Source organism: Triplophysa rosa, linkage group LG20, assembly GCF_024868665.1.
Source record: "Triplophysa rosa linkage group LG20, Trosa_1v2, whole genome shotgun sequence".
In the NCBI taxonomy this organism is placed as follows: domain Eukaryota; kingdom Metazoa; phylum Chordata; class Actinopteri; order Cypriniformes; family Nemacheilidae; genus Triplophysa; species Triplophysa rosa.
The window spans coordinates 18,124,980-18,185,927 of NC_079909.1; the positions used below are offsets into that span (position 1 = coordinate 18,124,980).

General features: G+C 38.8%; 4 protein-coding genes across 7 annotated transcripts; 3 read left to right on the forward strand and 1 right to left on the reverse strand.

The window, feature by feature from the left end:
- The first annotated feature begins 21,252 nt into the window (after positions 1-21,252).
- Positions 21,253-27,457, forward strand: LOC130571423 (taste receptor type 1 member 3). The gene is made up of 9 exons (XM_057362372.1): positions 21,253-21,459; positions 21,537-21,740; positions 21,971-22,271; positions 22,450-22,806; positions 24,392-24,817; positions 24,897-25,100; positions 25,568-25,688; positions 26,261-26,631; positions 26,747-27,457. The coding sequence occupies exons 1-9, from the start codon at positions 21,455-21,457 to the stop codon at positions 27,350-27,352; spliced, it is 2,595 nt and encodes an 864-aa protein (XP_057218355.1). The 5' UTR covers positions 21,253-21,454; the 3' UTR covers positions 27,353-27,457.
- Positions 27,458-28,094: 637 nt separating this feature from the next.
- On the forward strand, positions 28,095-34,649 carry odad1 (outer dynein arm docking complex subunit 1). Its single transcript, XM_057362265.1, has 15 exons — positions 28,095-28,171; positions 28,635-28,714; positions 28,795-28,894; positions 29,047-29,236; positions 29,982-30,104; positions 30,383-30,496; positions 30,576-30,622; positions 30,750-30,925; positions 31,183-31,311; positions 31,957-32,039; positions 32,221-32,389; positions 32,604-32,767; positions 32,903-33,006; positions 33,160-33,250; positions 33,332-34,649. The coding sequence occupies exons 2-15, from the start codon at positions 28,651-28,653 to the stop codon at positions 33,422-33,424; spliced, it is 1,647 nt and encodes a 548-aa protein (XP_057218248.1). The 5' UTR covers positions 28,095-28,171; positions 28,635-28,650; the 3' UTR covers positions 33,425-34,649.
- A 9,585-nt stretch (positions 34,650-44,234) lies between these two features.
- On the forward strand, positions 44,235-47,587 carry si:ch211-222l21.1 (prothymosin alpha). Of its 2 annotated transcripts, none has more exons than XM_057361971.1 (5): positions 44,235-44,407; positions 45,671-45,763; positions 46,110-46,173; positions 46,265-46,356; positions 46,715-47,587. In XM_057361971.1, the coding sequence occupies exons 1-5, from the start codon at positions 44,357-44,359 to the stop codon at positions 46,784-46,786; spliced, it is 372 nt and encodes a 123-aa protein (XP_057217954.1). In that variant the 5' UTR covers positions 44,235-44,356; the 3' UTR covers positions 46,787-47,587. The 2 variants fall into 2 exon arrangements, with proteins under 2 accessions (XP_057217954.1, XP_057217955.1); XM_057361972.1 differs by having other exon boundaries at positions 44,237-44,407; positions 46,268-46,356.
- Positions 47,588-47,986: 399 nt separating this feature from the next.
- On the reverse strand, positions 47,987-58,646 carry slc45a1 (solute carrier family 45 member 1). Of its 3 annotated transcripts, none has more exons than XM_057362828.1 (10): positions 58,433-58,646; positions 57,368-57,819; positions 57,100-57,192; positions 54,303-54,527; positions 53,250-54,145; positions 51,652-51,805; positions 50,947-51,123; positions 50,652-50,857; positions 49,713-49,835; positions 47,987-48,296 (listed from the first exon to the last, which is right to left on the reverse strand). In XM_057362828.1, exons 2-10 carry the CDS (start codon positions 57,789-57,791, stop codon positions 48,264-48,266), a joined length of 2,331 nt encoding a protein of 776 aa, XP_057218811.1. In that variant the 5' UTR covers positions 57,792-57,819; positions 58,433-58,646; the 3' UTR covers positions 47,987-48,263. The 3 variants fall into 3 exon arrangements, with proteins under 3 accessions (XP_057218811.1, XP_057218810.1, XP_057218809.1); XM_057362827.1 differs by having other exon boundaries at positions 49,610-49,835; XM_057362826.1 differs by lacking the exon at positions 47,987-48,296 and having other exon boundaries at positions 48,306-49,835.
- Positions 58,647-60,948: the final 2,302 nt, after the last annotated feature.

Below are 60,948 nucleotides of genomic sequence, written 5' to 3' on the forward strand. Positions count from 1 at the left end.
ACAAAAACACATGCATGTCTGTTTTCTTATTTGCCTGAGGGTGGGTCAGCTGCGGGCTGTCTGACAGCGCTAACAGACAAATAACAGGCCTGCTTATACGAATGATAGTAAACTGAGAGGGGGGGTTCACTGCTAATTGGTCGAGCTGCGAGATGTGGAATCTGTCAAACGTGGTGGTTGGTCTAGCCCGCAGCCAAAAAGTGACCGTGTCCTTCTAGTGAAACCAAACATTTGATTTAATTGAAAAAAATGGCTTGCCAAATGAAAAATTATGACTCATGTTAAAAAAGCCTGCATTCATGAAGTCAGTTATAGTTCACCATGTTCGCTATTGTATACATAGCAGATTCTACAAATAACTTTTTCTCTTTCAAGTCTTTTTCTAACAAGAAATCTTTACTATCAAGTCCCGCAACATACTACTGGATATTTTACTGGTGTCCTCAAACCTTCACTTTGTAAATCTTGCCTCTGTATCACCATATTTGTTTGAAACATAAAATTGCAGGTAACATTACATCCTTCTCTTTATGTGGGTTTAAGTAATAAAGTGACGTTAAACTAACATTTCCAGAGAAATCGTGAACTATGATTTTTTTATACTCGTTCAATAACAAAGTTTTCTTCATTTTATCCGAATAAAGTTACACATGACAGCTTTAAGGAAGCTGCTATGCTTCGGACAACCCAACTGTGAATGGCAATTGTACGTCTAATGTTTCATCGCCGTGCAAAACCCACGCACTGTTTGTTTTACCTGTTGCCATAGCGATGTTGTCATCCATTCGCGGCTGATTTCAATAGCACAGGCTGAGCTGAGATAATAGTCTTGGAAGCGTTTGTGTCTGCTGGATTCTTGACATGGTTTGAATTGTTAAACAACCACGATGAGACCAGCCTTACTCACTGACCCCTTTTCCTGTGTATCAGAGGAAACGTCATGACTCAGATGGTTCGCTTTATCCCCGTCTCAGTCAGGCCACCGCGCTCATTTAATTTGCAGATGTTGCGCTGTTAGCGTGACTCCCGATTGCTTTCAAGGAAAAGCCTCTTGAAATGTGATCTCTGGCCGGTCGAACACAGTCTATATTGGGAGAAAAGTCCCAATATAGACTTTATTCTGCATTTAGAACGTCCAAGCCTGACCTTGAGGCTTTTTATATTAAACTGGTGGAATAGGAGTATTTCTTAAAGGGATAGTTCCCTGAAAAATGACAAATCTTTCAATATTTACTCACCCTCACCTCATATCAAACCTTTTGGTAGCCAAACAACTTTGACTTCCATTATATGGACACAAAACCGTTGAGACATTTCTCACAATATCTTCTTTTGTGTTCCACAGAATACAAGTTCTAAATGAAATGAGGATGAATCGATGACAAAAAGTTAAATTTTGGGTGAACTGTCCCTTTAACGCATCATGTCAAACGGGGACATGCATGACACACAAAACCACCGTGTATCTGTTATCCAATCAAAAAGGAATGACTACTTCTTCCTGATTGGTTTATGGCCCACTGGCACCAGTCTGTCTGTCCCACATACGATCAAGACCTATAGTTAACGAGACCGTCATAAAAAAACGCAAGTCTCACTGCAGGAGATAACCCTGGTCCCCGGATCGAGCGCATCTTCATTCCCTGCAAGATATGATAAAGGCATTAGCCAAAACACAAATTCGTGGGCCGCTTCTCAATTAAGATGTATTGTGACAACATACAAAAATAAGGGCTTTTGGGCGTCTGTGTCAAATGGCACGCTAACAAGACACACAAACCTGAAGACTCGGAAGCTAAGGGCAATTCTAGAGGCTCGTCCTTATGGCACTTGCAGAACCAGCTTTGTCAGATGTGTCTGCGTCTTTTCCCCTGTCGCTGTGGGTGAGGTTTGACTGAATCTTGGCTGTTGTTGCAAAAATGGTTTTCGCTGCAGCAAACATGTCCATTGCAATGCACCTGCATTATTTCTCGCTTTACATGATCGTTGCATTTGAGCCGCGATCATTCACTCATCTGCGCTGTAAATCATCCAGCACTGATCGGCGGATAATTTATTACCCAGTTGATTAGCGTAAAAACTTAATGTTCCCGAATAAGTATGCGCTTGGATGGGTTTTCGTCCTTTAATATTTGCGGAGCTGTTAATATTTAGCTCTTGCACCCGGTTACACTTTGCAAGCGTTTATTCTGTAAATGTGTGTGTGTTTGTGTACATGCACGTCTCTCTGGGTGGGTGTGTTTGCATGTGCCTTCTGTGCATATGTGTGCGTGCCCTGTTACCCAGTCCTGTCAAAACAGATTAAAACTTTCAAATCCAGATCATTTCTATATGTCAGATTCAAGAGATCGTGAGAGAGAGAGAGAGAGAGAGAGAGAGAGAGAAAGAGAGAGAGAGAAATGGTCAAACTGGAAAGTCAGGACTTATGAAAGCAAAAATGTATGACTGCAAGGATCTGATGAGAAACAAACAGGACGTACCCTTCCTGCAATCTAAAACTAGAGACGGTGTCGCTTCTCAGTGTATCGAAGAACTATTCTTCAAAAGTCTCCTGTTACTGTGTTATTGATCTATGACCCGTCATGACTGTCCCGTCACATTGTGGACATCTCCGGACAGACTTCAAGTGTCAACAGGTCACATTCCTGGAAACTCGTAGCATTCTTCCGCGGGGATGTGTTGTGTGTGTACGGCAGGGCTGTATGTGCAATCGATGTGTGGCCGTGTGCGTTGCGTGCATATGTGCGAATGTCAACACGTGTTAAATGTGCAGTTTTTGGGGAACAACATTCCTGCAGAGAGGCAAAAGCAAGCAGTGCATGTAGTCTGAGCGCATGCAGCATGGTTCAGACGCGTCATGAATCATTCCAGTTTTCTTTGCACGTTAAATGTGGCGGACTGGGGAAATCTGGATTTCGTACAATGCAGCAGTGTAAAGTGTCTTAACCAGGGCTTTCACACCAACTGAACAATGAATTTCGATCACTTTTTCTGTCATTCGTGATTTATAGATTTGGATACAGACTGTCCACTTGAAATCCATTTAGAGACGAGCAGAAAAAATTGATTCACTAGTAGGATCTCAACCCCTCCATTGTTCAAATAGTATTTAAAGGCCCCCAACTCATAATTTTTACCCAATAAAATATTCTGGAGCTAGAAAGGTGTATTTTTATTATAAAAAAGTTTTACTTTGTGCTTACTTTGTCTTAACTTGGAAGTTTGTTAATGCCACCGGTTGAGACTATTCATTTCTAGAAATGAGGCTAGAAATTACAATATAAACAAATATAATAACATCAAATTTCCAGGGTTTCTATGACAACAGGAACCCAACCTTACAAATCAAGTTTTTGAATAGGTCGCATATTGTACATACTGTAACAAAACATGCAACATCGGTCAATAAAAGACCAATCTAATCGAATCAAAGCGGCATCATCACTGAAACACTTTGGCCCTGTTTCACAGACAAGGCTTAAGGCTAGTCCCAGACTAAAATGAATCATATATCAGAAATATATCAGTGCCATTGTTTTATCTCGATATGCACACCAGTAATGTATTCCTCTAAGGCATTTTTATAAAAGCAACATAAATATCTTCATTTAACTAAGGTATAGTCCTGGCTTAAGCTAAACCGTGTCTGTGAAACCGAGCCTTTAAGTACCCATTTAAACATCTGCTCTGTCATTCTGACATCTCCCCAAATCAAAGAATACAATGATATTATATCCTTGAGTCATATCTCGTGCGTTTGTCACACAGGTGTAGCCATCACGCTGGGGCGGCACTGTCATAGTTTTCAGCGGTGCAATCTTGAATTACAATGTGACAAGGAGGAGCTCTCTAATGGGCTCGATCCTCAGAGATAAAGGGTTTCCCCGACAAGCAGCAGATGAGCCGGTTCTGAGGTTTTTAAGGTGGAGCACAGAGCCGGCGAAGCCCCGGCCGGGCCAGGGAGGAGAAGGCCGACGGCCGGTGCTTTTGTTTAGACAACAGAGCAGGCGAGCCCAGGTAATCCAGACTTGAGCACGCGAACACATGGAAGCACGGAGCTGCGCGAGCCGGTTTGCAAACTGTGTGCGGCCGTGGCTGACGTTTCAGACATGCGAGGGTGCGGCGTAGTACAGCTTGTCTCTTTCAATGGGCCACTTGGGCAACGCTTATGTCATTTCCAGTCTTTGCCACCCTCGAAAAAATAAACAATGACATAACAGAAAGGTTGATTTTAAGATAAACATAATGGGGAGGGTGCTAGACCGAACACGCCACGTGATGACTCATGTTTAGACTGATGCTCAAATTCAGCAAGGCATTAAAGAGCCATTTCCAGAAAACAGCGGACAGTTACGGGAAGTCTAACACACGGCAATAAGTGACCTCCATTAGGGGAATGAGTTTATGTGTGTGAATCTACACATGCTGATAGACAAACTGAATCAGCAGCGGTCGCATTCCATAAGAGTCGAGCTGTTATTTTGACCACCGTGATACAGTGCATAGCCGCACGCTGCTGTAAACACAAGCATCACCAATATTATTTCTCACAGTCCTGTGTACAACTTAATGCAGTGTTTGTGTTTTGGACTTACATCGACTTCAGATAAGCAAGAAAAAAAATCTCTTTTGTCCTGGACCACCTAACACGTGCATAAGAAATATAATGTATAATAATATACCGTATATCTTCATAATTGTTCTTTCCTAAAGAATACATGAAAACCTAGTCTGTTCATTTTTAGGTCCTTGTAAAATCCAACTTGCAAAATGTTCTCCCTACAAAGATAAATAAGTAACTTGAACATAGCGTTTTTAGTGAAATGAGTCAAATGATTGTTTTGCATATACTGAACAAAATTAGCCTAAACATGTTTCTAACAAAGATTATTTTGTTGACTGGATTTAGATTCTCAAGTTTATGGCCAAAATGCATCAAAAAGTTACAAAACTTACAAAACAGTGTATTGTGAATATCAATATTGCAAGAGTTTGAAAGTTCCCAAGCTGCATTGCAGCATGTTCAATTCTGTGTTTCTTAATTGTTTTTCTTTTAAAGATTAGTGTTTTAGTTCTTGCTGGCTTAATTTATGCTTTAATATCGTTGTTATCTGTTGAGTTTAGAGTTCTTTTAATGAATGATGGTTTTTGATTGTTACCATGGTTGAGATTTGTGTGTTCAATGTTGAGGTGTAAGTGCATGACACAACGGCAAAGCCTGTGTATAAACACTATATTATCTAGATTCTCTATTTATGTTCAGCCAACAAAAAATATTTTGTGCTGTTATTTGTTAGGTAAACATGAATATTTATGTTTTGACAACTTGTTTTATTAACAAAATATTTTGAGTTGTGTGGACTTCAGACCGCATTTGTTGAGAAAACTCATAAATTTGCTTGTGATCGGTTTCCTTATTATTTTAAGTTTTGTCAACTTTTTTTTACAGTGTGGGTGATAACACATAACATAGCAAATACACATCCGTGCCATTCTGAAACTATATTAAATCATTTATAAACAACACCAACATAATGCTTTTGTGCAAGACCAACATATAACTTTTTTTGTTTGTTTTCAGTTTTAAGAGTTTCTCCTGATCTGTCACCATAGAGTTGACAAAAATCTGAAATAATGGAGGCAACACTGCTGGGAAAGCCCTTCCTTCGTGTTTTAAACCCCCCGTTCAAACACCTTCATGTCTGGATTAGAGGGAAGCGATCGTGACACACTAAGGCCAATGGAATCCACTTGAGTCACATCCACACATGCAAGTGTCAGGATGTGCGAGAAGTGACGCAGAAAGTAGTACGCTAATGCTGAAACGGAGATCTACGTAAGTGCATCTCAGGACAAGAGGCTTCTGGTAAGATTTCCAAACTGATCATCAACAGACCAGAGAGAAAAGTGGCCCAGTCCCAGGGGCTGTAATACCAAACATATGCACCCAATGTGCAAGAATCTCTAAATACATGTACTTGCCCCTCGACTCCAGTTTTTTTTCTTTTACTGGTGAGGTTTCTTTAATGTTTATTTAAAGGTTTCGCTCCGTCTCATATTTCCCCTAAAGTTTCTCAAAAGAAAAAGAAGATCTATAAAATTACTGCGGATAGCATGGCTCAGATCGTTTGGTTTTACGTTATATTGCAGACTTGTCTTTCAGAATCGAAGCAGTTTGATACATTGTTATCTTCTGAAACTCTAGAGGACACATAAGAAAGAAAAGTCACACGTGATACTTCAATATCTCAGTAGTTTCTCCTAGACAGCAAGAAATGGAGGGCGAATGGTAACTTTTCCTTCTCTGGTCCTGAGAAAGACTCAGAAGACATAAATAAAAGACCACTATAGTTTCAGAAAAGATCTCAACAATGTCACAAAATGAGGTCTGGAAAGTCTGAGATATTACTGAAGATTTTAATATGAACTATAAATATGAACATTTCTCCTCAAATTCAGATTGTCAAGATTATCTTAGATATACTTTCTATAGACAGTTTAATCAGACGCACAAGCCTGGTTCGAAGTTAACTTCTGGTCTGGTTTTGTTATGACAATTTATTTAACGTTTAATTTATGTTGATATTCATTTATATTTTGGTGCATATAAATTGAAATAAATGAAATGAAAACTACTCAAGCGTTATTGGTTCTTTGCAGAGGTCCGGAAGCACAACTTAACCTGAAGTTAAGTTTGGGCCACATAACATTTGTTTATGTTGTTGCCGCTGAAACATCTATATTTGATAACTCTTAATAATAATAAAAAATGGCTTCATTTATATCTATTTCTATATAAGAAACATTGAGGAAAAACATCTGACAAATGCTAATACTTAAATGAAAGCACAAATAAGAACTCCATCCAACCTCGAGCTAAAAAGAGCAATCTGAGGTACATCAGATCCCTCCAGCATCTGTTTGAAACCAAATAAATAATTCAGACAATGCCTTTCCAAAAATTCGAAGCCCAACAGAGCTTAGAAATACAGATTCCCTTGGCCAGATCAGCCTATATCATCATTGATCATTCATAGATGACAAGCTTTCCTGGCATGCGATGAATCAAGCTTTCCCTCGCAACATATTTCAGAGACACAGACTGTTTACTCATTGACTCTCAGCTGTAGTATTTACTAAAACACTTTCTGTTTTCTGAGCTCAATCTGAAACTTTACAAATGTGGCCAATTCATCGCAAATGCATGCACATGTGCCGACACATGCACAACACTGCGTCAACGTCGTGACAAACTCCCATACGATTTTAATACGATCGAACTGTGCTGAACTGCAAATGACATCATCGTGATTTTCATTAACTCCTTAATGCCCACGATTACATAGGCTACTTTTTGTCCCCTATAAATGTAACTTTTCTTCTATCCGCTGATCTTGAGCGTGTGTGTGTGTGTGCGTGCGTGTGTGTGTGTGTGTGTGTGTGCGTGCGGTTTGTGTGTGTTTAAAGTCTGTCTGTCTCCTTGTCATTGCTCCGGGCAGTGGGCGTGGCTTTGGCAGAGGTGTGATTAGCTCTGACTGACTCAGGTACAGGTGTTTTGAAAGTAGAGGGACGCACCTGTAACATCTTCCTGCTTATTTTAGCTTCAGAGTGCCAGTCATCTTAATCCTTCACACGCAAACCTCTAACGTGACCTAAACACACACACGCACACATGCACAAACACAAATACGCACAAAAGTGAATGGAGTGGACAATAAGACCAAAACCTCATATCATGATACAAGTCGCACTTTATTTTACAGTACGTGTACCTATAGTGTACTGACTTAAGAAAGTACTTGGTAGTATAAGGTAACTACATGGTATAAGTTTAGGTTTAGGGGTAGGTTCAGAGTTAGTACTTAGTTATTACCCAGTTATGATATGTACTGTGATAAGTACACAGTATGTACATGGGAAACAGGACTGTAAAATAAAGTGCTCCGTAATTTTATATCATGGTTATGATTTGGTTATGATAGCAAAAAAATGAATACATAAACGATTAATCTGATATTAGTTTCAATTTGTGCAACATTCATTGTGTTAAAATGAGTTTATTGTAATAAAATTAATATAATAAAATCTATATTATCTCTAAATTCGGATTGTATGAGCCAAAACAGACAACATAATCATATCAGTTGAATTCTACATTAAAGGTGATGTGTTTTAAATGCTATTACTTGTTTATGGAGACACAACTGTTTACGTCTTTATTTTCAAGTTCTTTCTCATTTTGTTTTATCTGGGGCACATTCTGCTCTGGATGTCACATTACTGCAAGTTTCTTTATCATTTACACACATAAAAAAAAACTGATAGTTGCACAGATATATCTGGTATAAAAATTGGCTCTGGAACTGTTCATCAACACAAACACATCTGTGCTGAGACATCTTATCTTACCGACAGCTCATTTCACAGTTTAAACTGAGGTTACCGCCGTCAACTCGCTGGCAGTATGACACTTGTATCATTTTGGCACAGACAACCTGTGAAGTGACATTGAGTGCTATTGTGATTGGCACACAAGTCATGTGGAATTTCCTGTAAGATGGCCATTGTGACGTAAAACGCCTGGGGAGTCAAAAGAACCTGATTGAGTCATCTGGCACTACAAAGTGAAGGGAGGTAAACCGGAGGAGAGACTATTGTTTGAGAAGCGTGCCCGGCTAGCTTGTTTGAAATGGTTGCTGATATTTATCTGAAGTCAAACTAATCATTCATTCACGTTCAGACGCACACAAACATTCATATCCTAAACAAATCATATTTTATTAACACTTGTTTCATGTTAAATAGGAGAATTTGAAGGCCTTTTGTTATTTGTTGGTATGAAAAACAGAAGCGTTTTATGTTCCTATAAAATGAATTTTTGAATTATCTTTTCAAACATTATTCAGTTCATTTTCCTTCACTTCTGTCTGCTTTCCTCAATCCATCTCATCCGCCTTCGGCTCTATGTAAAGATAATTCAGACGAATGAAGATGTCATCACTGCTGCAGTCGATGGCCTCTTGATTACAGGGTTTTGTGTGCAATAAAGTGAACTGGATCTTCATAAACCTTATCTGAAAATAGTCAGATTTTAAACATTCTGCCGTGACCAAGAAGCTGCTCTGAGGAATCTTAAAGGGACAGTTCAGACAAAACAGAAAAATTGTACTTATACTGTACTTTCAAACAAAATTACTTTTTTTCTTCAGAACACAAAAGAAGATATTTTGAAGGACATTGATAACAAACAACAATCAACCCATTGACTATTGTATGAACACAAAACCACAGAGACATTTCTCAAAATATCTTCTTTTGTTTTCCACAGAGGAACGAGTCACATACAGGTTTTCAACAACATGAGGGTGATTTTTTTCACTTTAAAGGGATATATCAAATGTTTCATTAAAAAGTTTGCCTCAGAGATTCTTCTGAGGAACCTTAGGAGAAACAAAACAGACATACATGAGACAGATATAAAGCTATAAAATAAGTAAAGCTTTAACAATCTGGTCTTGACAGAATTTGATTACTTAGACATGTTAAATCAATGGCTTGTACAGTTTGTGATATACAGTATATTGTATTTGAAATTTAGGATTACTCAGAAGTCTAAAAGGACAATTCAGCACCTTGAAACGATAAGGTTTTGTCTGAAATTTCTGTCAAAACTGAGTTATTTACATATGCTTCTTCTGTGACAACTTTACATTGTGTACATTTTGGGACTATCTACAAAGTCAAAAACTTTGATGCTCAATCTATCAAAACTGCTCAGAATGCAGACAGAACCTTGTAATTCCAAGGTGGCGAACTGAAATTTAAGAGATTGTGATTTGTCTTAGCTATAATTGGGCCAAATCCAAAAGCATGTACAAAAGAAGTGTCCAACAACTTCCTGCAATATAAATTAAACCCCTGCTTATCTTTGTCCTGAAATTAAAGGGATAGTTTACCCAAAAATGAAAATTCTGCCAAATGACTTTGTGTCTTCCACAGAACACAAAAGATGACATTTTGAAGAAAGCTGGTACCCAAACAGCACTGGCACCCATTCACTGTATGGACACAAAACCAATGCAAGTGAATGGGGGTCATACAGGTTTGAAATGACAAGAGGGTGAGTAAATGATAAGAATTTTCATTTTTGGGTGAACTATTTCTTTAAGCTTATAAGCTTAATGTGCCATTTCTAAACCACCTAAAAGCGTGATTTCATGTCATCAGTTTTCGGGTAAAATTAAATCAGACAGTAGCACGAAATCACGCCCACTCTTATGCTACAATTATTCTTTCCAGTAGAATGAGAAAATTATTTCTCCATCCATCATAAAGGATGCGCCCACACATATGAGAAATGACTAATCGCTCACCTGGAGACGGTATAATTAAAATCTATTGAACGCATCTGAGTGGGTATGAGCCATAGAGGGTCTCATGACTCACGACCGGTCACAAATTATCCTGAATGAATGGAAGAGGGGAGGAATCAAATCCAGACTTGCGCTGTTCCGGAATGATTGTTGCTAAAAAAAGCAACACATTACATATCTATTTCAATGGTGCAGGTGAGAGGAAGAGATTTTGTGAGTCACAGAGGGTGAGAATGACTTTCTTCAGGTGGAAACTGGACTTATAAAATCAATTTATCAAGCAGAATATTTCGGAAGTGACAGCCCACTTTTTCAGGTTCAGTGTGGTTCAGCATATGTTTTATTTTTCATTTATTTTCTGAATTTATGTGACATGAACCAAACTAACCAGCGAGTAAGATTAATCACAAAATTGCAAGGCTGAACAATACTGAAGAAAATGCGATACGCAATAACTTCCTAAAAGTGCAATACATGATATGATAATGCCTAAAGGTTGAAGATTGAACATTTTCATCCAACGTACATTTACATTATTTCTGAAGCACTTCACATATACTTCACATTTGCAGTATTTTAATATATTTTGGAGCCCAGTAGCTACATGTAAGAAAACATAAATTTCATTTACAAGAATGTGTGTCATTGTTATATTTTAGCCTACATAATGTAACAATATTTATAATAGCACCTATAATTTTAAATGTCAAATTATTCCAATATATTAACTTAGATGATGCCTTTAAATACAAATCGATTATATTTTTATTTCTTCACCAAAAACTAAACACTAAATCACTCTGTCTTAACTGTATCTTTCAACTAAAAGGAAACTTTTGACTATCTCTATTCTTTCTCTACTTTTCTCTGTATGCTTGCTTATATCATCTTAACGTTATACCCGAAACGTTTGTATTACTGGCGCTTCTCGTGTATATTGCCTTACGTTGACGAATTGTTTGATGTTTTTCACAACTGTAAGTCGCTTTGGATAAAAGCGTCTGCCAAACGAATAAATGTAAATGTCTTCATCTCAGAGCTCACTGTAGATCTGTCCTGAAAGCTCTATATTTTACTGCTAAAAATCAACATTTCTATAGAGAAAAATGAATGAGTACTTTGGGACCCTGACTGTCATGCTTAATATGCCACGAAAGAAAAAGAAAAGGGAAAGAAATGCATTAACATCCTTTAGATAGAGAGATAACTGATGTAGAAAAAAAGTACATGCCTGACCGCTTCCGACTCACTTAAATTCTTACATAACCCCATAATTACCCTCACACACACACACGCGCATTTCATATATCCTTTGGCTTCACTTGTGGTTAGTACAGTTCTGAATATTATTTCTCCATCCATCATAAAGGATGCGCCCACACATATGAGAAATGACTAATCACTCACCTGGAGACAGTATAATTAAAATCTATTGAATGCATCCGAGTGGGTATGAGCCATAGAGGGTCTCATGACTCACGACCGGTCACAAATTATCCTGAATGAATGGAAGAGGGGAGGAATCAAATCCAGACCTGCACACACAGCCCGGGGTGAACGGTGTTCTGGAATGATTGTTGCTAAAAAAAGCAACACATTACATATCCATTTCAATGGTGCAGGTGAGAGGAAGAGATTTTGTGAGTCACAGAGGGTGAGAATGACTTTCTTCAGGTGGAAACTGGACTTATAAAATCAATTTATCAAGCAGAATATTTCGGAAGTGACAGCCCACTTTTTCAGGTTCAGTGTGGTTCAGCATATGTTTTATTTTTCATTTATTTTCTGAATTTATGTGACATGAACCAAACTAACCAGCGAGTAAGATTAATCACAAAATTGCAAGGCTGAACAATACTGAAGAAAATGCGATACGCATGCAACTTCCTAAAAATGCAATATGTGATATGATAATGCCTAAAGGTTGAACATTTTAATCCAACGTACATTTACATTATTTCTGAAGCACTTCACATATACTTCACATTTGCAGTATTTTAATATATTCTGGAGCCCAGTAGCTACATGTATGAAAACATAATGTAGATCTGTCCTGAAAGCTCTATATTTTACTGCTAAAAATAAACTTTTCTATAGAGAAAAATGAATGAGTACTTTGGGACGCTGACGGTCACGCTTAATATGCCACGAAAGAAAAAGAAAAGAGAAAGAAATGCATTAACATCCTTTAGATAGATAGATGACTGATGTAGAAAAAAGGTACATGCCTGACCGCTTCCGACTCACTTAAATTCTTACATAACCCCATAATTACCCTCACACACACACACACACGCGCATTTCATATATCCTTTGGCTTCACCTGTGGTTAGTACAGTTCTGAATTCACCTAGAATGTTTTAACCGGTTTACCCATAGGCTGCTCCAGTTTACTTCAGCTGAATGAAGTAGTGTTCTCTGCATTACACATTTCCAAGAATAACTATGGGGTCCATGCAATATCTTTATCCTTGGTTCGAGAATCAGTTAGATCAGATAGGCAGATTACTCATTGTGTCTGCTTAGGGCAAATATTACTAAAATGATAGCATATACTTACAATTACAGATTTTGACTCCCTAAATATTAAACTTGTTTTGTACAGTTAAGGTAAATGCACATAGAGTCCGAAATTTGCGTCAGGCTGTATTGTTTTGTGAACAGAAATATACCATAAAATATTTTTTTCCTGTAAAATTATAGGATATATATAAAATTGTTTTCCCTGTTTTTCTTGTAAAATTGTTGTCTTTTTCTGTAATTTTATAGTTTTTGACCATGTTTCAAAAATAAACTGTAAAAATAAGAAATCTTGTTAAAAAAACGAACATTTTCTGGAAACTGGGGTACCACAAACAAACTGTAAATTAATGGTTCTCCCCTGTAAAATTACATCCCCCTCTTTTTCTTGTAAATTTTTCTTTTTTTAATTTTACGGTTTTTGACCATATTTCAAAAACTATTTACATAAAAATTCAGTTTTTTTACATTTATGTGGAAAATCTGTAAAAATCTAACAGATAAATTACCGTTTTTTTACAGTGTGGAAAACCCCCTAGCAACCTTATAACCTCAAAGAACACCCTAGCAAGTGGCAACACCAAAACAAAAACAACATGAAAACCACCCCATCACCTGAGCATCATGGTTTCTGCTTTTAATGAAACTGTAAATAACATTTTTCTCATTAGAATTTGAAGTATACCTCATTGAAACACCAAACATCAGAGTTTACCATTCTAGCTACTGTAACGTTAAATAATGCATTAGAAACAATCACAGCATTAAAATCTATCTGTGGCCGATTCCCATTTGGTAATCTGTAACTATAACCGAGCCTGCTGTAGGTCTCTAATGGTCAGCTAAGACATGAAGGAAACTAATGATTTACTATTTTACAGTAGGTAGCAGCTGAATTATGTTACAGCCACTTATCATTTATGCTTCATTACGTCTGAAAACAATATCAAATGAACAATGCAGAATTCATTCAAGTGTGAGGGCTCAATTGTAAGCTCAGTGCAGTTTCTATGTATACTGTACGTGCTCGGGTGTTTTTGATCGTGTGACTGCGATCAGCACAGATTCTTGTTGCAGGCTTAAAATGAGCATCTCCATTTCTATTTTTGTAGGCGACAATTGGGTGTTTAACTATGAGCTCTACTGGAAACGCTGTATAATTATAACAGGGTGAACCTGGTTCAGACCTCCAGAGAAAAAAACACACGCTTCACATGTTCCCTCTTTCTTTCTCTCTCTCACACACACAGTCTCTTTCTTAAAAACACTTGTAAGCTGAATGTACAGATCGCCCTTGCTGGCTTCTGCCGGGTGTTGCATTACTAAAGTTGGCCGTTTTGCAGCTGTATGTTGTTTTTTACTTTGCAGAGCTGCAATAGTCCAACAATAATGCATTGTTCCATTTTTATAATCAATATGACTCATGTTGCATTATCTGTCAAAAAACAACAACACTGCAAGTCACAACAAAGCTGAAATGAAGTAACACGGTTGGCATGGTCTGAGAGGGGGACCGACTCGCAGGTTCTTCACTTAAAAGTGTAAACAAAATTTGTTCCTGCACTTTGGGTTTAATGACGTGCCACAGGCTCGCTGTTTCTAGGTATCTGTTAATTTTTTATTTCATTTACGTTGTTCCTCTTGTGAGCTTTCATCTGTGTGTGTTGGAGGACTTATTCAAAAGATGTCTGGTAGACTGGTATAGACAAAACATGATATATATAGTGTTAAATGTGAGTATGTCTTATCACATGTAAATGTATTGTGTGTATGTTTTTTTATGTATTTATTGTATCAGGTCGGAGTCAATACGCATGTTTTAGCTACTGAAGTCACTGCAAATTTCCTTACTATAGCACAATAAAGTATATTTCATTTTAAATATGTGGTGTGTGTCACGAATGAGCATGTTAATGTTTAATTATGTTTGTGCCAATGATTATCCATGTGTGCATATGAACACATTCACAATGTGCATACAGTTATACAGCTCATGTGAACCAGAAGAACAGGTCGGACAGCTGTAGATAAAGGGGGAGAACAGGAAGAGAGGATGAGTTGTGTGTGTTTAACCACAGATGACAGGTTTGGCCCGCATACAGTCATCATTAACACACACTGTCATGACTTCCCCTGCAATAACACACACACACAAAATCATAATTAACACATTGTCACGAACTGTGGCAGGAGAAGAACCCAAATGCAGGCAGACAGTAAGGGGTTAACAGAGACTTTATTTTAACAAAGAAACAAAAGGCAAAACAAAAACCCACGAGGGGGGTAAATGACAAAGTAACAAAATAATGATACACACAACAGGACCAAGGCTAACTAAACACTAAACTAGACAATACTTTGACAAAGACTAAACTAAACACTTACTGGAACAGGGAGCACATGGAACGTAAAGCAGACATCAACCGACGAACGTAAAGCAGACATCAACCGACAAACGTACACACTCAACGCAATCCAAAGGCACAAGACAAAGAAACATGAGGGTATAAATAGAGAAGACAAACGAGGGATAACGAGCAGGGGCAGGTGTAGAACATAAGACACAAGAGGGAGACAATACCGGAAACGAGAGGGGCGGGACCAATGACAAGACCTGAGAAAACACATGAGATGTCAAAAAACAAACATCTCATGGTCTTCTCACATAAAACCTAAGGCTTTGCCATGGCTCTGCTACAGGACCAAGAAAAACATGACTAAGGAAGCAGAGCCATGACACACATATCGTCATGAGTTCTGCAACGCACACACACATAGGAGTTATCTTGCAATAACACACATACATTCAAAAACAAAATGAACATACACTGTCATTAATTCTCCTGCAACACAGACACACACCACCATCATTAGCACATTGTCATACATTCTCTTGCAATAACACAGACACACACACAAACCATTAACACACTGTTATGGATTCTCTTAACACACACGCACACCTACACAAGCATCGTTAACACACAATTTCTTGGGTTTTCTTGCAATAACACACACGCACACACACACACACACACGCACACACACACACACACACACACACACAGTCATGGGCTCTAACACACACAAGCATCATTAACACACACCTTTATGGATTCTTTGACAATCTCTCACACACACACACACACACGCACACACACACAAGTTACACAACACAACCCTCATGAACAGGCTCTGTCATGGCCTGTTTCACACGCACACACACACACACACCATACAGATTAAAATGCAACGTGAAATAATGCAGGTGTCAAATAATCACTGAAAAGTTCCTGACATATAACAAATTAATGTTATAAACTACTTGAATTTGAACAGACACATAACCTGAAACCCCTTTTATCAAATAGAACCCTCTAAACAGAACAATACTAATTAAGCAATGCATTCATATTTGCAATCTTGTCTCAAACCTCACAGGTGATGCAGCAGGGGAACTTGCTCCTTAAAGGAACAGCTCACCGAAAAACTCATGACTTACTTACATATTTACAAACCCACAGGACGTCCACGTTGGAACAAAAAAGTGAACTACTGAAGAATGGTAATCATGGTGGATATTTTCATATAATGAAAGTGAAAGAGAACCGGGGCTATCAAACTCTAGAAGAAGAAAAAAGAAACCATAACAGTACCATACTGTCACGGTATCATAGAAGCGGTCTTGTGTTCTGAAGCCATACAATAGCTTTGTGTTCGGCAGAGGGAAAGATTGTCAATGAAAATTGAGTAGAATTTCACTCAAAGCTTTCGTGTGGCTCGGAACGGATATGCAATGAGAGTGATGGAAGAAAAGGGGAGTGTTCGGGAAACCTGTTTGGAAAGTCTCGGCCTCAAAAGACACGCCCACAAGCTGCCCACAGACTGGCCACCTGACCCATTCAAAAATCTCTCATCTGATTGGCTGACAACCTGATGCACACATTTTTGTTTTAAATAACCCGTGGTGGAAACCAAGTCACATTTTAAACTTAAACCGGACCAGACAGTCAAAACCTTCTGACTGGTTCACATATAAAACATACCTTTGCTTCACTTCAGTGACAAAAACGTATTTATATACAAATACTGCCGAGTCCAGTTTTTCTTAAGTAGGCTAGAGGAGGAGCATATTAAGGGAGAAAAGCTTTCAGCAAAGCAAGAAGTTAAGCGGCGAGCGAGAGAGTCTAGTTAATCATTTGTCCCTGGCCGTGGTGGATCTAGGCAGCGTGTTGACAACGGGCCCAGTGTTCTCGGAGTATACTGATGGAGATTAGAGACGGACCAATCCAACCATTCACGGGGGTAGACAGAGAGAGTGAGCCAGCGAGAACGAGAGAGAGAAGGATTTGGTGAAAGGGGAGTTACTTATAACAAATGAAGGCTTAACAAAACAAGACATTGAGTCCACAAAGAATTGCTTGAACATCAAGATGTAAGATCTTTCATCAGGAGACACACCAGGGATCAACCCTTCCCAAAAGTTCACGTACAGTTTCCGAATTGCATCCGTGCACCTTTTCTAACATCTTAAACTGATGCGTTCGGGATGCTTCTACAAACACAAAACAAGCCGCTGACCCAAGCGTGACATTCTTACGTAAGCAGTAAAATCTCGGTCACCGTGAAACAAACCCAACGCACATGTTGACAGAGTAATTGTCTGCTGATAGCACAAGCAGACTCGTAACCGCTTACATCTCTGTTCCCTGAAATCAGGTACATCTATACATGACATCAGCTGTCCAAACACGCTTTGGCTACAGTGTGTACCCATCCACGGACTCGAGGTCATCCGTGTCCACCCACACACATACATCCTCTCGGTGCGTGTCGCTATACATGTGTGCATCAGCCCTGTATCGGATTACAATGATGAATTTACAATGACCTCATTAAACTTTGTTACATTGTGTGTTTTTTTGTTTACTGGAGCTGAATGTTTCAGTATGCTGTTAACCGGTTGTTACAGTATGCAAACAGGGCACATCAGGACACACCTGCATTGAAGCATCCTCTACCCACATTCTCTGCATGTTGATTTGTAGGCACATTCCTGCCACCTAGTGGCCATCTCTAGGCAAATCAAGTCAAATGTGTTACTGATGTGACGTGGTGTGGATCATAAAAACATGATCAAATATTATTAATAAACAACATGCAGGGACAGAGAATGTGCAAAAATGTGTGAATATCAATTCTGTGTGAATAGACAATCATAAGTTTGTATTCTTTAAAGGGATAGTTCACCCAAAAATGACATTTCTGTCTTCATTTACTTACCCTCTTGTCATTTCAAAACTGTATGACTTACTTTCCTCTGCAGAACACAAAAGAAGATATTTTGAAGAAAGTTGGTCACCAAACAGCACCGGCACCCATTCACTTCTACTTTCTTCAAAATATCTTCTTTTGTGTTCTGCGGGAGAAAGAAAGTCATTCAGGTTTGAAATGACAAGAGGGTGAGTAAATGATGGCAGAATTTTCATTTTGGGGTGAACTATCCCTTTAACATAAGTAAATGCATTAGCTTACATTAACAAGTTTTTAACATTTTATAATCCTTGTTAATATTAGTCAATGCCATTACAATTGTTCACGTTTGATCACAGAGCATTAACTTATGTTAACAGATAGAACTCGTGTTTTTAAAAACGCATTAGTAAATGCTGAACTCGACATGACCTGCGATTAATAAATGTTGTAAAAGGTTTTTTGTTGTTGTTGTTAGTTAATGCATTAATTAATCTTAACAAATTAGTTTCTGTATATTTAATACCATGTTTACACCAACGAAGATCTCTGTTGCTAAAATATATATAGTGTATTAAATGCAGAAGGGAAGCCCTGTTTTGTATGCGGTGGCGCTGTGACGCATAATGATGAAACATCTGGGCTGAACTAGACTGTCGACAAATGATAAAACCATGACCTGGTTTCGCACACCCAACGAAATGATTCGATAAACATTCTTTCCTTTGTTTATGGTTTTCCATAAAGGAGGCAAGAGGGATTAAACAGTCTCTTTAGTTTACATGCAGGCAAAATAGCAATAAGTCGGTGGTAAGCGGGATAAAAGGGAAGGAAATTCGCATGCAATCATTTTTTGTGTTTTTTTATTGTAGCCTATGTGTTATGTCCGATAGGCTATTTAAAGCACTTTGGTCAACGCCTGTTGTTTTGAAATGTGCTATATAAATAAATGAAGTGAAACATGAAATGAATTAACACTAACATTTGTTTTTCTTCTATTTTTATTGTTTTTCAATTATAAAAGAATCAGCGCACATCCGCATACACTGTTTTAATCGAAAAGCGCTTTTAATACACGGCGTGTATGTGTGTTTATAGTAGTGTGCATATAAATACTATGTCTCCGCTGGTTGTAGTGGTGCCGTAAATCTACTTTTTGCAGGAGAAAGTGTCACACGGCACAAACAGTGCAAAACAAAAGCGGAAGGCCTTCCATACGGGCTAAATACATGTTTTGCCGAGCTTCGCATTACTGCTTCCCCTAAAGAGGAGTCACGGATAGCCACTGTTATAGTTACAGTTATAATGTGAACGGCCTTTTACTCCTTTGCCATTTAATAAAAAAATGTTCAATGCACAGAACAAATCAGACAAACGTGCGGAACTATAATAGCATGGATGTCCTCACACTCACATACCCACACCAAAAGAACCCCTATGTTGACCTTCACATCTGAGCATCAAAGCCAACGCAATAGTGAATCTAGTCCAACAAGTTGAATAAAATATTTCCAATTCAATAAATGTCACCATACATATTTTATGTGATCGGCACAAATAATATTTATTTATGATATTTGACTTAAGTCTGGGTGGTGGGTCATTCAATCCTTACACTTTGGGAACTTTGCTTCTACCAAGTTAGGTCTTTGACCTAGTCAACAAAAGACACAGTAAGTGTCCCCTTTAAAACTTTTTTTTTGCCATCCTGACCACGCATGATTAGATGGTTAGTTGCTTTTTATTATTTGCATTTAACGTGTTTACTCACAAGCCCCACAAGCCCCCTCGAACCTGCGACACATTTCTACGTTAAAAACCACTGATGTACCTTCCTTTTTAGAAAACAACTGATAAAGTGAGCAAAAAGGAAACAGAAGACAAGTAAAAACCATTTGACATCCAGATCTCCAGGCAGATATAAGAACTTGTTCTTTTTTCCAGTCCATTGTGGAAGACGAGGTTCTTCATTTCAAACGTTGTTTTGACCTGCTGGTCACAGATATAATTATTACAATCAAGCAGTTGAATGTAATATTAATGGAAATGTAATATGTACTTGCATAATTGCTAACGCCTTCTTAAATGTGAGCTTTGCTTTATTTTATTTATACACATAAGTAAATCTTTATAGGCTATCCAAAAGAACCCTCAAATGTTTCTGAATGTACAGTGAAATAACAATGAATGCATTTTGATTTGATTGGTTTTAGTCATTCTATTAAATGACAACAATCCTGAGAAAAAAACGACACAAAACAAAACGACATATCAACAAAAATGAAATATGTTTCTATGGGTGTCGCTCCCAATGTAGGCAAAGCACTTGTAAACATGCGGTATGGACTGAAGTTCATCACACGTTCAAGTCAAAATTCAATGCAAATATTTGACCAACAGTTTTGACATTTTACATCTGATGTTATACTTATGCAAAGTAAACTTAACCCCATATTATAGGGTATGTAGATGACTCCAAGTGTCAACCTGCAACACAAACACATACAGTAAAATATTATCATAATACAAGTATAATATAAGTACATACAGTAATATAAATTAAATAATAAAAATATAAAAGGTGTAAAAGAACAAACCTTTATTTATTTATTTATTAACTTATTTATTAAAGTGGGTTGGTCATATATACCTATTTGAAAGCAGGTATAACTTGATGCTGTGTGTATTTGTGCCCTGATGGTTTTCTTTTATGTGTAATTCTCTATCACCCACAGCTAGTTCATCATGAGACACTTGGATTTAAAGCCATAAACAAATCCTATGAAAATGAAACAGCGTCTCTATAAATGCGTTATGCAACCTGCCACATTTCCATTGCACATCTTGTTCAACTTATAATTCTTGAGCATACACCGTGTGTTCAATTTATGTGTTTAAATGGGAAAATAACATTCTGATGGAGGCCGACTAAAAATAAAGCACTTGGACGATGGTTGTTTGCACAAATAATTCATTTCTAACCAATGTATCTATCAACCTGTTCACAGATAAGAATTACGTACGGTAAGACTTTTTAACAGTTTTACACTGTGAATTATCAATTTATGCAATTCAAGACGTGCATGAGCATTGAGGTGAAGCCAGAACATTTTCATGAGTAGCCTGAATGGAACTTACTGTACACCCATCATTTACATGGCTGGTACACGAAAGTTAATCTCACAGGGGTAGGGTTGGGTTTTGATTCACGTACATGTGGCGAATGGTGACCGTCGAACCATTCTTCTCACTATCGGCTTCGAGAATCACACTGAAAAACGACACGCTAATATTTCAACTGGAATTACATGAGGTGAGTCTTTCACGTTCATTTATTGAATATCAAACATTAAATATAAATGACTTATCTATCATTTTATGGTCGTTCAGCAGGATGGCTATAGACGGGACGCTTATGGTGCTCTGTGTAATTCTGGGATCTGGCATCAGTGTAAATCCACCATGGTTCGAGAACATCACAACAGGTCTTTTCAGATCTCCTGGTGATATTCTCATCGGAGGAATTTTCCCAATTAATGAACTCACCAGCAACTTGAGCGAACGGGTGAAGCCAGATGATATTCACTGCAACAGGTAAAATACCAGAGGAATCAAATGATGCATTCCTGCCATGTTGTAGTCACAGTAATTACAACCCCTGATGTTACACTTGGACTAGGAATGATCAGTTTCTATGACAACACAAATAACATTACTTGTGTAGTACAGAAAATTATACAAATTATAAAATGCAGCGGTCAGGTGCTCTCAGAATTCTGAGTTTACAAGTTTTCTCCACTTGCCATGCATTTCTCCTTTTGCAGGATCAACTCTTACGGTCTTTCCATTTCATTGGTAATGAAGTACTGCGTGGACGAGATCAATGCTAAACCGGATCTTCTCCCTGGAATCAAACTTGGCTTTGAGAGCTTCGACACCTGTCAGCAACCGTCCGTCGTCATATGGCCTGTGCTACAGTTTCTCACAAAGGAAGCAACCGAGGAAATGGATATCACCTGTAACTACACTGACTACAAGCCTCGAGTTATAGCTATCGTAGGCCCCAACAACTCGGAGCTGGTGCCGGTCATTGGCAAGCTGATTGGATTTTTTTTAATGCCACTAGTAAGTCGCCAATAAAGGTTTCATTAGGAGTATGCCATGGTCATTGTAATAGCAAAAAGTGTAAAACACATCTAGCAGAATGAATAAACCAGAAAGTAGTTCAATCGATGTAAATAAATACGAAGAAAGTATCTTACCAACAGAGCAATTCTTGAAGTAACGTTATGTCCCATGGCAGATTAGCTATGGAGCCACCAGTGACGTGTTCAGCGACAAAGAGACGTTTCCATCCTTCATGCGCACGGTCCCCAGCGATCGCTGGCAGGCTCTGGCCATGGTGCAGCTTCTCAAACAGTTCGGGTGGAACTGGGTGTCGGTGGTAGGCAGTGATGATGAGTATGGTCAGAAGGGTCAGCGGCAGTTCTCCAGCATGGCCAATGAAGAATCCATCTGTGTGGCCTATCAAGGTTTGATTCCTGTCTACAGCAACCCAGAGGAAACGATAAAGGAGATACTTGATCGCATTGTGGAGGCCAAAGTAGGAGTAGTGGTGGTCTTCTCCCTTCCCAAACCAGCCAGAGACTTCTTCACAGAGGTGAAAAGCTTTTTAATGATTCAACATACAGTGAAAATATAACCTTGACATCTTTAATATTGACTGAGTAAAGCCATGTCAAAGATTGAAATCATATATCATCATATATTAATACTGAAATCGAATTTGATGCTCCTAATCTTTAGCCGGGATTTCACAGACTGGGCACATACTGAAATGGATTAGGGCTGTAATTGCGATTAATCGCATCCAGAATATAAGTTTATGTTTACATAATATATGTCTGTGTACTATGCATATTAATTTTATATTTATAAACACATGCACATACATGTATATACTTAAGAAAAATATGAAACATAAAAATGAATAAACGTTAATTTATCATTTCAATTATTGGTCAATTTAAATAAATAAATCTAAATATTTCTTAAATATATATACATGTGTGTATGTTATTGTGTTAATAAATACAAAATTAACATGCACGTATATTATGTAAGCACAAACATTATTCGGGATGCGATTAATCGCGATTAATCGTTTGACAGCCTTAAAATAGATAAACATGTATATGACCAAACTCGCTGGTCACAGGTTATCAACTAGTAGAATTTAAAATGTGATCGCTTGAGGGATAAAAGATAATTTGGTCCATATTTGCCATATTTAAGTCGTTCTTTGTAAAGACTTTCTAACATCGTCCCTAACAAAATACAGGTGGACAATAGCGAAGTATTTTTACTCTTCGGTGCATTTTTAAGTATCTGTACTTTATTTTACTTTACTATTATATAAAGCATATTTCGCTGATGTCCTTCTGAAACCACGTATCTCCATATTTAGTGATTTTTATTTTTTGTCATAAATCATTATTATTAGTCACCCTTTATGTCTTTAGGTTTTGCAAATATCTAACCAATAAGTCTTAAAACGTGCTTGTCAACTTTGACAAGACAGTATTTAATCAACTAGTATTCCATTTCCTGAAAAACAGCAAATTCGGACATATGAGACTTCGGAAGGACGGCGACGATATCCTACTTTTCACTCCTCTTCATTTCATAAATGCATGTCATTTTTTACCTTTAATACTTAAAGGGATACTTCACCCAAAAATGAAAAATCTGTCATCATTTACTCACCTTCGAGTTGTTCCAAATCTGTATATAAAAAAAAACAGATTTTGCCCCCATTGACTCTCATAGTAGGAAAAATGACTTTATCATTTTTTTTCTGTTGAACAGTTCTGGTGCACTTTTGACTACCATTGTATTTTTTCATAAGATGGTAGGCAATGGGGGTCAAAATCTGTTTTCAAGATTTTACCTGTGTTCACATGTGCTCGTACAGAAATTCAATATGACCATATATTCAGAGATTATTATGATATAGGAAATCAGTTGTTGTTTTTTTGTCTATCCAATCTTAAATGTCCCCTTATGTGTGACATATGAAAACAACCAACTTAGTAGTACTTTGAAATCTGTTTTGTATAAGCAGAGGTATATTTACATATATCCACGAAACCCAAAGATATATACATATACTGTATATTATGTGTTTTACATGTACAGCTATACAGTATATGACATTTCTATATGGTGATTCTCCACCTGTCCAGGTTATCAAACGTAACATGACAGGAGTCTGGGTGGCAAGCACAGCGTGGGCTCTGAACGATGGTGTATCCAGCCTGCCCGGCATCAACACTATAGGCACAGTCGTGGCATTCGCAGACATCACTAGACCTCTCGACCTCTTCACCCCTTACGTCCGTGAGCTCTTCACAAAAATCGAGAAGGAGAGACAAGCGTTAAGCCTTCCGCAGTCAGGCACACCCATCTCCCCTCTGGACAACCCTTGCCCCGCGTGCAGCCAAGTCACCCAAGCCAACGTGAGCATGGTGGAGATAAATCTAGTCCAACGATCAGCTTTCAGCGTGTACACTGCTGTCTACTGTGTGGCACATGCGCTGCATGACCTTCTTGGATGCAATGCCAGCAATTGTGCTGTGGACCCCAAAACACAAAACGTCTATCCATGGCAGGTAATCTCACTGTAAACCTGTTCATTTGAGCGTCTAAAAGTGCTAACAGAAAGTATATTAACACTAATCTTTCCTACAGTTGTTACAGAAGCTCCGAAACGTTTCCATGAATATATCAGGGATCTCGTTTAAGTTTGATAGTGAAGGTAATCCAAACTTTGGCTATGATATACTGCAATGGAACTTTACTGGCAGCACTGTCAACTTTAAGGTGCTTGGATACTTTTATCAGAACCTCACGATTCAGACACACGAAATAAAATGGCACACGGCAAATTCCAAGGTACGAACAGCACATTAAAAATAAACACATAATCCTACAAACTATGACAACTAAAATATTTCCATATTAAAAATGCGGTAAGCAATGCAAGTTGTATTACAATTTCTTACATTAGAATTTAGACATGGCCTTCAAATGAGGTGCACACTGAAAGATGCTATGATACGGTTGAAATCAGCAATGAAACTGGAAAAAGGCCTAAAAAACTACCAAAACCAGACATTTTTGGCTATCCACACTCACGCTGTCCCAGAAGCGCAGACAATTAGATGGAAAATAAAGTCGCAAAAAAATAACAACAGCACACAGACATATACGATATTTTTGGACATTTTAGTAATATTTGTCCAGTAAAAGACATTTATTGCATGCTTACAGCACCTTTAATGCTTAACATTTCCTATTAAATGCCACAGAACCAGCATGTCTTATAACTGTCATTAACTGATGGACGGTTTCTGGAACAGGTGCCAGCATCCACTTGCTCCTCAAACTGTGAGGTAGGACAGGTGCGCAGGGTCAAAGGATTTCACTCCTGCTGTTTTGACTGCATTGACTGCAAAGAAGGAACTTATCTCAACAGAACAGGTGCGTGAACACAACTCTAAAACAGACATGAGTAAACTATGACCCTTGTTTTTCAATTAAAAAAAACGACACGTCTTTAAGATGTATATTAGTAGCAAAAGGACACAAGATGGTGCATATAGTGTAAAGCAGTGGTCACCAACCCTGTTCCTGGAGATCGGCCGTCCTGCAGACTGCAGCTCCAACCCTGCTTCAGCACACCTGTCTGTAATTATCAAGCAAACCTGAACACCTTGATTAGATAGTTCAGGTGTGTTTGATTGGGGTTAGAGCTGAAATCTTCAGGACGGTCGATCTCCAGGAGCAGGGTTGGTTACCACTTGTGTAAAGTAACAGGCCGCGATATTTCAACCAAAAATGAAAATTCTTGAATTCTTGAAAATGTTGAATTTATTTCTTCCGCGGAACACAAAAGAAGATATTTTGAAGGATGTTGATAACCATAACATTGAACCCCTATTGACTCAAATCAATTTCACGGCAGCAGCACAAATAAAATATGTGTGTGTATTTAAGTGTTCCTTGCAGTATGATGCCGACTGACCTTATCTGGCTCTTCTTCTCACTGGCAGATGACATCCAGTGTACTTTATGTCCTGTTGGCAAGTGGTCCACCTTCCGAAGCACACATTGCGTCTATCCCGTTTATACATACCTGGACTGGCCCCACTTTGAGTCGATAGGAATCATGTTTGGAGGAATTTTGTTACTCGCATCACACGCATGGGTAGGGTTTCATTTTTTCAGGAACAGAGGAACTTCAATGGTGAAAATCGCTGGTGGACCGCTGAGCGGCATTACCTTGTTGTGCCTGATGGCACAATGCGCCAGTCTGGTGCTGTTCCTGGGTCAGCCGAATGATATTGCGTGCCGCCTACAGCAGCCCCTGAACACCTTCTTTCCCTCAGTGGCCCTCTCGGTCATCCTCAGCAGTTCCATTCAGGTAATCTGTAAGGAAAAGTCAAGCGTCAATACATGTTAATTACTCGCTTCTGAAAACACTTAGTGAGAGATTTATGTTTAAAAAAATCTATCCATTGTCTTCTTTTACTTGCCAGATTGTCTGCGTCACAGAATTCCCCGAAAAATGTCCCGATCACCTGTCAAACCTGCGTGAGCGAGTAAGCTGGTTTGTAGTTCTGGGTTGCTGCGGGGTCCAAGCGGGGCTGTGCGGTTGGTACGTCCAAGATGGTCCCACCTTAACCCAATATGTCGCCAGTTTGGAGGTGAACTACGTGACCAGATTTCTGCGATGTCCAGTGGAGCCCTTGTTGAACTTTGGCTTGATGATTGGTTTCAACGTGGTGCTGGCACTGCTATCATTCATGTCCACCTTCATGGCTCTAAAGCCACATGGACAATACAACCTGGCCAGAGACATCACCATCTCCTCCTTGATTTATTGTGTAACGTGGGTGATGTTCATCCCCACATACACAAGTCTAAATGATAAGTATAAGTCTGTCGCTCAAGCCGTAGTCAGTTTAGGGAGTAATTTTGGCTTGACAGCAACCTATTTTATCCCTAAATGCCAACTGTTAGTCAAACAGCCTGAACTCAACACAGATGATCATTTTCGTACATTTTTAGAAGGGCCCCCTCCACCTGAAAATCCACCAGAAACGCCATCTGAAACAACAACAGAACAAACAACAACAGAGTAAATCAAGCACAAAACGATTGCTTAATTGATATTACTATCATACAGCTTTGCGTTGTGTTCAATATAACACAGCCTTTCTCATACATTATTGCTGAAAAAAAACGCATCAGGTTTATTTTAAAGGAATAGTTCAGCTTTAAAATGAAAATTCTGTCATCATTTACTCGCCCTGTTGTCTTTTTAAACCATTTGTGATTTTTTTCTTCTGCAAAACACAAAAGATGTTTTGAAAAATGTTGGTAACCAAAAACCGTCGGTCTCCATTGACTTCTATTGTATGGACACAAAACCAATACAAGTCAATGGGAACCAACGGTTTTCTGTTACCAACATTTTTCAAAATATCTTCTTTCGTGTTCTACAGGTTTGAAATTTCAAGAGGGCGTGTAAATAATGACACAATTTTCATTTTGAAGGTGAAATATCCCTTTAAGATAAAAAAGTCTGACTGTTCATTATATGCATGATTTACATTATTGTTAGTAGTAGTAGGATATGAATTATCATAATAATATTTTTATATTAATTAATGACCTATAGTGTAACAAAATGTGAATGAGAAGTAATGAAAATAATTAAATGATTGCAAGACATTCAATAATCTTGGTAGTTATAAATGTCTTAAGTGTTTCGTTTTATATCCAAGAAATGTAATAAAGGTGAATTAAAAAGTCACTCTCTTGCACGCTTGTTTTGTGATATGGCGCCCTCTACAGCTTGTTTAACAGTATTTGCTTAGAAACCGTTGCTAACAACTTTGCCCAAAGAGAGCTGAAACTAATACACAGCCACCTGGAGAGTGAAAAAAGCAGCGTTTAAGGTAAGATAACACATGTGAAAATTATTTATTTACCTAACAATATCTCACTGTCAGAGAATCACTCACAAAAATAAAGTGTATAAAAGTTTATTATCTATATCCAGGTCTTAACTAAAGTTTGTTCATAGGGTTGACTAGTCATATGTTATATAGATGTGTCATTTAGTCACATCACGTATTTTCAATATCATTTTGAAACAGTTAGATTGTACTACCATTGTGTTTTGATAACTTATTACGTACTGTATATAGCATTGCATTTACATGCTTCTCCAAAATACTCCAAAGAATGCCCATGTATTACCGTGGTAAGCTACAGTAGTTAACTGAGTTAAAATAAGAAGTCAATAATAAAATGTAGATTATAATTCATACAGTACATCTCATTTAAATGTTGTTTTTTAAATACATATAGAAGTTTTAGATTTGAAAAGCTTGTATGATATTTTAAGTTTGTTTTCAGTACTGCACTAATCATTATGCCTCGAGGCAGAGCCAACAGTGCACTCTCTGACAGCAATGACGTGGACTTTGATCGCATTGGTAGGCAAACGATAACAGCACCAACATTTACTATATAGAGAAATGGGGAGCATATCTGATTAGTGTTTGTGTTCATTCAGCTGAGACAGAGGTGACAAAGCTGCAGAGACAGTATCGTATGATGGAGTCTGATCATCAGGCCCACAAAATGCAGTCGGAACATATTATCCGCAAGCAGAGGTCAGTCCCAAATACACGCATGGCCCCCTCTGCCAGTCTCTACAAATGTGTGCTTTTTTATTTACCACTAAAGTCTTCTGCCTTTTATTAGTGTATGTGTATTGTAGAAAATGGGTGTAATTTTGATTCCTCTTGTGATTGTGTGTGCACAGGGAGGAGATTTCGAAGCTGCGCGAGGAACAGGAGGAGCTGCTGCGCAGTCTGCGTGTGTCCGAGTGTCAGGCACGCAGACAGAGCGACAGTCAAGACACTCAGAGTCTGAGGACACTGCTGGAGCGAAGTGACGTGCTGGACGAGCAACTGGAGAGCGAGAGACAGACTCAATCACAGCTGAAGCAGGAGGTGCAGATTAATGGGATACTTCACCCAAAAATGAAAATTCTGTCATCATTAACACACCTTCGAGTTGTTCCAAATCTGTATACATTTCTTTGTTCTGATGAACACAGAGAAAGATATTTGGAAGAATGCTTATAGCCAGACAGATTTGGCCCCCCATTGACCACCATAGTAGGAAAAATACTACTATGTATTTTTATTTTTATACTACCAAATCATTTTTATGGTTCTATGGAACACAAAAGAAGACATTATGAAGAATGTAGGACAGCAGTTCTGGGGCACTTCTGACTATTGTATTTTTTCCTACTGTGGGAGTCAATGGGGGGCTAAATCTGTCTGGCTATAAGCATTCTTCCAAATATCTTTCTCTGCGTTCATCAGAACAAAGAAATTTATACAGGTGAGTAAATGATGACAGAATTTTCATTTTGGGGTGAAGTATCCCTTCAACAACTACACACTCAGACGTGTAAATACTCACACTTGTACAGCTTTAACAAAGAAATCGCTCAACGCTATATGTTGTGTTTTGGTTGCTGGTGTTCAGTATGCCAGTGTTCTGGTATTCCAATAAAGATTCTTTACTAATTTAACCAGGAACACTGTTTTGGTCGATCCATTCGTCTGGCTCTGCCAAACCCGCACTAACAAGCATAAACCTGCCTGAACCAGCATGAGAATTCTCGAAGGTCTGAGCCGACCTTTTTTTAGCATCGTTGCCTTAATTTGCGTGCGTTCTGTTCAGATCATGAATATGGAGAAAAGGCTGGAAGAACTGAGGAGAGGAGAGGTCTCGGAGCCACGTCTCACGTCTCAGAGCCGTCACGCTCAGAAAGCCACTCGCACCCTGGAGAACAAACTGAACCTGGTAAACACAGAATCATACTTACAGCATGCCGCTTTAGATGCAAGTTTGTCTCAGACTCTGTGCCAATATCACCAGCTTTAAGTCTGTGACCCAAACGTAATGCAGTATAAATGCAAACACATCTACTCAAAGACTATATAAAGAAAAAGTGCATTGAGAACACAGAGCAGCTTCTGAAACCTGAACAAATTGCTTGTGAGGAAGCTATGTTAGTAGTGTGTTTGTTTATGATCTACAGATGCACACAGGAAGTAAACTGCTTGATTCTGTTTCTGCAGGCTCTTGTGCGCTTTAATGAGTTGATGACTAAGAACAGCCAGCTCAGAGAAGATATCGAAACCCTTCGTATGGAGCGTGTCCGATTTCAGCAGCTGCATCGCAAACTGGAGAAGGTTTGAGGATTCTGATCACCTTCAGGTTTAATATATGACTGGGGTTAAAACGATCTGACCACACTTGTTGTTCCACCAGAAGCTGCAGGATATTCGTAAGGAGATAAGAACAGCTTACGATGTAAGGTGAGAGATACACTGAGAGCTGAAGATGCTTTACTAATACTGCAGATCAGGTGTGTCCCATCAGCCGTGTATTCTGATGAAATGTTATTGCTTTTATTCATTTATTTATGTTTGTGTGTGTGTCCAGAGCGGAGGCTCAGGCTGAAATGAGCATGATGAAGGAGATGTCCGGGAAGGATCTCGTACAGTACTTGTCTGAGACGAAGGAGCTGGAGAGAGTCATCGCTCACGAAAGGCGACTCAAAGAGTTCATGAATGTCAAATGTCATGAGCGAACCACATTAGAAGACGGTCGCAGAACTGGTGAGAACGAATCAGAGATGTTCTTGTAGCGCAGTCGGTAAAGTATTGTGTTAGCAGCGCAGAGGTCATGGGTTCGACGCCTAGGAGAAACACATACTGCTAAAAAGTTGTATAGCTTTGGATAGAATAATCTGCAAAATGCATAAATATAATGCAAAATGACGAAGTAAAATGGATTTTCAATGATTTACATTTCAAATCAAAACAAAACAAAACAATAAACAGCTTGAGTAAACATCTGACTGTGATGCTGGCAGAGATGAAGGAGCAGAGGAAAACAGACGCAGGTGAAGACACACCGGATACTCTGGAGGAGGTTTTCCAGAAGATTCAGGAGATGACTGGAGAGAATGATCTGGAGATGTTGGTTACAAACTTCATTCAAGGTGAGTTTGTTTGGAGTTTTGTGCAGATAAAACATCTCGATCTCAGTTAGTTTGCTCGTCTTCTAAGACAGAACAAACATTTTCATTGGCCGGTCAGTGTGTTATCATTGTCACTCATTCAGTTTGAATACATCATTTTTATTCATCAATTCGGTTGTGTAATGTTAGTAAATAATAAATATATAAATATATGAATGTGCTCAGTTTCTGTGGCCGTCATATGTGACCCTGGACCTCTTAAGTAGCACAAGAATATTTTTAGTAAAAGCCAAAAATACATTGTATGGGTCAAAATGATAGATTTTTCTTTTATGCCAAAAAATAAAAGTAAAGATCATGTTCCATCAAGATATTTTGAAAATGTACAACCGTACATATATCAAAACTTTATTTTTGTGAGTAATATGCTACATGCTAAGGACTTCATTAGGACTTCATTTTCTCAATTTTTTGACACCCTCAGATATGCCAAATCGTCCTATCCTAACAAACCATACAGCAATGGAAAGCTTATTTATTCAGATGATGTTAAAATCTCAATTTCAATTTCTCAATTTCTCAATTTCAATCTCAAGTTGACCCGTAAGACATATAATCGTCAGATCAGTTATAGCGATACAGCTGATAATGTGTTTTTTTTAACAGTTGAGGACAGAAAATTTGCTCTCTTCAACTATGTGAATGAACAGAACACGAAGACTGAGATACTGAGAGAACAAATACATAAGGTCAGTTTACACCCAAAAGTATCAATACAAAAAAATTTTTTAAGTACCCACCCCCATGATATTCTAGTCCCTAGATATGGTCATGGTCCCGCCTCCAAAGTAAGACCATAGAGGTTTTTAAACCCTTTTTTTCCATTTACCTGAATAACTTCAAAAACAGAAATGTCACAATGTATTTTAGATTCATGAAGAGATGGAGCAGTTCCGCTTAGAGGGTGTCCAGCGGGAACAGGAATATCAGGTGGCTTTAGAGCAGGTGAAGGATCGACAGAGAGAGTGCGAGACGCAAGCTCAACAGTATGAAGCCCAGGCGGATGATATTAGCAAGACCCTTGGTCAGATTAAAGCAGGTACAAACTCATGTTACATAATAGGTAGTATTATTGAAAGCAAAGCCTTGACACCCAGAGTCTTCCCAAGGCTGAAAGCTCCAGTCTGATGGATTTATACAATTTCTTGGAGTCACCATATGCAAAAACAGTAATGTTTATCATATTTAATCCATGCAAAAAGATGATAGAAATGAACCAAAGCTGATAGTTGAATGTGTTGGTGTAATTCTAGGGGTGGAGAGTGTGTTTAGTAAGACTGACTGTGACCGAGCTCTGGTGGAAGATACGATGGCTTCCTCCACTGGGATCAGAGACAGTAACATCATCAGTTATCTCGCTCTGCTGGAGCAGAAAGCCACCGAACTGCTCGCTATGCAAGCTTTCATAAACTCTAAGGTACAGAAAGACTCTCGGCACTATCACGACACAATATTAAAACAGGGATGTTATAAAGTGACTAGATTTGTTTAGGATCAAAAAAAGTCAACATATAGGTGCAGGTTAGACCAACAGATGAATATGCCTTAACAGGACCTGGAAAAGAATTACGACCCGGAGATGACGGCTCAGTTCCTGCTGGGTCAGAAGCCAGGGATAGAGAGACAGGTGGCTGTCGTTCAGCCTTCCATTAACAGGTAAGAGTAACCAATTAAAGGAGTAGTTCACCTTCAAAATGAAAAGTCAGAATTTTCATTTTGAAGGTGAACTACTCCTTTAAAGAAGCCCAAACAGCTGATTATTATTGTAAAGCCGATCGTAAACGTTTCTTATCTACATTTGACGAACAGGGACAATAGTGAGGTTGAGGATTCTCCACTCACAGATGAGGAGGATCGACCTTTGAGTCAGGGAGAGCTCCTTCAGCACATCAGGAGACATGTAAAGCTAAACACTTTCCTATTGTGATTTAGTCATTGTGACGGCAATTGCTCACCGGTATTTTCCGGCGGTCTGTTTCAGGTCTCGCACAAAAAGGATTCAGTGCTTACAGGACGTGGAGATGCTAAAACCCCCAAAAAGAGCACAGTGTCTAGCAGACAGCGCTCCCTCTAATATTAAAACACATCCTGCTTTTTTTAAGTTAAACATTTTGTTGTTGTTGTTATTTCTCTTGTTTTTGTGTATGTTAGTCTTTCATGGTTGTAGATGAGTTAAAATGAGTGATTGAGTGAAAGTCAAACGCATTCAGATGTTGTAGCCTCACACTAACAGAAGGGGGCAGCATGTAGCCATGCTAGATAATGCTAGATTTCCCACAAGACTTTTGGATGTAAAATATGTCTGGCCATATAAATAGAATGTATTTCCTTGTCTTTTAGTTCTTCGTTTGGTTAAATAATCAGTCAAGTTGTCACTAGCTGTTATTTCATGTTCCTATTTAAGGTAGAGCTGCATTAAAGTGACAGAAATAAAAGTTTCCATGTATTGTTTTCCAGAGGTCAGATTGTTTTTAGTCCATCTTTAGACACAGCATCTGCAAACAGATTATTGCTTTTGAACATTCTTGCACATGTTAACATTTATGTTTATTTTATTATCCGTTTGTTTTTCTGTGCCAAACTCTGCTTCTAAATATTCTGTTTTTGTAGCCCCTTGAGGATTAGTGTCTTTTATGTCAGTCATGCTTAAAATACTCCCATCTCAATTTCATCCTGCGAACACAAACTCACACAGATAATGCATCTGACGCAACTCAAGATGGAAGTTTAGATGCTTTGAAATATGACCCCTTTTTAACCCCCTCCATTTGCGGCTAAATGTTTTTTGCGCACGGCCCGCCTTGTTACCGTAGCAACGCTCTCCTTTTTTTCATTTCATTTCCTTATACTGAAAACGGCTTCATCTCACCCACTCACAAGGACCGCCCACACTGCAGAGCAAGTGGCCAATCAGAGCTCATGCTGACACAAAGAAAAACACGCAGACTACTAGAACTCACATATTTACTATCAGTAGCTGTGTCTGAATTCGCCCACTATCTCAGATATAGTGCACTATATCGGGTGTCCGCCATTTTGTAGTGGTGTCCGAAACCTGAGGGAACGACTTCATTCCCTACATTCGTTCACTCTTTTTACCCACAATGCACTCGGATTTTGAGTGTACATTCGATCGATGAACGCTCATTCACTCACTACTTCAATACAATTTGATACAATGCGAATCAACTGTCTGATTAGAATCAGCTGCAGGAGAGTGACGTTTACACACTTGTGTTTGTTCTTGTTGACAGTTATTTTCTACTTTTTGAGAATAAACAGATTAAATGAATGTTATAAATATCAGTGTTTTATTTTAAATATATTAAGTAATTTTATTTAATGTAATGAAATGTAATTGTAAATAAACGTGGCAAACATGTGTTTTGTTCTCTTTATTAAAAACTAATATAATAAACGTGACAAATAATGTAACAATGACCTTAACCATTTTACAAAACAATCCATAAAGCCACACAGGTGTAATATAATCGTGATGACGAATGTCCGCAACAGTACTGTCAGACGAAGGATATATTACGTCAGTGTCCGAAATTGTTCACTCATTTTCATTCACTCCTTCCGGATATAGTGGACTATTTCGCTATATAGGGAATAGTGAACGAGTGAGCGAATTCAGACGCAGCTATTGTCTTATCTCATCCTTACGTGGGTTTTCTTCCCATAATGCCTTGGGAGTTCCTTCCGTTTTGTCTTTCAGTTGCTGTGTGTTTATTTTTTTTAAAACAAGGCCCTCGTATACATTTCATTAGTGGCGCATCATTTATGATTGCTCATACATGTAGTTAGTGAGGTAAAGTTATGGAGAGGTGTGCTATTTGTTTTTTAAATGATCAGATCTGAAAACATTTACGGTTTATTGGTTTCTCTTATACTTTTTCTCCAGAAGTGTGTTTGTCCAATGTCACTGAAGCATTAATCAATCAGATGTAGCCAACAAGAAACGGCTGCGACTGACCCAACAGGAAGTGTTTACCAGGCCTGGTGAACATGCTGTCAAGATAGACAGAGAAAAATGAACAGGATATGGGTTTAGTTTGGGTGGTTGAGATAAGGTGTGGAACATGTGTGATGTTTGTGTGCCTTCTGTTCGTCTGTAAAAGTTATTTATTATTCTGAAACAAAACTGACAAGTCAAATTACCAAACAAATTAAAAGAAACTTTCATTTTGTGTAGAAAATTAAATGTGCATTTTAGGGGGTTGCTTAGGTGTTCCCAATGGTTTTTAAAGGCATAGTTTATCTTAAAATGAAAAATCTTTCATCATACACCCTCATAACATTCCAGACCTATGGCTTTCTGTCTTCTGCAGAACACAAAAGAAGATATTTTGAAGAATGTTGGTAGCCAAACAACACTGACCCTCATTGACTTCCATTGTATGAACACAAAACCACTGACATTTCACAAATGATTTCTTTCTCAAAATAGAGGAAAAGTCATGTACAGGTTTTAAATGACTTAAGGGTGAATAAATGATGACCGAATTTTCATTGGTGGTTAAACTTTCCCTTTAATGGTTATAATGCATTTCCACCATAAGACTGGGTGGTTGCTAGGGAGTTTCTAGGTGGTTAGTCAAAAAAGAGTCCTTATTCCCAAGCAACTATGATATTCTGAATTCTAGAAGTCTATCTGTAGATTTGGGCATCATTAATGTCTATATCACAAGTTTTCCAGTTGCTTTTGTACCATATTTTATTCCCATGTATTTTGTTCATAACTAATGCAATTTTTGCTACTAAGTATTGCTTTCACTACCTTGAAGTTGTAGAGTAAGGTTGTATTACAAGGGTGTATTTGTAGGGTAGTCCCTATAGTTTCTTCCTTAAGGCACCTTTTTTTCCTGTCAGATCTTATGATTGATAATGCTCTGTACTCTATTTACACCTTTATAAGGTCTTCTCTCTCTCTCTCTCTCTCTCTCTCTCTCTCTCTCTCTCTCTCTCTCTCTCTCTCTCTCTCTCTCTCTCTCTCTCTCTCTCTCTCTCTCTCTCTCTCTCTCTCTCTCTCTCTCTCTCTCTCTCTCTCTCTCTCTCTCTCTCTCGCGTGCGCGCTCGCTTTATGTGTCATTTCTTCCTCTCTTTGTTTATTTTCTTTGGCAAAATTCCAGGTATTTTCTTCTCTCCATCCATAAACTGGGCTGCCAGAAGCCCTCCCCCTATTCTGATTGCGTTGTTAGGCAACCTGAGACCTTGTGCTGACCTGACCAATCAGAGCCCGTGTTTGTGTTTGAATGTGAGTTTTTTCATTCAACCTGTAGCTTAGATTCATTGTCATGTCCTCCCTAGATGTTGCCGAAGACAAATCCATAGTTGTTCTCTTTATTTGCATCTTGTATGAGATAATGACTGTGAATACATAGGTTTAAATGTCAGTGTAGCTGCCAGTTTAGCCTTCATTTACGAGAAACATCAGTAAGATCATCTACACATGCCGCTATGAAACTGCTGGTGGATAATCCATTCATCCACACCTGTTTGTTCATCATTAACTCACATATACTGTACACTACGGTAATAATCGGTAATAAATAATCATTATATTCATGAATTATTTGTACTGGGATTATTGTGTGGTGGGTTATTGCATTGTTTGAGTATTGAAATGTACATGTCTGTTTTGTTTAATATCCTGATCTTGTAGTAGTAGTAGCCTAACTGCGATGAATAAGGTAAACCCCAATTTAAAAATGAATCTCACAAAACCTAGAATATCTCATGTTCAAAAGCATCTCAGATGCTCAAAAGCTAGTAGAATTCCCCCAAAATTCTCATTGCCATAAAATAAAAAAGTATTATTCTCTTTACTGTGATGTAAAAAAAAAACAATATACAAGTTGTTAAGTCCTCAGGCTTTTGTTCTTGTCATTTTGGAGTTCAGGGTGACCCGGACAAAATTATGTGAGATTCTGAAAGGATTTGTTTTCTTAGGCCTACGTAATATTCTTTTTTACTCCCAACTAGGGCTGTCTCGATATCAGATTTTTACCACACGATTATTGTCGTGTTTTAAAATAATAATTGTCAATTTCATCCTTCATTTTGTTTATTTTGCCTTTTCTCTTTTTTTGGCCAATGAATCACTAAAAATACAAGTGTAGGGAAGCAGAGAGAGAGTTTGTGTCTCTCAAAGCAAAGTGCTGAATTATTTACCACATTATCATGCCTGCAGAATAATTGCGATATTGGTAGCCGTGGCAATTCTATATCGTGGTTATTGACAATACCGATAAACTGTGCACCCCTACTCCCAACATGATTACATCAATTCGAAATTTCAAACAATCTTCTTGATTTTCTCTTTAAAGCAAATAAAAGTGCCTAGATCTACTTCTCTGTCATCACTTTGCATTGCAAATTTACTTGCAGGAGCGGTTGATAAATGTTTTATGAGGACAGTTATTGCATAAAGCAGAATGTTTCTCAGATTTTTCCTTTAGTTTGCCTGCCACGTCTGATCCGAAATGTTATTGAAACCATGAAAGGGTTAACTAAGTCTGAGAGCTCTAATTACCTTCATCCAGTCTTCTTCGGGAAGTATGCTTGTGAAAGATTACAACAGCCCTCCATTTTCTTGACCGTGTTTCGTTCTGTACCCTCATTCGAGAAAGCCAAAGTTGGTTTACCCTTCACCACAAAATTACCTCATCATACATATTTAGAGATTTAAAGGGATAGTTCACGCCAAACTGAAAACTCTTTCATGAGTCATTCCAAACTTGACTTTCTGTTGAACACAAAAGAAGATATTCTGATGAACACCCTTTCCAAAACCCTTTGACTCTCACTGTACACAAATCCACTGATACATTTTTCAAAATATCTTCTTTTGTGCATTACAGACCAAATAGTCATATATAGGTTTTGAATGACATTAAAGTGAATAAATGATGACAGAATTGTTATTTTAGGTTGAATTTTCCCACCAATCCTCTTCCTGCCTCTCCTCTGTCTTTGTTCTGTTTCTAACTCTTTCCAGAACTGCTGTGCCTCCCCCGAGCAGTCGTCCATGTTTCTCGTCTCCGCTGCGTGTCCTGCAGATGGCTCTTTGTTGGCGCTTCACAAAGAAGCTGAGGTCAGTGTGGCCTAACACATAAACTCAATCACATCAGCTTTCTGCTTGCAAAGTTCAACAGAACTCGCTCCGTTAGACATGTTTGATGACATGAGCATCACTGTTGCCTTGTGAGGGTTACAGATTAAAATAAATCTCAGAAAACAGAAACAGACAGAAAAGTTTAAAAGACTTGCTAGGGAAACAGTCTTGGCAGATGGTAACTTAACACAAAAACCATATCAGAAACCAAATCAGATAGAGACCAGCATTGGGGTGCATGGGCTTGTTTGTCTTGGGCATGTTTTCCACTAATTTCTATTTTAACCTTTAACCTTGCAGCATTTTTCTCATGGTATGTATCATGGACTGGTATTTTAAATAATTCCACTGGTTTAAAAAGAAGTCTCAAATCAAATCCAGCTGGAAAACCGTCATTTGCAATTTGAAAGGAAAAATGCTAATTCACCATCTGGATTATTAGCCATTCGTTTAATTCCCTCGTGCCGCCGTCTGCTGCAAAGTGCAAACCAGCACAATACGGGTCTAGTAAGACGAAACCTCATTGGTCACTTTTCAGACTGTGACATCCAATAGCGTTGCGGCATGCGGCACGTAATCAATTTGAGAGAGTTCCTGACATTTAAACATTCGGCGACCGCATGTAGAAACATGAGGAGTTTTATTTGGACCACGCTCGTTTTGGTTGCAACCTGCTAAGACCTGCAGACTTCTGAAAAAACTGTCTTCTGAGGAATGGCTTTGATGTTGAGATCAATCTCCTTCTATATATGGGTGAAGCACAGTTGCATCCCAGCGTTCACAGGTACGCAGGGTGGGAGGGGACTGCTTAGAAGACCCTCCCTGTGGTGAAAGAATGGAAATTTCCACCAGAAAGCAATTAGAGATGCAAGCACATAATCAAGTCTCTTACTGTATGACAGAACAGCAGTAATAAAACCAGACGGGAGAGAGAGAGAGAAAGTTAACTCATGTCACCAACTCCACACTGCTTTCATACTGGCCAAAAGTGATGTGCAACTTTGGAAAATTGACGTATTTGCGAATGTATTCTTAAAGATGTATTAAAAACGTTTTTTCATGTGTTTGGGGTGTAAGCTGGAGTTCGTCTTTGAGAAGAATTTAAGGAGGCTTGGCAAAAAGTTACATGATACAGTGCACAAATTGTATTAAGTCAAGACCCAGAAGAATTAGAAGTATTACTAAAAGAGAGGATCAACAATTGTAATAACTTATAAAACAGTAGTCAATGTTTGCTTATATGTTTCTTGCTTTCTGCTGTGTAAAAAACAACTAGCAAGATTTACTTAATTGTTTGGGTAACACTTTAGAATAATGGTCCGTTGTTAACAAGTAACTATGCAGAAAGTAATAGGCAGTACTACATTAACACTTACCTTAATACTATTAACTAATATAGAAGCAAGATTAACTAAGCAGTAAGTAATAGCTAATTTAGGACAAATGTAGTTCCTTATTTGGTATTTGATAATTACTAAAGAAAAATGCCATCATTGACAACTACTTGCGAACTATGACCAATTAATGAAGAAAAAACAATTAATTACTAATCTCAACATTAACGTACATAAAGTGAAAAAATAGGTTGTTTGTGGAAACTAATTTATGAATAAATACAAATACCAAAACATGAATGGATATATTCTACATATATAGCCTATCCATAGAGATATATTTCATGTAGTACTGCCTATTACTTTCTGCATAGTTACTTGTTAACAACGGACCATTATTCTAAAGTGTTACCATTGTTTGTGTTATTTGTGCAAGTTTTTGCACACAGCTTTTTTAAGTAAATTATGTGCAAAAACTTGACGTGAAAAAAATTAGGTAAAATTTACTTTAAAAACTTTTTTTTAAATAAGTAAAAATTGCTTATTACGTAAAAGAAATTTAAGTAAATCTAGTTGTTTTTTACAGCGTGCGCATTTCTCATATAATTTTAGAAAACCCCATAAATAGACATGCAGTAGGTTGCATTATTTCCAAACAATTTTGTCCAACAAAACATTAAACGGTTAACGTTTTTATCCCTACACCTCATATTTTCTCATTAGAAGCAAATACCGCACAAATATGCCCTCTGGACATCACTTTTGGCCACTTCTGTATTCCACACACAGAGTGACTAATGTTATGGTAATTGCAGAAAATGTAAATCTTACATATATGCTCATATAGGAAGCGTGTGTGTTTGTATTAAAGTTAATATGGGTTTACTTTAACTACCATTCCTCTGTTTTTCATTCATCTACACCTTGTTGTCTTTGTTATGTTAACAGTCAGTTTTGGTTACCCATCATGCCTCAGTGAGCGCGATTATTCATTGGCTACATTCCAAAGCATCATCCTCAATAAAAAGTGTGTGCTTGGATTGAAGACACAAAGGACTGATCCTGGAGTCCGACAGTGTGCACACACGCTGAATGAGAGACACAAATAAAGGTTCTTGGGGCACGGGTGTAGGTTAAATGGGACCGTGTCTGATTGCAAGTGATTTGTAGATTGATTTGATTGAACACATTTTGTATAACAGGAATGAAAATTTGGTTAGCTTTTTGCTAGCAAGTGACTTCGAAAACCTGATCTGTTAAAATTTCTGATAAACAAAAATGTGGTTTTGTAAGAACACCCATCTGATGCATCTGATGAGTTCTTTTTCGGCAGGTACGCATAATCCATGAGAAAGCAGTGATGAGTGTAAAGTTTACTGCTGTTCTGAGACAAAAACGCACAGCTTGACCACTGAGCCCTCCCTCTGATTTTTCCAATTACTGTGACCTATTCCCTCCCTAATCCTGACCCCTGATCTTTTGGCAAACTTGCCTAAAGCACTAAAATTCCAAGGGTCAGGTTGCAGCTTTTTTGTCTTGAAATTGAGGTGCAACTGCAAATTACTTCCCAACTACGAATTGCTTAGACTGACCAAAGGGAAAGTCACAGACTCAACTTTTAAAAAGCCGACTCGATGTACAGTATGAGGTTATGTAAAGTTACTATAGAAGCAGGGAGTTCATTTGATTTTAAATGAATGAAAGATTTGACTGGATAGTCCTGTCTTAATCAGCAGTAAAGTAGCAGTACACCAATAAATGAATAACATACTGTTTTGTTTCTCTGTTGTTAGAAAGTTCCTTTGTGATTACTAAAAATAAAGCAACCACACTTTGCATCACCTGCATGAAAGAGAAAAAGAGAGAGAGAGGGCGGGAGAGAGAAAAGTAAGATTAAGAAAAAAATGAGAATGTGAGAGAGAAAGAAAGAAAAACATTGTAACCAAATGCAGCACATGAAAGAAAATTTGAGGATTAGAGGAACATGTTGGCCCTTTCTCTTCCTCACATCTCTGGTTATTCTGAGGCTTTCGTTCATCAAAGAGCAAACGAAAAACCAGCAGGCAATCGTTGGAATTGTTCCAGTATCCATGGAAACAAATCTAGCTTTGGGCAGGCTGAGAGGGGAAAAAAATGACAGGAAATGACCTAACAAAGACTCCCTCCTCTCCGATTGCTCCCATTTTCCAGTGGCAGGGAATGAGTAATGCTTGGACAAGAAACCCGAAAAAAGGAAAAAAACGTCTGCTACTTGTCTGGATTTGTACGGCAGAAACATTTTGGGCGGCTGTTTCGGTGTGCTGCATATGGTCTTCGTTTCCCCAGTGAAAGAGCCTCTATGTGCCGTGTTCCACTGAGTTGACGTCCAAGCGCTTTATGAAGATGAATTAATTTGGTAGCACAGCTCTGCATGTCTCCACCTTTTCTGACAACCTGCCAATCTCCAGACAAAAAAGTTATTGAGCCAGTACAAAAAAGTCAGTCAAAAACTCACAACGGAAATCTTATAATAATGATTTATAATTTGAGCAGATTTTGTGGGAAATGTTGGTTTGACATCATTTGACTTAAAACAAGTACCTAAAGAGACCCGCAATCTGTGTTTTAAAGTGTGTGTGTGTGTTCATGTTTGTATATCCCGGTGGGGACCTAAACCTGAATACACACCAACACATGGGGACTCGTGTCACCGTGGGGACCAAAATTGAGGTCCCCAGGAGCAAAAAAGCTAATAAATTGTACAGAACAATATTTTTTACAAGTCTAAAAATGCAAAAAGTGTTCTATGATCTTTAGGTTTAGGGATAGGGTTAGGGATAGGGGATAGAATATACAGTTTGTACAGTATAAAAACATTACGCCTATGGACGTGTGTGTGTGTGTGTGTGTGTGTGTGCGTGCGTGCGTGCGTGCGTGCGTGCGTGCGTGTAGCATTGGTGTGATGTCATTTAATGTGCTGCTTCTGGTGAGATTTGAAAGGTCATGTCCTCTGAATGTAAACATTTATTTTTTTCATTAAAATAAATAGTATGCTAATACAATATTATTTTTGTTGTAAGTGTAATTCTGTTAAAATATTTTCTCACCTCACAGCGCAGTCCTCAAAGTTAATTTGTTACTGAGGTTGTGTAAAAACTCAATGCAAAATTGACTTAAATATGCCTAAACGACGTGTTTTAGTCCCATCCGAATAGGGCTTTATTCAACTTCTCATTTACATTTAAATCAAACTTGAGCGTTTAAATCAGTGGTCTAGTCCTGCATGCACTCCATCTGATAAAACAAAGACTGCATGCTGACCCCTCACAACGCATGCCGTATAGGTCCTCACCATCTGTGACCACCAAGTGGGCTTTGTTACCACAGTATGACAGATCTGATGAGGTTCAGATGGGGGGGTCTTTATCTCAAAGCACAAAGAGAACAAACCTGATAAACCCTGATGTATGGACATTTCAAAGTAAAACATGAATCCTTAATCCATTTTGATGAAAATTAGTTCTAGACCTGTTCTACATAAAGGGTACATAAGTGCACTTAATATGTTGGTTTTGACTCATTTCAGCACCTGAAAAGGGGAACTAGGATTAAATGTTAACTGCATTTCCTGGTGCAACAGGTAGGCTACATTCCCTGTGACAGGGAGGGGAACGACTGTGTGGCTTATCTTTTAAACCATAAATCTGTTGGTTATCTGTGCTGATATGTTTGATGGTACGGAGTAGACATGTTAGCATCTTAGTGTGACTTCTCATTGTGAGTGAAACAGCTGCCTGGTGCGTCTCCATCTGGGACACAATGGCCTCAGAATACAACATGCTAATTAAAACCGGGCTGTAAACAAAGCCTCCTAAGAAGATTGAATTCATCTATGCAGGCAGGCTTGGAGGACGGTCCATAACAGATACTGGGAGAAATGAGGTCAAAAGAAAGTTTAAGGCCAATGGTTAAAAATGTTCTACACTTATAACTCTGCTCTAGAGCTTCTCTACTATTTTTTTTTTCAAAACCTTGATGTTTGCTAATGTAACAATGCACACTGTTAATAAAGTATTGCAGATTCTATTAGTTTATTCGTAACAAATATAATATAGATTCTTTTTAATTTTACACTCATCTTGCTACGAGAAAAAGCCCCTAAAACAAGTCTCCAACACAAGAATAGCGTAAAGTAATTAAATCGGGGTCAGGAGATCCTCCATATGTCCATATAACATTATTTTAAAAGGCCGGGTAAAAGGTAAACGAACGACTCCACCAATCAGAAAGCAAGAGCGCATTATAGGTGGGACGGACAAAAGGCGGAACTTCGGAAACAATTGGCAGTGGCTCCTCCAATCAAATCAAAGGACGGGTTTACGTTCTTGCGCTCAAGTCCAATCAGATGTCAGTAAGGTTGCTGCTGCGGTCGACGCGCCTTTCAGTTCTCAGGTTCAGACTGATTTGATTCACTCTTCCTCCTCACGTCCGACCGTCTCCTACCTCACCTTTGCCCGTACACTTACCACACTTTATTTGGACATTTTTCTTTAAAGTATCTCTATAAATTACCATGGCTGATACCGCTGTCGACACAACCACCGCCCCCGAAGTCACCGCAAAGGTAAGTTTAATTGACGTTTTATATTTGAGTAGCGTTAAATTGCTTTGTCTGAAAACATGAAAAGCGGCCAGTCAATGAGATACTTTTTGAACTGAAAACGTTATATTTTCCTCACGAATGTACATATAATGTGCTTAAGAAGCCGTTAAATCGTTATTATCCGTATAAAACGATGTTAGTCTGAAATCATACCGCTATTGTCTGTTGGCGGCTCGCGCAAAATTACGAATAATTATATAGTAATTAAGTTAAACACTGAGTATTTTGTCCAAAATAAATGAAATGCAATGATTTAAACGTTTTATGATGTTTGAATTTATTTATATATTCAGCATCGTTCCGCTCACGGTGACGGGGTGCGTAAAATCGTGAACAGTGTGCTTTTTCTTTCTCGTTTTCAATTCTTTCTTGGCTCGAGTCAAGGCTCTTGATCTTCGCCGCGCGAATAGGCGGGAACGTCTCCGCCGCGTGCTGTACGGTGTTCGCGCCACCCGCCCCCAGTCTCCTCCGAGCACGTTACACCGGCGCGCGCTCCCGCTTCCTCCCTCCTTTTGTTTCCAGCTCGTCTTGTGAGCGCGCATGCGCGTGTACGATCTCCTCAGGAAAAGAAAGGGGCGACGGACGAGGAGGAGCGAAATAACCCGAAGTGACCCCGACATGTGCGCGCGAACAATAGATTAAATTTAGAAAAGCGTGGAAATGATGGGGGTTGTGGGAAATATTTTACGCGGATTATGACAGCATCTGTGGTGTCATGGAAAATAATCTGCATACCATATTGTTATGGAGATTATGCGGTTATGAAAACTGTTCATCGTTTTATTATAGTTAAAGTGTATTGGTCGTGTTTGTTGACGATTTTTCACGGTTAAACTAGGGCTGCCGTAATGGGGCAGTGGTACATTTGAGGTCACTATGGTTTTACTATAAATACCATAGTTACACTAAGGTTGCTGTAGTAATACCATGGTAATTTAACAAAAACTAATCACGATCTTTCCGAAAGTAGCTTGAAGTTATTTAAAACCTGACCTATATATGCTGTTTTTTTACACATCTGCCCTTGGTGTTGGTTTTCCATTTTAATGTATTTTAATAGGCATCAAGCCAGCTGGTGTGTGTGGTCTTGTGGTTCATCTGTATGTGTGGGTGTAGAAGAAGCTCTAGAAAACAAACTTTCCCCTATACCAACTGTGTGCAATCAACTGCGTTATGATGTCATGAGGTTTGTTTATTAACAGATAAACCTTTGCGTCGTTTCAGGAACTGAAAGAAAAGAAGGAGGTGGTTGAAGAGACCAAGGAGGCTGCAAAGGAAAATGGCAGCGAAGAGGCACCTGCCAATGGAAATGGAACAGTGAGTAAGCGTTGAGTATTTCCCAGCAGGCCTTGTGGCTTTTGTCCGGCAGTACTCGCTCGTTGCGCAGGTGTCGGAGGGCCCCTTCCCCCTGCTGCTCTTTGTTTGGGGTTCGAGAACTGACACAGATGCGTTTTACGTGGGGACGGCTTTAGGGCTGCGCATTTTGATGTGTTTTCTCACGAGCTGAGCTGCACGTGGCTTCAATAGTCATTTACATAACTGTCTGGGAAATTATCTGCGATATGACTCAACAGATTATCATACATTGTTCATAAATCCCCAACTCATCTGGTGAAGTTACAGACTTGGTATTGGTTTCACTCATGTTGTTTTCTGTCTCTAGACTAATGGCGCTTCACATGAGAAAGAAGCTCAGGAAGATGAAGAGGGTGGAGAGGATGAGGAAGGTGAGTTTTTATTTTTTGTCTTCATCACCTAATTTTTGTGCAAATCCTCCTTAAAGATCTTTAATAAAAAAATACTTGTGTTTTTGTTAAGCAGCAGCAGAGGGAGAGGAGGAGGAGGAGGAGGAGAAAGGTGATAAGGAAGACGCAGACGCACCACCCGTGAAGCGTCCAGCAGAAGAGGAGGTGGGTTTGGGTTAAACTTTCCATTCTTATGCCCGGTTTCACAGACAAGGTTTAAGACTAGTCCCAGACTAAAATTAAAGTTTGACCTGTCTTAACTGAAAATAACTTGCCATAACATATCTTAAAATATATCAGTGCCATTGTTTTGTTTCAAGAGGCACACCAGTAATGATTTCTTTGTAAGGCATTTTTATAAATGTGCCTAAAATATCCTAATTTAACTAAGGTCTAGTCCCGGTTTAAGATAAGCCTTGTCTGTGAAACCAGGCCTTAATGTTTTCATGTTATACTGCATCACAGAAGCAGACATGGCCGTTTCCAGCATTCTGACGCTCTTATCTTTGCTTGCTTTTTAAAGGAGGTAGTCGAAACAAAGAAACAGAAGACAGAGGAGAACGGAGACTCCAAAAAGGCCGAAGTCAAAGCTTAAGAGTTCTGCCAGTAGCTCTGTCTTTATGGCCAATCCGACCTAGTAGAGTTTGTGCTTTCTGTATATTTCACAGACATTCTTTTGCCGCTACAAGACCTTTTTATTGCACTGAGGCCCATAACATCGCAACCCTGTCCCTTTTTGTACAACCTTATTTATTGGTGTAGGACCAACATGTTAGAACCCTGTATCAAAAGAAACGTTTAAGGTTAAGAGTTTACGTTGGCACGAGTTTAACAAGCACACATTCTACTCAGTTATTTGACCAGTGGACACACACACAAGCAACTGAAAGCTGAAGGTTCTGTCATTTCCATGAGTGATGTTTCAGATTCATTAAAGACCAAAGATAAGTTTTAAGCTGGGGCTAATATACAATGTTTAACCTGGTTGTGCTGCTAGAAAGTAATCCCACGATTTGGCAGATCAGTTAACAACAGATGGCTCGTATGTATGAGGTTTCCTCAGACAACACCGATCGCCCGCCCCCTTTTCTGACTGGCCTCTAACATGTTAATTAACCCCTTTTTAAATCTTAAACGATTTTGGTCTTTTGTTCCATATGCATTTAAAGGGAGTGTATCTTTTCTATCCTTATGTACAGTTTTAGGGTTTTTGTTTTATCATTGTGTTTTATATGGGAAGTGCAGAATGCATCTATAACAGAAAACAGTATGGTGGTACTGGTGTTCCTTCAAGCAAATTCTTTTTATGATTGTGTTTTTGGTTGCCTTTTGACCACTGCTTTGTATAGTTTGGTTCAGGATTATAAATAAAATCAGTCTCGTCTTTTTCAAACGACTGCCTCGTGTGTTTTCTTGGTTCTTGAATCATCTTGAGTTGAAACGAGACTGAACAAGTGCTCGTCTATGGCTTCTTTACAAATGCATTTGTAGGATTGACCTTGTAACTGGTGTTCAAATGTTTCACTTTGAATGCAAAACCACAATAGCGTTTTGTTATTTTGACTTGTCACAATTCATTTATATACACATTTATATTGCCACTATGCCCTCTGGCGGGGAACCATGTCATTACATTCTGAATAAGTAGTGTGCTACCCACAGAATATAATCTCTTTCCTTGAACAAATGTTCAATGCTACTTTATATTTTCTGACTTTTTCAAGCAAAATACCTTTAGTTCACTCTATCTGATTATGTACTTACAACACGACGGAGCAAGAGAAAGTGATGATGTATTTGATTCAGTTCTTTATTTGCTGGAGCTTGCTACCTGGTGAACATGAGTTATTATAGGTTTGATTTTTTGTGCGGCGTGTAATGCACAGCTTCAACGTCACCCCTGAGAGGTGTGCAGACAAAACAAACAAACAAAAATGATGCTTGGCAATACAAGCGCACAGTTCAAAGTGCTCTGATGAAGAGTCCGTATTTGTTGTCCAGATTTGTTGCTCGTCACCAAACAACACGTTTGGCTTGTTCGTCCGCATGCGGCCTCTGTTTCCATATTGCAGTCACTCATACGCCGGCCTCAACGTCCGTTCTGCCTGATGATGACAAGAATGACTGTCATTACAACCATTCTGCCAGACCACAGGGAAGCAGGCATGACAGCGTGCGGTCCATGACATGGCTCAGTAAGGCATAAATGTGGCATTTATGGTTTTCTTATAAATATGTCATTGGAGCGTCCACTGGTGTCAAGCTACGAGCCATGTTGCATTATGGCAAACATGCGGAGATCTTCGTATTCATAGTGTGGCTGGGTTTGTGCGTGTATGTAGTATTCTGTAAAAAGAGTAAGTGCAAACCGAGGAACCAATAGACACACACACGTTCTCTGTTTTACTGTCATCCAGTTTGAAACAGAGGCCTACATAAGGCTTCAATGCGGCTTTCCATGCAAACAAACATCGTAGACATTTGGACAAGAACAAAGCGTACATTTGTTTTGGATATGTGAGAGGGGTTCACTTTTATTAAAAGCATTGAAATTGAACAAGTAGCTGACCAAAAAGACACGTTGAGAGCTAAAAACAGTTTTAGATTCCTCCGTTACGAGGAAGTGACAGTAAAAAACATATCACATATGTTGTACAAGCCGGATGAAATTATTCAGGTGTCACGTGTACACAAACACGTCTCTTTCGGCGCGCCACAAGCTCGCAGTCATGCAGTCGTCGTTGCAGCATGCTAACATTGAGACTGGGATGCATAGTCGCAGATTGCAGCTGTTTTAGCCTCTCTCACATCTCCAGTACTGCGTACGTGTGTCGAGTAAGAAGGGGAAATCTGAAGCAAGCGCAAAAACTCAACTGTTTGTTTGTGCACAGGGTCCAAAATTTACTCCGAAACACCAGCAAACGGGTGGTTATGAGAGAGGTTTTGACAAGTTTCTTTTAAAATACGCCTGACGGGGAAAACGAAAAAATGTTAAGAAATTATTTCATAGATTGCAGACCCATATTTGTGTCAAAACAGGCATCATGTTTCATTTGAGTGAGTCTGGCCGAACGTCATCCAAAAATTTGATTTTGTATCTGATCAATTTCGCTCGGGTGAAATGTTTTAGTGAAAAAAAGATTTTGTTTGGCTTCCTATGAACTTCATATAAACAAATTTTCTACTGAAGTAAAAGTTGTTTAAAGATGCATGATAGTGGTTGATCTTTAATTTAGACTCCCAATGTCTCCATTTTAATTATTTATTTATTGAACCCTTGCCATGTTTAACTCATAAAAAAGTTGTTTTATTTGATTTTACTTGCCGTGTGTTCATTTTGGACCCTACGTGTACAGTGTGAGAGAACCAATCTAAATGTGCACCAGTAGCGGTTGGGTCTCGCTCAGGGGAGGCTCACCCTCGGGCGGTGGCACCTGGTACACCACACACAGTGAGGAATACAGGCAGCCCACAAACGACATCAGACTCGAAAAGTACATCACGCCCTGGGCCCCACCCACCAGCGATGTCAACGGGCCCATCGCCACGGAAACCAAGATCTGTGCCAGGAAGTACTGGCAGCTGAGCAGGGAGATGTCCACCCCCATGCCGCGCCGGGTCCCATTCTCGGATGAACCACAGAACTGCAGAGAAGCACACGTGGAGGTCAATGGTACATAAAGCCACATTTAAGAAAGGCCAGAAATGAATCGCATTAGCTTCAATGAAGACGTAAGTGACAATTTCACGCAACCATGGGTTGAACACAATCCAGAATTATTTTGAGTGTGCATAAAGCACCTCCGCATCAAGTGTGGCAATTGGGACAGGCCCTAACAGGATAAAATGACTAACCATTTTAAGAACTTTATCGGTATAAGTATACATTTACGGTAGCTTCATAAACTGCAAAATATGAATTTCTTAGTATTTTGTTTTCAAGTACAAATATCTAAACATTCTTAAATAAGATAAGTCTTGTTTTCTGCAAAAAATCTCAAAATTAGGTGAGTTTATGTTTAAAACATAAAAAAATCAGCCAATGGGGTAAGAAAAATAAATAGTTTTTCTTTCAATCAAGTTTATTTTATTACCCCATTGGCAGATATGTATCTTCGTTTAAGCATAAACTCACTTAATTTTGAACAATTATTCAAAAAACAAGACTTATGTTGTGATCAATTGACCAATTATTTAAAAAAAAAACAAGAATGACTTAGGCCCTGTGGCTTCTCAAGAAAATACATCTTGATTTACAAATGTTTCAATATTTTTACTGGAAAACAAGACAAAACTTTTTTTTGCTGTGTAGCTATCCGTCATCATCTATTGTTTGTATGAAAATCAGACTAGTCATTTTATTAACATTCTGTGTTCCACACAAATGAAAAAATCTTTTTTGAAATGACATGCAAGCGGGTACATAATGACCGATTTTTTGAGGCTATTCTTGTTCTCACCTGAGGGCTCTGGTAGTATTCACAGAGCAGAGAGTAAGGCAGCGTGCACAGAGAAGAGAAGAGGACTCCGTACGTCACACACAGAGACAGCACCACATACAGGTTGGTGGAGAGCGTGGCCAGTCCTGTGCCCAATCCAAAGGCAAGGTAGGCGAAAAAATACAAAGAACGCAGAGAGAATCTCTCCTCCAGCTTCTCAAGAATGGCTGCAAGATGAAGAAAAGCGTATAAATAAATGCTGATGGCAACATTTCTCTTTAGATCTCGCAGATTTCATGGTCACACGTGTGCAGACCTGAATAAAACGCAGCACTGAATGCATAGATGCACATGCCCCAGCAGCCCATACTGACGCCTGCGTTGTAGCGCTCGTACGCCTCAGAATCGTGGGGGGCCTTTGGGTCGCCACCAAATACCACTTCACCCATGAAGTCAGTGTAGAAGAGCAACATCCCCTCGAATGATAACCAACCTAAAACACACATGGAGCAGATCAAACTTGTGTCAAAATTGATGAGGTATAGAGTTAGCTATTACAGTTTTTTATTCTGTTAAAGTCTTGTAGCATTTAACTATCAGCTAACAGTAAACAGTAACAGTAAACTCATCCAAACTACTGAATACAACAAATGTAATCTCTCCTCCAATTGTTCATGTCTAAAATTTGCAGAAATGTTTTCTTGCCATTTTCTCAAGCACTTGAGGTCTTCTTGACTGCTTTTTCCCTCATTGATACAAAAATACTTTTGAAGAATACAATTTTAGTTTCATAATGAAACAAACCTAAAATGTCAGAGCAATTATTATATTTTTTTCTACAGAACTAATTTCAAACAGGAATGTGATTTTAGATAAAATCATGAGAAACACTTCACTGACCCTAAACGTACGACTGGTAGTATAAAAAAAACATGCACAAAAGAAAAACAAAGGACACTGACATGAGCTTCAGACATTTTGTATACCAGAAGAAGCTAATGAAATTTCAAACATGTATTACCCAGAAAATGGTTGGTGCACAGGCTTCGTAAACACGGAGGCATCCTGTAGATGGCAGTACAGAGCAGCTTTATTGACATCTGACTGTCTGCTCTCTCTGTAATGCCACTGAGATCACTGTCATATCTCAACCCGTTCAGCAATATATTTGCCACCTAAAAATATATACAAACACAGGATATGTATTTAAAGAGACTATAACATTAATTTTATTCTGTTTCAGAACATTTACATAGCAATGCACTTCTAAATAATAGTAAAATAAAAATGAACTTTTCTTGCAAAGAATTGCTTAAATATACAGTATATGCCTCATCATGCACTCACAGGCATATTCAATAAAATGCATTCTCTGTCCCCCCTAATACCTCCTGCTTTTGACCACCATTAGCTAACAGCAGATAATGGAAAGCTAGAGGATTTTCTGAATATTATCACCATCTGTTTCAAAAGGAAGTATGTCAGCACAGGAAAGACAACTGCATACATTTTAGGGAAATAATGATATATTGTGATACAAAAATGCTGATATGTTTTGTAAAGCTATGTTGATTTTTTTTACAATATGACATCTGTTTAATTCTATTGGTTGAGCGGCCAACACGTGATCTGCATCAACATTTATGTCTTAAAGTCCCCGTGAACCGGAAGATGCGATCATTTTTACTTCCGTATTCTGACACATTTCCGAGTGAAAAGGAATTTCAAAGGAGAAAATTAGCGGGCGTGGCTTGCGTGTTTCACTGCGAATTGATTGGATGTGTAAAAACAGCTGTTGCATTGATTTTGAATCGAAACTGGCAGCAGACTGACAGTTGAAGGGGAGGAGTTAACGGATGCTCCGGCCAAGCCGTCTAATTTACTTCATTGAGATGGATCGTCATTTCAGGGCGGAAGTGCATTTTCAGATTTTAACTAAAGATTATGAGGGTACATGAATTTTAAAAAGAAAATGACCCACATTGATAAGCTATTTACTATAAACGCTGCAATATTTCATGAAAAAATAAGAATTGTCATTTTTAATTTCACTGGGACCTTAATGTCCTGTTTTTCGTCATTGGGTTTCATCATTTATTCACCCTCATGCAATTCCAAACCTGTATGACTTTCTTCTACAGAGCACAAAAGAAGATATGCTGTTTGATAACCAAACAACATTGAACCCCAAACCACTGATATTTTTCAAAATAACTTTTGTGTTAAGAAAGAGTCATACAAGTTCTTGAACGAAAACTGTTCCTTTAACCACATTATGTTGAATTAATGATGCCAAATCTTTTATTTTTGGGTGAACTGTCTCTTTAAGAAGCTCTCGCTTACTGTTTAGCTAATTTTATGTTAAAATTCAGTTTTATTTTTCAACGCTTTTTCATTATTCATTTACATACAGATTAATGTAAACACTTTTACTTCTATAACAAGTTGTGTCTACAACAATTATTTTTATTGAAAATGTTTTTAAAAATAAAAGTATTATTGAATTTTTGCTTTATTTGTGAAATTTTGGTTTAAATATTGCGATCCTAGCATCATGTATGGAACCAAATCGTGAACACAGTATATAAATATGTCGTTTTTTGACATGATAAGACACACCTGTTGACTGAAGGTGACAGTGCGTCTACGGCCGTTATCCAGCCCACCGCTTGGGCCGATAAGCGGGTCTTCCATTAAGGCCAGACTCTGAGGGCGTTTCAGTATCCCTGAGGTACTTCCTCGATGTGACCCCGAGGCACCCTGCAGGACTTCATTACACTGCTCCGCAGGTTCAATGGCTTGTTTCTGCTCATTAACTTGCAACTCCTCTGTTGCAAACAACTCTCCATTAGGCTGTGAGAGTTTGTTTTGCTGAACTGGTTCATTCGTGCCAGGCGTTTCACTTGATTGGGGCCCTTGAGGTGGAGGCATTTCCCCTGGCGGCAGAGGCGGAGCCATTACGTCCGATTCTAAAGGCAGAGGAGTCTGCTGTCCAGTGTAGCATTCAATCAATACTCTGTCTATATAAGAGGTGCCAAAGCTGGAAGCGAACTCGTTGATACCCGTGAGCGAGTTGTCTCGGCTGATGAAACTGCCGTATTTGGGGGTGAGAGGACTCAGGGGGGAGATGGGGCTGCTGAGGCCGGCATAGAGCCGTGCGTTGGCACTGCTCGAACGGCCTAATGGATCCTGGTAGCAGCGACTGGAGAACTGGCTGCTGTATAGTGCGTCCTCTTCATCTTCATTGTCCGGGTTTGTAGCTGCTCCGGGAGGCGGGGGCGGAGACGGTGGCAGGGGGAGATTTGGGCTCTTGAGATTTTGATTGTTTCTCGTTTGAGACTGAGATTGCGGTAGAGGTCGCTCAGGAATACTTGTGAGGGTCATAGCTGTGGCGGCGACGAGGGTGACGCTGGTGAACAGGTATATGACGCGGAGCTGACCGCCCATTGACTTTCCGAACTCGGTTTGGTCCCAGTTAATGCCGCCCACGATGTAGCCGAACCCGCCTCCAAGACCTGCATTACAGAGGCGACAGTCATTTTATTATCTAGACGTATATAGACGTTGAGGTATCACACAGCATGACAGAAAACCATTCAAAGTCAACGGCAACATGGTTCAAAACTTTTAAATCCATTGTTGGTAAGTAATAGGCAGTTGTTTTACTCGAACCTGCCAGAAGGGCGTGTATGTTCAGTCCTCTGTCCTGGTCCTCCGGGCTACACACATCCATCATGTACGCATGACTGGGGTTATCAGCCGAGTCGGCACTGAAGTCCATCAAAACCACGCCACACACCGTCAGCACGATGCCCCACTTGTGATCAATGGTGGTGTCCGCCACAGCTGATCCAATATCCCGACCGTTCAGTACCAGCGTGAGACCCAACAGAGCTCCTGGAGACACAACAGATGTAATACAGGTTACAAGGAAACACCCCTACAAAAAAATAAGTATACTTCAAGTTCATTTTATTGAGTTTACTTAAGTAAAGTTCAAGTATGTTTTTAAGCATACTTTGTGTACTAAGTTTACCAATATCAGTGTACTAGCAATGTACTTGTAAGTGTATTATTTCAACACTATTTACAACGAAATATTGGCCTCTTGTTTAAGTTTATAAATGTATACTTTTAAGTACACTTTAAGTGTAACAGTTGTAAACTTTAAGCGCACAACTAGTTTGCAACTGCATTTTTCTTTTGTACTGCAGCTACAAGTGAACATAAGTATACTGATACACTAGTTTAAAACTTGTAGCACATTTTTAGTTTACGAAAGTCCACTTTGAAGTATACGCTAAATAAACTAACAGTTTAGTAGTTTCTATACTTAATTTTTTCTTTGAAATACACTTATAATTGATATATTATTTCTGCACTTAAGTATACTATATATTTTCCTATTTATGTATTAATTTTCATACATGAAATATACATTTAAGTGTACTTTTGAAAGTAAAGTAAACTTCGATTTTCACTCTATACAAAGAAGATCAGCTTCAGTTTCACGCATAATTTATTTACTGTAAGCTATTTTGCCCCAAAATGGACTTGTTACTATAAACTTGAACATGTACATTCATAAGACAGTATGTTGTCACGATTCTGCTTTATCTTGTCATGGATTTCTTGGTCTTGTGGCAGAGTCGTGGCAAAGCTTTATGTTTAGTGTGAGAAGCCATGGGGTGTTTACCTTTTTGACATTCCATGTGCTTTCTCGTGTCTTGTCATTGGCCCCGCCCCTCTCGTTTCATGTACTGCCTCCCTGCCGTGTCTAATGTTTTCCACCTGCCCTCCTTGATTACCCTTCTTTTGTCTTCCCTTTAAAATGCCCTCATGTTTCATTGTCTTGTTGCTCGGTCATTGTGTATGATGTTTCTTGTATGTATATGGTGTCTTTGGTTGTGTTCTGTGGTCCCTTGGATTACCTTGCCTGTCTGTGAGACGTTGTGTCGTGTGAGTTTTAGTTCATTCTTGTCCTGTTGTTTTTGTGTTCCCCTCGTGGAAAGTTTTTGGTTTGAGTTTATGTATATATATTAGTCTGGTCCTCGTTACCCCCTCGTGGGTTTTTGTTTTGTTCTTTGTTTGTATTAAAGTATTTTGTGTTAACCCCTTCATCCCTGCCTGCAATTGGGTTCTTCCTACACCTAGCGTGACAGTATGTAAAACTATGTGAAATCTATGTGAATCAAAAAAGTAAACGCAACTACAAGTCAAGTATACTTAGAATTAGGGATGCACCGATATGTACATTTTGGAAATCATGGTGAATGAAAACTTTCACCATGGAAAACAAGGTAATCATTAGTTCTCTTTTCCCCCTGAAAATCATGTACCAAGCCTACTTCACACTAGTTAACGATTTTTTAACCTTCAAACTATTCTGGTATATTTAATAAACAAATTATAGATGTTCTTCCAGAAAAATGCTTTCAATAGCCACATGTCAAACAGGTCTCAAGACAGAAAGCATTCAGACAGCAGTCTGATTCAAACAATATGCTTTTGTTCCTATAATTTACACACTGAAATTATAAATATACACATCATAAATACTATCTACATACTGTACCTACATCAGCAATGTTTTGATAATAGCAGTAAGTGAATGATCACGACATAAAGACAGTACTGTACTGTACTGTACTGCGAGCAGCGCGTAGATGAAGTAGTGTAACCAAAGGAAATTATTTAAGATTTATCGGCTTTAATATATCGGCATACATTTTATTATCGGCCAATACCGATAACATTAAAAATGACCATTTATCGTCCGATACCGATATATGGCCGATAATTTATCTTCGTGCATAGAATACTTCACTATACTTTTAAGTACATCCAAATCAAAAGAGTACAGTAGACTGAAAATAGTATACTTATTTTTTTAGTTTAAAAACGTATAGCCTACTAATAGAACACTTGAATAAACTTTTATTTGTGAGTCTTACGCCCGTTCAGACCGCCAGCGAACCCCTGCCGACAAAGTGAGGCGATGTTATACATTTCAATGGAGAGCCGAAGACTTCCGACGACAGTGACCATTGGCGACAGTAAGTGGGCGTGCCTAGCGACGCGACAAAGTTGAGATTTGCTCAACTTTATGCAAATGATGCGACTAACAATAGGTAGTAAAGCAGCGGAGCTCCCGTCATCTGTCTCTCGTCAGTTACTGCAGGGTTTAATTATAAATGTTACTAGAGCAACCAAAGCTAGGAACGCCTTCTAACCACCTCGACACAGTCGCTGGTGGTCTGAACACAGTCACTGATCTCACTGCAAATCTCAACTTTGTCGCGTCTCTAGACACGCCCACTTCCTGTCGCCAACGGTCACTCGTGTCGCCGGCTCTCCCTTGAAATTAATGACATCGCCTCGCGTCGTTGGGTGTCGCTGGTGGTCTGAATGGGGCGTTATAGCCTGGAACGGTAGTTTCAACTTTCTTACTTTGTTTGAAATTGCTCACCTATCGCCAAAGCGAAAATAAAAGGTCTCCTGCGTCCAAAACGAGACGTACATCGATCGCTCCAGGCTCCAAGGAAAGGCTGCAGCAAAAATCCTGAGAAATACGAAATAAAACAGAACAAAAAACACATTTAGAATGATAGGGTAGCAGGATGAGGAAAGCAAAGTGATTTAGTAGTTGGGTTCTTTTCTCGCCTCAGTCTAACTGGTTAACTGCTGACTTAACAAATGTACATTTTTTAAATATTTTTTTTCTTATAGCCGCCTACCTAAAATTGGACTGATAAACCATACAAGACTGTAGAACTGATCGGGCAGCCCCATCTGTAGAAGTACAGGTGTGACGTACGCCGTCTCCATAGCGTAACTGAACTCAATACCAAACAGAACGCATCCATTGAAGAGAAGCTCATGGAACGTGCGTCTCGGAGGCAGCTCGCTCAAGTCCAGCTGTTCCAGAGGGCACGGGGTGTTCGGAGGTGGAGGCGGAGACGGTCCAATCAGTTTCCTTCGTTTGGGGTGCCTCTGGAAGTTGTTTGCTCTGTGACTGAGGTGCCGTGTTGTGGACGATGGGAAGCTAGACGTCTTGGACAGCGTTGGTCTCCAGGTGCCATCCTGGGCGGTGCCAAACTTCCCCCCTGCAGGACTGGACAACAAGGGGTCGCTCGGGGTGCCCATTCCGGGAGATGACATTGCACTAAGCCCTAAGTTCCAACTCACACTGAGAAATCCAGAGGGGGGAAAGAGTCAATGAAAAATTCAAGGAAAGCAAATCGATCACCTCTTAAGCACAGGTCAGCACAGAGAACACTCAGGTCGTGATGACATTGACTTTTTGTTGGGCAAATAAACAAGACAATCATGAGTCGAGCCATGCAACGTGTCAGAAAAGAGGTTTTTTAATTAAACTAGCAAAACAGTAACAACAAAACGGCATTGAGGTCAGTTATATGACACTTCCCCTCGTGCACACGATGTACTGCAGCCAATGCGCAGCTCCTCTGTCAGGATGCGCATTGCACATGTGGTCTGTCCATAGCTGAGAAAGCAAAACGCACAACTGCTTCTTTTTCTTCACACTTATGAGAAATATACCAGGTTTCTGGTGACCTCTGTCGCTTTTTTAACGCATGCATGAACAAAATCCTTTATTCATAACAGTGTTTAATAGACGAAAGGCTTCTAGAGGTAAACATGGTTACGTTTTCTCTCGGACCAAACTGTGCAGTTCGGTGGAAACATAATTATCAAATAATTTGCATACAGGGTGAAGATTATACGACGGATGCTCATTGTTCTTTGTGAAGGCATGCAAAGGCAAACACAAATAGTACCTTTGTCGGGAATGCTTTTCATGTGTTACTGCACGAGGTCGGGTCGACGTGAAAATGGCACACTGAACGACACATCATGTTGACGCTGCTTGTTAAGGTTTCATATTTTTGTGCCCTTTTTGGCGCAGTCATCTCTCAGTTGTTATCACTCGTCTCTGGTCTTCCCCGGTTCTTGCATCTTTCCATCTCCCGTCCGTCGGCTCTCCCTTGTGACGTCACGGCATGGCCCCTCCCGTGCGCCGATCTGCAGCATCAGCAACACTCGAACTTGACATGCATACATTTCTTTAAAACTCATAATGATATCTTGAATAATAAATGTAAAACATTTTTTAAAAATAAGTGTTTTATGTTTATTTATTTGATTGATTTACAATGACCACATGATACAAATCGATTCAATATCATAGGAAAAAGTACACATGAATACAACTCACAAAAAATACAATATACATTATATAAATATATCAATGATGAATTTAAATATTGTATATTATTATATGGTAGCTGAAATGAAAGCCCATTTTACTATTTAATTTAATTGTTTTTACCTTTTTACGTTCTACAAAAGAATTGTAAAAATGAATAATGAACAATAACACTATTTTCTAAAAATCATTTTACTATGTTGCTAATTTGGTGTGCATTTTTGGATGGAAATAAATAAAGACCGAGTCTGAAATGATTGACCTTTAAAGATAAACCACACGTTAATCGATGGAACATGTGTGGACCTTGAGTTTAAAACAAAGCCCTTTTAAAAGGAAAGCCTGCAACCTTCAGCCAAAAACGCGTATGCTAACGCCGGTACGCAGGAAAGGAGACCAGAGGCAGATTTTATAATGGATGTCAATGGAAGAGAAGCTTCACTACACTGAATGAATCGCTTTTGTGAAACAGCTGTTCATTTAAGGAATCTATTGCCTGTCCATTAATGTTCAACATGCTTCACACCAAACAATACGTTGGTTGGGAACGATATGTAGATTTTGCTATGATTCAAATGTTGTTTTTTTAAGAGAAGGCAGAGTAGCGAATGTTGCGACAGGCAGGACTCACTTACGTCATTATCATAGATTGAACGATGGCTTTCAGGTTTCAGCAGTTATGAGAAAACTTGAACTGTAATAACTAAAACTGCATGTATGCATATGACGCTGATGCAATTTTACGAAAAAAGGACATGAGGAATGTAAAATATTATATTGTATATTTGATGTTGAATGAAAATTAAATGTTTCAACAAATACATTTGAAATGTAATGACTTGACTGTTGCGTTGATCATGACAATGCAATTTTATGTAAAATGGACAAAATAAACAAATAAATAAATATAAAGGTATGGTTTCTCTGACTTCTAGATTTAAACAAATAAATTACATTTACAATTACGGTCATGTGATCTATTTTAAACGAGAATGATATCAGGATAACAAACAAAATCTCTTTTCTTGTGCAATATTTATTGACAATGGCTGCGTCCGAAATCGCCTACTTTCATACTATATACAGTAGTAGGCGAAAATGGAGAGAGGCCTGGCGCAAATCGCGGCATCGGCATCTCAAGTGGCACTTCCGGTGGCTTCTCCAGCAGCCAGAGAATTTCGTCCGGCATCTGTCGCTACAGCGGCATCTCGCAGCGGCACTTCCGGTGGCTTCTCAGCAGCGTCACAACGGCATCTCTAGCAGCCAAGGACTTTCTTTGGCACCCGTCGCCCTTTGTAGTAACTGCGCTGATCAATTACATAATCCGATGTAATATTGTAATACTGTTATATTGTAATACTGCGTGCGAGTGACAGCAAATAATGTGTGTAATGATACAACTGTCTGATTCAATATTTTGTTCTTTCAGTGCCGAAGAAATAAAAAATCACATGACTTTATAAAGATGCAGTGTGTATACATATTACTTTGAAATGCTATGTAAATAGGCGATAAACTGTTATTCAGTAAATACAGAAAAGAGTTTATGATTTTGAAAGTGCAGCATCTCCGCAGCCAGAGACTTTCTCCGGCCACTGCCGCTACAGCGGCACTTCAAGTGGCATCTCTAGCAGCCAGAGACTTTCTCCGGCCACTGTTTCTCTTTGTAGCAACTGCCGCTGGCCAGTATACCCTAATTTAATGTAACGTTTTTATTGTAACAAACTACTTTTTAAAAAAAAGCATCGTTATATAGGCCCTGTGGTAAAAAGGCTGCAGTATTAAAACGTTCATCTGTTGCTGTTGTTCACTCTTTATTGAACTTAATGTCTATGTTCAATGTACTGTATATCTATTAGTTCTGTGCAGATAGATAGATAGATAGAACCATATATCACGAAGTAAATGTTCAACAAATTACCAATAAAAACTATGACTTAAAATAGTCCTCACACGTAGAATAAAAACTTTGTGATCTCCAAACTATTAACGATCTAACGAACTTTCGCGAACTAGTTGTAGGGCTGTCACGATAAACCGACGATAAATACCACGTGATTTATGCACAGCTTTTGAGTGAAATACGGG

Bases quoted from the DNA above. Each gene is read 5' to 3' on its own strand.
- LOC130571423 (XM_057362372.1), top strand. The intron at 21,741-21,970 runs GTAAAATACCAG...CTCCTTTTGCAG, and splicing joins GATGATATTCACTGCAACAG to GATCAACTCTTACGGTCTTT. The intron at 22,272-22,449 runs GTAAGTCGCCAA...GTCCCATGGCAG, and splicing joins GATTTTTTTTAATGCCACTA to ATTAGCTATGGAGCCACCAG.
- odad1 (XM_057362265.1), top strand. From the start codon at position 28,651: ATGCCTCGAGGCAGAGCCAACAGTGCACTCTCTGACAGCAATGACGTG. The intron at 30,105-30,382 runs GTAAACACAGAA...CTGTTTCTGCAG, and splicing joins TGGAGAACAAACTGAACCTG to GCTCTTGTGCGCTTTAATGA. The intron at 33,007-33,159 runs GTAAGAGTAACC...TTTGACGAACAG, and splicing joins GTTCAGCCTTCCATTAACAG to GGACAATAGTGAGGTTGAGG.
- si:ch211-222l21.1 (XM_057361971.1), top strand. From the start codon at position 44,357: ATGGCTGATACCGCTGTCGACACAACCACCGCCCCCGAAGTCACCGCA. The intron at 45,764-46,109 runs GTGAGTAAGCGT...TTCTGTCTCTAG, and splicing joins CTGCCAATGGAAATGGAACA to ACTAATGGCGCTTCACATGA. The intron at 46,174-46,264 runs GTGAGTTTTTAT...GTTTTTGTTAAG, and splicing joins GGGTGGAGAGGATGAGGAAG to CAGCAGCAGAGGGAGAGGAG.
- slc45a1 (XM_057362826.1), bottom strand. From the start codon at position 57,791: ATGTCATCTCCCGGAATGGGCACCCCGAGCGACCCCTTGTTGTCCAGT. The intron at 51,806-53,249 runs GTGTGTCTTATC...ATATATTTTTAG, and splicing joins CTGTCACCTTCAGTCAACAG to GTGGCAAATATATTGCTGAA. The intron at 51,124-51,651 runs GTAATACATGTT...TGTGTGTTTTAG, and splicing joins GTGCACCAACCATTTTCTGG to GTTGGTTATCATTCGAGGGG.